The sequence below is a fragment of the Zosterops lateralis genome (assembly GCF_965231275.1).
Source record: "Zosterops lateralis genome assembly, chromosome: 3".
NCBI classification, from domain to species: Eukaryota; Metazoa; Chordata; class Aves; order Passeriformes; family Zosteropidae; genus Zosterops; species Zosterops lateralis.
In genome coordinates this window covers 25,542,615-25,614,012 of record NC_139764.1, presented here as the reverse complement: position 1 = coordinate 25,614,012, position 71,398 = coordinate 25,542,615, and the positions used below count along the sequence as shown (strand labels likewise).

Sequence of the window (71,398 nt, the reverse complement as noted above, 5' to 3'; positions counted from 1 at the left end):
TCACCAAAAGGGTTGTCAAACATTGCCTAGGAAAGAGGTTAAGCCACCGTTCCTGAGAATTCTGGGTATCCAAGAACAGAGCAGAACAGTGGAAAGAACATTTTGCATCCAGTCCTCTGTTGTGGCAAACAACCATGACACATGAATGTACTCAAAAGCACCTTTGTAAATCAGGCTGTCAGGTGAAGTCTATTAAAGTACCTTCCTGAAGAGGGAACTTCATAGCATAGCAGCAGAGCAAATCAGACAGCTATCTTCAGTAACCACGAGGGATTTGTGACATCAGGACATCAGCACTGTTCTCAGTAAGTATCTGAGTAAATATCTGAAGCATCACATTGGGACTGATTTTACCATTGATAAATTGTTCTTACAAAATTTTAGCTTTAAAAGCAAGAGGAACTCCTATCCTCATTAAATAATCATGATCTAGACCCATGTGCGACTTTAGAAGAGAAAAGAATTGTTCCCTTGTTCAAGTTTTCTACTGTCCACACATGCCAATTAAAAAAAAATAAGTAGTGTTTTTTTGTTGAGGAAGGCAAAGGGGTAGACAATTCAACATCAAGATCTGAGAATTTAAAGTCTGCCATATCGAAGTCACTTTATGCTTGACAAAGTTACCCTTCTTAATTGGGAGCAGCCTGAAAGGAATTACAAAGCAAAACAAAATATTTGAAATGCTTTTTCCTATTGTTACGCTGCTCTGTTTAACTGCTCTGGCGAACCTGCTGTTGGTTATAAATTTCTTCCCTGTGCCAAGTCAACCCAGCAATAATGAAATGTCCATGCTCCTGAGTTACTCTGGGCCTTTGGCCTCCTGGCAGCTATTATTCTTTCCTACCTATGCCTGTGACTGTGTGGTGCTTTGAAACGGGTGCATGTTCACAGAGGGCTGCAGCCTGCCAGAAAGACACATGCAGACTTCTCACCCATATGCCACCAACCCATGGCTGAGTATCCCAGGTGTCCTCATGCCTGGAAGCCAGGGCATATCTTCCCTGCTGCCTCTGTCTCGTCCTTTCCCACACCTCATCCCTCCCCACTCCAGCTTGCCTGACCTCCTGGGTTTTCACACCAAGATCTATGTGAATGCTCAGGTGCACACTTGGGTCCAAGCCAGCAAGGCCATTGCCACGTTCTTATGTGCTGTGTACGATCCAATAGGTCTTTTTGTTCTTTTATGTGAACATAAGTTCACCAGAAACTCAAATACATCTAACTTGTTGAACGATGACAGATCTCCCAAGACAAAATGCCTTCTGCCCTGAATACTTGCACAGCCTGGCCCTGGATTGTATGTTTGTATGTTTGTGATTGTATGTTTGTCGAGATCACACGTGGCCCTGTGACTTCATCATCAAGAATATTCCCAAGCATTAGGGCAAACTATTGTGTTTGGGCATAACAAAACACCCACAGCACTCCACAAACACCAGCACTGCTGGGAACTCCAGCAGCCAAGCAGACCAACATACTCCCTGCCCCACATGGCCCAGCATACCTACAACACCATCCAGAACGTGTGAGCAGATCCACGTGTGTGCACTCGTGCCCTGTGGACTCTGTCTGGAAGACCCATGATCTGCCTGCCTTGGAGGAGGCGGTGTTAAGAGAGCCACACCTGTGGAGCAAGTATCTGTCACTGTGAGGCATCCTTCTGCCCTAGGGGCTGCCAGAAGGTGTCACAACAGATTGGAAAAGTACACCATCTTCCTCACTTATCCCTTACAATGAGCTTGAGTCAGTGTCCAAGATGATGTGGGTGCCCCATGTCACCAAGCAGCAGCTGGGCTCCCTAATGTGTATGGCAACAACCAGAACAGTGACGTGTGGACCCCCTGAGAAATACATCCAGACCTCCTTCATCCCTACAGTAAAGATCACCTTCTGCTTGCAGATAGTGTCCAGTCAACCACAGGGATCTCTGTGTCCTGTGTCTGCATTCTGCATGAAGGACACTCAGCACGGCTTCACCTTGAGATCCTGAACATACAAGCTAGTGCCAAATACTTCTTTATGAAAACCAAACCCAAGGGTAGGATTTGGGGTGTAAACAGCTTTTGAAAATTCTTGCTACATACCAGTGTGGGTTTTGTTTGGTAGATAAATTCATACACAAGGAGAATGATCCCTTCTGTAGCCTTCAGACGGTAGCAAACTGTCCAATGTCCTGTTGGAAAGTTCTCAAAAGTGATGTAATTATGGGTGGAATAAAAGGCTCCAGAGATGAGTCCTGAACTCCTCTCATTCCTGACTAGGTACTTTTGATCTTTCAGAACAAAACTAATTCTAATTTTCCTTTAGACATGACTAGCAGTCATTCCCACAAAATTCTGGAATAGATGTTTGTTTCATGTCAGTGGAGAGGGAAGCAAAGTCTGGCCTTTGCCTTGATCTATGTCACACCTATGTGGCTGCATTTCACCAATGCTACTAACTGGCAGGTCTGTCAGTGTTGCACTTGCACCCTGGATTCTGGTTCTCAGCTGTATCCCCTTCACCTCCAGCCCAAGCAGCACACACAGCTGCTGGGATGTCCTTTTTAATAACAGAGCATGCCCAAAGCTCATCAGCTCATCACTCAATCAGAGATTGAGTGATGACGTAACATTGAATATCTGCAGAAAGGGAGTGTGTGACAGGCCTGTAGGTGCCTAAGGACTGCAACACACCCTTGGACAGGCTCGCCTCAGGGCATGGTGCAGTGCAACTGCTATCTCCAGTGTATGCTGTTAGGTCCACCTACTCTGCCTGGGTTTTGTGTGGTTGAGTGACTTTGAGTTTCTTTCATAGCTCAGGATGTTTCCTGTGTGTTCCCTCTGCTGGTATGTTGTTAGAAGGGTCAGGCATTATTTTGTGTGGTTTTGTAATTGACGTGCCTGCACCTGAAGGTCACAGCAACAATTTGCACCAGGAAAATTGGAACACTCAGAGGAAAGCCTTGCTCATTTTCTGCACCACAAGGGAAGTCTCTGGACCCCGCACATGACTCAGACATGGTTCACAGCAACTGCAGGATTCTGGCATCAGCCTGGTGATTTTGCAGGGCTGCCTATTGTACTCTAATCACCTGCTCTCATGGGCAGCTGCGCCAGTGTGACAGGTTTTCCTGCCTCTTCAAAACACAACACTGGCCAATGCATATGGGCAGAACTTGCTGTTTACACTTTTCTGCATGGCAGACATGTCCTGTTTTTCTTTGGGAAACTGCTGCCTGGGAGGAAGTAGTGACTTCCTTGTACATCCTGTGTGCTACCTTTACATTCCATCTTCATTCTAAATCTCAAGACTGAGATTTTCCAATTGACCAAAAGGCTTTGAAATTCACACCCCCGGCACCTTCATGCAAGAACCACAAGCTAAAATGCTCCTCAGTGCTTCTAACTACTTGGTTGCTTCAAAGCATGCTTCAGAGTGGGGGGATTACGTCTGACAGCAGTGACCAGAAAAGCCAGTGTTGGCAGTAGGCACAACCCAAAGAATTGTTCCTTTCACCTAACTTTGAGTAAAGCAGATCCCAAATATATGAAATCCTAACACGTCTGTGCAGCCAGCCAAGACCCAGAGGGTCCAGCAAACCTCAGTGCCAGGGGCTCACTGGGCCTGGTCTCTTCCTTGTCAATCACTGAACTTGGGAGTGAGGCCCAAAGGAAGGCAGGTAGGTTCCATGGCAAATTTAGCCTCTCTGCTCACCAGAGTCAGCAGTTCAACATGCTGCAGTGGCAGAACCACAGCCAAAGCATGGAGCCTCTTAGCCCGCTGTCAAATACATGGTGGTAAATGAAATTACTCCAGTCTAAAAGCCAGCCTCATTTGCTTGAACATTTTATGCTGATGCCAGAAAGCATGGTGCAGGAGATGGAAAGTTCCTACACAGCCCTCAGGAAAACCCAGTCTTTGTAGACTACAACCTGAGCTTTTCTGGGCCTGTATACAAGTGCATAGAATGGCCACCTGAGTAAAGAAGTTGTAGAGCATGGTCCTTTTATAACACCAAGGACACATAAATGCATACAAAGTTTATGGGTGTCATCTAATGCTCTGGTGTTTTCCTGCATCAGGTGGACTGTGGAGAGGGGATCAGCAGTCCTCTGGGGACTGCACAGACAGGGAGGCTGTTTCACTCACTTGGGATCTGCAAGGACACAAAATGAATGTGATATTATCAATAGAGGCTCTGATTAATGTTTTGTCTGCCAGACAGAATCTCTCTGGAACTGAAAAGAGAGACCTGGAAACTCCAAATGGCAAGGGTAATACAGGGTGACAGCTGGAGAGAGAAAAAATCCAGTTGACTGTAGACCTGATTTCTACAAGAACTGCACACATCCACTACCTGTCTCCAGCCAAGGAATGTGAGATTGTATGGGCTGCTGGGCTCACCCAGCCTGGTCCTCAGTTCTCACAGGCACTGCATTTCAGGAATATATTGAATTCCATCTTAAAATGGTATTTGCCTGGAGTAGAAGTCTGTTCCAGAGCCCAGTTACTGAACACAACCCCTCCAGGGTTATGGCATGTTTAACAGAGGTCAAGAACCTTATTGGAAAAGTGATTGCAGAAGTGGAGCTTTGGCTAGAGGTTGGATAATATCAGAAATATTGAGTCTCCTTCAAATTTCCCTCCAAACTTGATGTTCTGCCCTCACGTGCATCAACTTCCTGCCTTTTAAGATGGAAAAGGCAGCATGCATGCTTCAGTAGCTACCCAGTGTTTGTTTATTTTTTTATGACCCATTTGCCTTAAAATTATCTCGGTCTATTCCCAGTCTCCACACATCAGCCTTAAAGTTACCATGTAAATCACAGCTCTCCTCATTCTATACACACAGACAGGGAGCAATAAAGAAGCTATAAAAAGAAATTTGGCACTTTTTCAGCTTATCATCTAAGTGTAATTGGTTGCTCTTTACACAAGAAAGAAGTTGACCTCTTGCCTATATTATTTGCATGGAAGAGGTGAAGCTAGATGGGGTTTTAAGGTGGAAAATTCCTGCAAAAGCAAGAAGTGAATGGCACAGCAAGGTCTATTGGCCCAGCTGTCAGGTCTAGGTTTCACCCTGGCTCACCCCCGCATGGAAAGGAAAAACATGTCTCCTCTCTATGGTGGCTGGGTGGACGAAAGAGTTCAGAGCAGCAGGGACCCTGATTTACAGCCCAGCTGTCCTCACTCAGAGGACATGATCAAAGCACCCTGCGATCCCCCACTGAAGAGATGGGAAGAAACGGCCGACTGGCCATCTGCTTGGCATGTTCAGCTCTAGCATGAGGCCAAGGCAGTGCTTTGTTTTCATGGACCAGAGCTTCTCACAGTGGCTGATGAGAGGAAGTGGCTGAAAACTAATTCTCAATTAAGTTGTGGAACCAGTAGGTGGGAAGTTCCTCGCAGGCCAAAAGCCCATAATCTCGTCTAGAGATGACTTTTGTTAAGAAAGAAAAGGGTTTGTGATGTCCTGTCCACAAATTTCCTGGTGTACCCCGGAGGAGGTCATGACCCCTGAAAACTTCTGCCCCTCTCCAACTGAGGATTGATGCAGCCATTTGGAGACCCAGCTACCAGAACATGAGCAGATCCCCAACCAGAGGTATAAAACAGCAGCATGGGATGCTGCTCTCTATGTTGAGCACAGGACCAGGCCAAGGCCCTCCGTGGTTATGGGATAAATGTGTACAAGGCCACAAGTCACAAGCCCAGGCTGAGCTCCAAGCACAGATGACTTGTCTCCTTGGGCCTTCAGTGCAGCATGGAGTGTGAGGCATCTCCAGAGACATGGCTTGACAGGGACAGTCAGCTTATCCTCCCGGAGAAAAGGCATAAGGCATAGGGCATGCCTGGTGCTGTGCTATTTCCAGAACATGGGGCCAAAGAGATTCCTTGGGATTTGAGGGCAGGGCTTGCACATGTATATACTGCCAACCTGAATTACATGGCATGATGCCACAGACCCCTCACATACACTGATGATGGCTGGGTCACCAGACCTGGCTCACCTCTCGATGCCTGCTTGGAAAAGGAAGGCTACTCATAGTTACCAGGTAAGAAAACTGGCTGAAGAGACCCTTGTGAGAGCAATCCCACTCCCTCCCTGCAACCCCAACAGCACCTACTTCACCACAACATGGTGTTGTGTGTGTTGGATTGTTTGACATTTGGGACTGTCTTGAGAAGGAAAGCGAAGAAGGGCCTTTGTGGAAATGTCACACAGCTTGCCACCAAAGGGATGACTCCGGGGCAGCCTCAGGAGGTGCTGCTCTATGGCTGGCATGGCTACCAAGCATGTGGGCTGTGTAAGGATACTGGATTCTTCCACCTGGGGAAGGCTGCAAAGGAAGCTGATTAATGCCTGGAGGGCTGATTGTCCTTCCCTTATGAACGTGCAGAAGGGGTGGTTAGTGGAGAAAGGGACTGTGATTTGGGAACATATTTATATGGGCTATGGGAAATAAGGAATCCTTGAGTCTCTAAAATGACCAACCTAGGCAGAAGGGACATGCAGAGGACAGTTACTGGGACATATGTGGTATGGAGATGGACTTTATGGACAGGGGTAGCTTCCTGCAAACCCAGCTGTGATTCCTCAGACTCACAAGTTGGAAAATACAGCAAAACATGAAATTCCTCCTGCAGCATGTTTATTCCTTCAGTTCCTCCAGCCGCCTCCTCACCCTTCAGGTTTACATCACACTGCCTATCACGGGAACTAACTCTTGGCCTGTGAACTAATTCTTGGCCTGTACAGGAGCTTGTTTTAGGCTTGCTCTTGCCATTGGAGTCACACCCCGAGGTCCAAGCCACCTGCACGGCCGCCCTTCCCTAGCACTACTGCCAGCCTGAAGGAAGTGGTTGAAATGCAATGTCCACACCTGGTCCTGACCCCTGGTGTTGTTGCCATTTCCTGTTTTATTCAGTATGGCTTCCTGGATAAACAGATGGATTTTCCTCTCCTGACCCTTCATAAATATTATTTCAAGGGTGCCTTTGAAATTGTACAAACAATCACTTGTTTTCCACTTTCACACAATATTTTTACTGTCCTTCATTATGCAGATGAGTTTTTTAGTCCCTGCCTGAGTTAACATTCTTCTCCAGAGGCTCTCACTTCTGTTTACCTCATAAGCAACATATGCCTTTCAGCCACAGCCCTGAATTTCTTGCATCCCAAATAATTTCACTGTATTTCAGTCACAGCAACAACTGAGGGATTCTTACAGCATTGGAGGCCTATGCCTTTCTCACAGAGATATCAAGAATCCTACCAAAAAGGCCCAACCTGACAAGGTTTCCTTCCTTGAAGAACTAAAATGCTAAATTTGGATGTCTTGCATTACTGTAGAATATGAGCAAGTGAGGGAAAACCTGCCTTTACGTGCCTTGAAGCTCGTCCATTTTCCTAATCATGTGATGTGGTGCAAACAAAAGGTATACTTTCTCCCCATGACACTTTATTTATTTGTATTATCTACCACAGATATAACACAAATATGGAAGACTGTAAACGTGAAGGGCTGGGGTGAGGCAGCAGAAGCAGTCACCCCATCTCTATTTCAGAATTTAGTGCAACCATAAAAACCATTACTGATAAAATACTAGAAGGAAAATGGCAATGAATGCATCATCAGCATCGTAAAGGCACGGAGAAGTCAACCACAACCAACCACAAAGGGGAGTCTCAGAGGCCTCCAAATTTTGCCGACTTACCACTACTGCTCTTTTTTTGGTACATATTAGCTGCCACCCCATCTTGAGTAACATCTCTGAAGCAAGCCCTGGAGAAGTGTGGTAGCCACAGGCTGTTTTTCCTCTGTTCACATCTTCTGCTTGAAGACCTTTGCTCCCTCAGCAAATCCTAACAAACTTATATGGCACTTGAATGAACAGCTTAACTGTAAACACAGAGCAGGACCAAAGGTGAGATAAACAAGAGTCCAGCAGCTCTCAATGATCCGGGAACAAGGGGCAGAGTTGACGTTCAAGAATTGGACTGAGAGTGATGTTTGCTTGCCCCTGAGATCACAGGATGTTGTTTTGAGGACCCTTTCTATGGGGTTCCTATAGGAAATTCACTGCCTGCTAAAAGCAAAGTGGAAGAGAAGAGCAAAATGAACTCCATACCTCAGACCATTGACTGACCTTCTTACATGCTCACCCACTGCCTGGTCATCCATCACACTGACCTCATTAGCAGCAGTGGGGTCCTCCTGCAGTTTGCTAGTACAGCTCCCTGGGACCAGAGCTTCCCTTCACCAGGCTTGCACAACACACAGAGCCAGGGAGAATCAGTGGAAATACAGATAGATAACAATTGTTATTCTAGGAGCAGACTTGCCTTGCTTTTGGCAACATTTGACATGGCCGGCTTCAGAACACTTGTCCTGGACCAGGAACATGATAAAGCTCAGCAGGATTGCACCGAGAGGGCGCCTCACTCCTTGAAGAGAAGACCGGTATTAGTTGCTGCTTCCTAACAGCCACCACCATCTGTGAGACCTCAGCTCATCTGCCTTCCCCCAACACCTCCAGGAATGCATGTGGCTTCATGGTGCAGTGAAGAGGGTGCTAAGGGCAGAGCTGTAAGGCCAGAGTGACTTGACCAGGTGACATGTGCTTGGAGTGCTGCACTACACCTGTCTGAAGACATGCCAGCAGCATGCTGGTGAAGCTGCTTCTGCATTGTGTTATTCACCTCCATACCCACCCAGCATGGCTACACTTGAAACCAGTGTCTGCAGATGGAGCAGGCTGGAAAGCTGTTTTTAAACACAGTGTTTTATCCTAAAAGATTTTTATATTAGATGCATTGTTTTTAATAACCAGATATGAATATCAGTGGAAATTTCCCTGGCAAAATATGTCAATATAGGCATCTTCTTTGTTCTGGGTTGAGAAATACATATTCATAAATTTTAAAAATTCAAAATTTTATTGCAGTTTTCATTGTAATGCTTTTTAACTTAACGAGAGCCCCATCATGCCATCACCATATGAAAGACTTGAAATATTGCCATTTTATTTCCTTTCCTAAATCATGATGGACAGCTGCTATTTAGTACTAATTAAAACACCTTATCTTTTTTTCACAGATCAAAGTGTCTCCTGTTTGTTTTGTAATGAAGCAGTGTGACAGTTTTTGTGTTTGACTTTTTGTCAGACTGTTTCATTACAAACAAAAGTCACTTTGATCTGTAGAGAAAGATAAGATTTTTTTAATTAGTACTATATAACAGCTGCCCTTAATTGTTCTTAAAAATAGAGGAATGGAAGGCTTCAAATCTCTTGTCATATAATGCACTAAAACTTTGTCCTAAAACACACAGCAATCAGTGTAAAACACAAAAAGGACATGAATTAGGACTTTTAACTGATGCTTTGAAATTCCAGGATGTAAATGAAATACAAAATGTAAACCCCAAAATCCCCAGACTGGAAACACTATGAGAATCCATTCTGTAAGAAAATAATAATGACAGAACAATTTATTTGATTTGCAAATATATTTCAGAATTACTCTTCACATGAAAAAGTTATAGGGTTTCAGGGTCTTGCCCTGAAAATCAGCAGGCAAGGGCTGAGAAGAAAATAATTGGTCAATTTTTTGGCATGTTAGGACAACCCACAGCCTTGGTGTTCCCCTGGCTCCTCTTCACTTCTAGACATTGAAATAGCCACATCTGTTAGATTCGTATCTGCTGATCTGTTTGAACATTGCCTTGAGCAGCAGAGTCCCATTCCTGACTGGCACCTGATCATACTGGGATGAAGAGTAATAAAGCAAGGAGACAGCACCTTTGGCAAAGAGACAGCACCTCTTTCCTGTTGCACTCACATTTTGAATCAGCCTTTGCAAAGATGGCTTCTCTCAAATTTATTGCCCCTAACTCCCAGTCAGGCACCAGCCTCAAACATCAGAACCTTTGGTTCTCTGCACTAGCTCTGTACCAAATTTTGGGCCAAAGCCAGACTTCTAGCCCTTCTCACTAGACCAATTCACAGTCTGGGTGCTGGCTGCCTAAGGGAACTGTTTCATGCTTTCTGGTGGTGACTGCTCACAGCAGCAGTGATTCACCCTAGCACTTTCTGTCTCAAGGGAATGCCGATGTCTGCAGTAGATGGGCACCTTCCCTGCAGCTGACTCCTACCTGTAGAGCTTGCCACTGCAGTGAGCCAGAGGAATGACTCCCACTGGGAGCTTTGGGAGCTTTCCCATCTCCCAAGGCCAGAGGCACGTCTCATTTCAGCCAACTCACCAGAACAACACCACACAGGCCAAATACAACCCTCACTGCTGCGAGCACTGAAGAAGATCATCTGTCCCGCTGATGCAGAGGTCCCCAGCACAACTAAAGGACCTGATCCAGAGGAAAGGCTGTATGGTAACAGGAGGGATGGCAAGGGAAAGCAGCAGCATCCTTGCCAGCAGCACATCACCAGCAGCCAGCACCACATGCTTCATGGGAGGTAGTAAAACCCTCGTAGTGGGCAGTTATGCAATAGGCTTCCTCGTCTAGCTCGCAGCAATTATTGTCATGCAAGATGAAGATTTATATCCCATGTAGGTTTTTTAGCCCAGCTGGTGTAGGGGTGGATGATATTTTTATTGCTTCTGTATGGAAAATGTGAGAGTAATGTCTTCCCAAGCTCTTGGCCCCAGTCGTGCTTTCACACAGCGAATTCCACAGGTTACATACTGAGTAATGCAGTGTGTTCCTTTATTAGTATTTCAGGTACAGTATTTTAAGTCATGATCTTTTGCTTTCTCATTCTGGTATTTTAATAAAGAGTAAATGCCAGGATCTTATGTGCCTTCTCCCTGCCAATATTCTTTTCATTCCCATGTCACATCTCTCTCACTAAAATAATAGTCCTAAATTTTTCTTTGTGAAATCCTTTTAGCTCTTCTAATAATTTGTATCAACTATCTTTAGACATCTTCTATTTCTGATATATCCTTCAGAAAAGTGACAAAATCTGAGTACATTGTTTCAAATGTAGACATAATTTCGATTCATAGGAAGGTATCATAATACAGCATTTTCAGTGCTATTGTGATCACTACTGCCTGAGGAGCCTGAAAAGGACCTTGATGTTTTCCCGAGTAAGAAATAAATAATTTAGGGCCTGTCATGTTACGTAAGTAGCTCAAATTGATTTTTCATGTTGCATTACCTTGTACCTACCCTTGCTGAAATTAAACTGCTGGCTGCCTGTTCTGGAGATCCTCATGCTCTCCTTTTTTTGAGTGCTCTCAGCAACACCAATACCCAGGGCCCAGGCAGGTGCAGCAGATGCCACAGAGCCCTCTGGCAGTCTTGTGTGGTGGGCAACATATCCACCATCCTCCATCCACTGCTGCGGGGACAGCTGCTGAGTGTTGCTGCTACACCACAGACAGGACTGCAGGGAAGGTGATGTGAGCTCACAAAGAATGGCTACTGTCTGAGGGGCTAAATCCTTACCTCTGCATGCCCACAGGGCTCCTCAGGCACTTCTCATCCAACTTTCTTCTTAACATCTGTTCAGTACTAGCCATAACTTTTCTTTTCATCCTCTCTTCCACAAGCCTTGGTGATTGCTGAACAAGGTAACACCTTGTCCTGGGATGAACACCTATCTCTTGGAAGGATAGCCAATCCCAAGTTGAGAGGGCAAAGCTCAGTGATCCTACTCCATTGGTATGTATTTCTCCGTGGGTCAAACTAGAATTTGGCACATGGCCCTAGCTTGTGGGAATATCCACCTCTTTATGATTGCTGCTGGTTTTTAATTGTGATCAGTGGCTCAGCACAGGCTGGAGGAGTTGTATCAGTAAAACTGAGATCAATGGAAAGTGATTTGGCTGAATCTGGATCAGGAAAGCTTCATACATTTTTTACAGCGACAAGGAAGAACAGAGTTTGGAAGACAATTGGCAAAGACATAGCTCTTCAAGATTTATCTCTTGGTACAGACTCTTGGTGCCTTGAAAGGGGCTTCATTAGAGCTGTTTATGTAGAATTGTCTAAGCCCTCAGTAGTTATAAATCAGCATTGCTCCAATTAATTCAATGAAACTGCCAATTGACACCAGATAAGCACATAGTTTGTAATACAATCTTGAATTCAACCAGATCACCTTCTTTTCATAAATACCTACCTGATAGTTTTCCCTCCAGGAGCCCTGCAGACCTTTCCTCCTGGAATCCAGCAGACTCTATGTCTTTGCTGTCTCTCTGGGTACAAAGTAACGTCTGAGTGCTAGCTCCATTAAAAAAAAAAAAAAAAAAAAAAAAAAAAAAAAAAAAAAAAAAAAAAAGCCACACATGGGGTTTTTTACAACAGAGACCTATTAGCAAGTCAAAGCAACAGCTTGGAATGGTGGAGGCACAAATGTAAGGAATCTGTGGTATTTGTAAGAAATGCAGATAACAGATGATTTGACTTATTTCCAAATACTACGGCAAATGTTCCTCTTAATGCACAGGGCTGTGCTCAGCCTATTGCAATGCCTGCAGTAGCCCTGTATTTATGGACAGCCAGAGGCAAATACACAGACCTTCTTGTAAGAACTTCTTGACCCACACAGCAAAGGGATAATGTTCCTCCTTTCAGCAGAAGATTTTTGGGCATTTGCAAACAGAAAATTCAGCATCAAGGAAACCCTCTGTGAGGCAACTGATTGGAGTTGCTGTATTAAGAGAGTGATTCAGTAGGTTACTGCAGGACAGTGGAAAAGGCAGAAATTAAACTCTACTAACCCACTTTCAGGCTACAGTCAATCCCTTATCCAGCCTTGAATTAGAATCCAAAATCCTGATTGCACTGGCTGCAGTCTTCCCTTTTCATGGGCAGAGTAATACCTACATCTCTCACACCCCTAGTCCACACTCTAAACCTTACACTCTTGGTAAAAAGTCACCCAGGAAGACTCATTTACTTGCTTTACAATTTTGTAAAAGCAAAGTTCTCCTGGTCATGTGGCAGAGTGCTTTTTTCTGCTCTTTAATTTCCTTTGGAAGTCTCCAGTGAAGACTCTTGAGGAGAAGAAGAAGTCTGAGTTTTCAGTGAGAGACTTCTCAAAACTACTTTGTTTCTGTTTGGGCAAAAGTTGGATAAATCATTGCAGTTCAATCTGAATCTCTGTTGTGGTTTTGGTGGTGATATTTCAATTCATCTCATTATTTCAAAACACTGATTCTCATTCCAGGTGATTTCTCCTTTGCCTGCCTTCCTCTTTCCTATTCTCTACATCACATAGATATTTTTGCTGTTTTTCTACTGTCCATTGCACTGTATCCCCCAGGTCTTATCCATCTTATTGTACCTTTTCCCATTTTCTTTCTATTTTTTTTCTTCAAGTTCAGTCTGAATTTAGCATAAACTCTCTTTCCTGACTCCAGAGTGTCTGGATTTTTTTTTTCTCCTGACGCTGGTTGCTGCATCTTTCCTTTCCTCATTGCTCACCTGACTGTAGGTGGCATTATTTGTGTCTGTTCTCTAAGGTGTAGGAGCAATTTCTGCTTTACACATCTAAGTCCATACCCTGGCCACATTCTGATTTCCTGGTGGGACAAATACTGGATACACTTGATTTTCAGTCTCCATGTTTCTATGCCATGCCTTAATGTCCACAGGAAGAGGATCAAGTTTCCTGTGCAAGAAGACACATCTAAGCCACCTCTCTGCTCTGGAGACTCAAAGGGCATAGAACCAGACCTTGTACCATAGTGTACCCCTCTATCCAACATGTAAACCAGGTTTTCCTGACTGTACTTGAACTATGCTGCAAAAACTCCACATATTCAAATACCTTTACCATACCTTCTTATGGTAACTTAAACCAGACCTTGCATGTGAGAAGAGCTCAGCACCTCTAAACTTACAATCAAATAGTTGCTGAGCCAGGCAATGAGATAAGAGATAAGAGAAGGTTCCACAACTAAAAATACGTACAAGGATGGAGCCTATAACCACACAGCAAGTTGCCAATAAGTTAGGTACAGCACTAGGTCTCCTGATTGTCTCCACTGGTGCCCTCACCACAGACTATATGACATTTCCCTCTCCTCACTCCCTTCTCATCATTTTCTCCATCCCCTCCAAGCCACTCCTCTCCTTTTATTTTAAGAGCTGACTCTGCCATTTCCCATCTATAAGGTGACATATGAAAACTTTCTTAGAAAACAGTCATAAAAAGAAGAACAAAATGAAAAAGAAAGGCCCAATGGAGAGCAGAAAATTACAGTGTCTGGGCCATATTTACAATAATTATAATTATTATAAGGCACAATAGGGTGTAGAAACCCATAATTCTCCTGGTGCTTTCTGATTTTTAGATCTATGTTTAGAAAGCACATGTGAGAGAAACAGTCAGAAAAGGAATGCCATGAAGTCACTTTCCTCTCTGTGCTGCAAAAGCATTGGGGAGAATATTTGTGTCTGCAGGAATACAGGGACAAGCAGCTACAGAAATGAAACCATCATTGTCTGTCCCAGGATAATGTGCTACCTGCTAAAATGAAAAGTCCACTCCTACACCATTTCACAAAAAGGGACCCTCCTTTTTTCTTCCTGATCCACGCGTCATTTTTATAGACCCAGACATTTCTCCCACTTATGAGGCTTTGATGACTCTTCCCCAAATGTCAGACTCCATGCCAGCAGCCATGACCCCCATCCCACAGTGACTCAAACTTGGAGTTGCTCCCTTCCTTACACAAACTATTTTGGAGGTGTCTGCAGACCTCCTGGTAGCACCTGAGGCAGTCTGACTAACATCTGCTCTATGGGACTCCTTTCCTCATTCTCCTCCCACAGGCAGAAGCATGAATGTAACGTAAGTGTTTTATTTTGCTCACCAGGTATCACAGGCAGAGAAAGCAGCTTTGAAGTGCCCTCATGTGTGAGACAGAAGATGGGAAGGCTTGTGATGCTCTTTTGCTCCTGCAGATAGTTATCTAACCCACCATACAGTTCTCCTGGCAGCTCAGAGGAGCTCTACCTATGTGGCAGCAAATTCTGTTGCTCATTGCTGCAGTTTTGCTCTTAAAACTCATGCAATCTCTTCAAGGAAAAGAACAAGTTGCAATTCTAGTCAGAGGTCTGTCATGAGAATAAGAGCTCATATTCCTACCTATTCCTCTGTGGAGGCTTACCTTGAAGCCAAACCAGTCCATTCTGGTCTTCTCCTGGGGTGCAGTGTGAGTCTTGTGTCTGTTAGAAGAAAGAGAGAGGTGTCTCCATAATTGCAGTTTCTATTCTGTCCACAGGAGTCTGTGTTGGTGTGTATTTACCTCCACTGATCTCCATACCCTTTCCTGGCTCAGACTCTGCCCTCTCTACCCTGCCTCTCAAGCTCTGCTGTTCTGTTCTCCTAAGCATCACATTGCAGCTGCTGTGATATATGCCAACACCTTCTGCAGGGACTCTTCATAGCAAGTAGCAAAGCTGGTGTTTGAAGTGCTATGGAGGTGCCCATATCCCTTTCAGAGAGCTTTGGACACCTTCTTATTTAGCTGGAAGGAACTACTGGACCATAACTCTTGCTGGGCCAAATGGACCCTGAGGACTTTCTAACCAGAAAGATAGATAAGGAGGCATTTTCATTAGAAAGAGATTTCTTTCTAAACACAGGCCCTTAGTTGTCTTTATTAATACATAAATAGGTGATAACAGCACCCATATAAAAACCCACAATGAGTTATTACTGGGAAATCTGTCTGAGTAGCAGAGCCATGCTTAATAACATCTGGGTAAATAGGAAATCAGCTGGGACCAGCTGTGAAGGAAGAGATGGTCTGTGGTTTTGGACAGGAATGAATACATCCTATCCTCAAGCTCCAGTTGTGTTTGGGAATGGGTATAGGGATCGGTTCTGTGCATTGCACAGGTGTGTATGAATGCATGTACATGAATCTCTGTGCATGTCTCTTCTTTGAATGTTACACATTTTTTTGCTGAAATAAGGGAGAATGAGACTGCAGCATGGATATTCATAAGCAGAAGAGAATAGTCTGTGAAATATTTATGCCAGTCTGCAAAACCCCTCCCAACCCTGCAGTACATGTCAGGATCAGGCTCAGATAAAAAGTCACAGGATTATCCCAAAACTGGAGTGTTTTACACACTTTCCCCAGGCATCCCCTCTGCCCTGGTGCAGGCCTAGTGGCAAAGAAGGATGAAGAAGCACAAAGAACTCAGAGGAGTTCTCATCAACCCTTATAAACTCTTGCTGTTACCTAAGGGGCAGGAGGACACTTTTACATGGTGCCTCCGGCAGCCAAGATGAGCTCTCTCCCTGACAGCAAGGAAGGTTGCCAAAATAAGGAGATTTTCCATAAAGAGGGCTGAAAGCCACACCAGGCCAGGTGTTGCTCTCTTTGAGGTCCCACCCCACCTCAAATGAGAGAGCCTGAAGTAGGGAGAGAAGGTGATCAGATAGATGCACATAGAGGTATCTCAGATATGCACCTGCCACTCAGCCAGCGCCAGGGAGACGCCAGGCACAGATGGAAATTTTTTTTCCTCTGACATTTTTGTTGTGGATAACAGAGTTCAAGCAGAGCAGAGGAGCCCAGCAATAATGGCTTCTGTTGCCTTAAGCTAAGCTGCTTAATTGCATTGGACTGGTTCATCTAATCAGGGAGAAAGGTGAAATCCCTTGTTTCTTGCCCCAGCTGACTCTTCCTCAATGAACAAAGCCCGTGAGCCAAATGCTGGGTGATCCCAAACATCAGCAATTGCTGAACATGGCAAAAAAAAGACTCCTCACACTCAGAGTCCTGTGGGCAATAATGTGTGAGCATGTATACACTGAAATGGCTTGCAAATCAGGCTGAATCTGAAGCCCAGTAGCCATGATCTTCCCAGCCTGCTGGAAACCCATTGTTTCTAACTCACCTCCTCTCCCATTCTCTGGGCTCTGGGCAGCAGCAAGCAGCTCCCAAATGATTGTTGGGATCTAGAAGAAACTCTGCTGAAACACTGAAATAAGCATCTTTTTTCCACTCAGTGTCTCACAGTTCAGGGTCATTTTCTCTCATTCTTGCCCTTCTCCTCCTTAGCAAGACCTTGGCTTGCTGTTTAAAGAACTTGCAGTCCCCGTAAGATATAAACTGTTCCTCCACGATGTTAAACTAAATATCCTGATGTACCCCAAATAATCATGGGTAGAAGAATAAAACATCTCATCAAGAAGGGCTCCAGCCTGGACTGGTCTCTTTCCTGTCACTCAAACATCCCAAATCTGCAGCAAAACTGGATGATATGGTGTAGAGCCTTGGCCAGTGTGAGATCAGGACAGGGCTGGGGATGTCTCATTGATCTACAAGAATATGTCCCACAGCATACAGAGAAGCATTGGTAGTCTAGGTAATTTTACTTTGGAGCCATTCAAGGCAAGGCAGGTATTAAAGGAACAGTTTAGGTGCCAATCCGGCCGTGACAAATTCCACATTAGGTGAGGACAACAAAACGAGTGTCATGTGTGGAGCCTGACCCTGGTCTTCTCTCTCTGGTGACTGAAGCAGCATCAGACACCACAGCACCAGAGAGGTGACCCCAGGTCCAGTGATCAGTGCTGTGATTGCTCTGGGAAGGGGACCCACCACCACTACACGGGAAAGGCTCATGACATCACTCCCATGGCTGTGTGTTTATCACTAGCATCAGCCACACCACCTGTGTGGCCCAGGCTCCAGGGCCACATATCCTTCATCTGCCCAGATGTCACCACCCACTGCAGACAATGCTCCAAACCCTCCATCTGCTCCTGAGGGCTGCTGGCTGGTCAGGGATTACCTCCTTGTCCTTCCACCCACGCTCCCAGCCAAGCCAGGTTTTCCCTGCCAAGCTGGGGTTTGTGCCAGGAGAGGGAAATACACTCATGCTGACCATGGGTGCAGGGGAAGGGTGAGCTGGAAGGTGGACCCTGGGATGGCTCTGGCACCATGCTGTGCCTGACCCCTGTGGTGGACGTGATGTGTATCCATAGTGCCATATCACAAGACGCGTCTGCACGTCCTGCTGCCACGACTCACCCAACACGTGGCCCTGGGCAAGGCTTTTGCCACTTCCTTCTTTCTGTCTCCCTGCCTATCTGTCTTGTCTAATTAGGTAAAAGCTTTCCAGGGTAGAGATCATTCTCCCTGGGCAGTGACACAGAGTGGCTGGAAGTGCTCCTAGACACAATTAACACCCAAGCAGAGCAGACCCTCTGGATAGGACAGTGTCAGCAGGAACAGGCATCCCCGATGAAAACTTATCTTGTCTCAATTAGCAGGCAGCAAAACATCAGACCTTTTGTGGTTTGGTTGGAAAGTTAAGGGTCTCCCCTTAACCAGCCAGAGTGGCTCCCTGCTTTCAACGTGCCAGGAAAAGCACAGCTTTTGCAGGCAGTGCAGGATACATCTCCAAAAAAGCCTTGCAGGCTTGACTCAAGCACAGAGCAGAAAGGCTTTCTTGATCTTTGGTAGGCTAAAGGAAAACCTTTGCCTGCTGACTAGAGATAGCTGGAAGGCTTCTAAAGCTCAGCCTGTCTTGCAGGTAGAGGAACACAGGCAGAGGGGAGAAATTTAATACTCCTGTGCAGGGCCAGGAGCTGGACTTGATGATCCTTGTGGGTCCCTTCCAACTCAGCATATTCTCTGATTCTGTGACCCTGGCATAGTTACCACAAGAGCTTAGGGCTCCTCGCCTGCGTCACGGTGGAGATAACATCAGCCTACTGAAGACAGTCTTGAGCAGCCTAATTGCTCCTGCAGAAGGAAAACATGGGCCACAGGAGCTGCTCTGGCTCTTGGCTAATTGTCAGGCAGTTGTGCTGCAGGGATTTTGTATCCTGGAGGAAAGGCTGCTGAAGATGGATGCTGTGGCATCCAGCACAGAGACAAGCCTTGTTTGAATACCATGAGGGACGAGTGGACAGAGGAGTACACAGAGGAGCAGGTTCAGTTCTCTGCCTCCTGCTCCTCCCTGGGGATGTAGTTCCAGGTGGAGGTGTTATGCCAAGGATGGTGGTCATCATCTCAGGTGAAAATGGTGAGGGGTCTGTTCAGGACCAAAGGAGAGTAGGGAACAGGGGTGTGATGACTTCTGGGAATTTAAATGGGGGCACTGCAAGGAATTCAAAAGCAGGATTTCACTCAGTCCTTCACTACCTGCCTTATAATTTCATTGCTGTTTGTCAGTGGATTGAAGATATTGAGAAGAGAATGTAATGAGTCTAGCACCACTACAGACACTGCAAACCTCAAATGCAATCCCCACAGACAGCATTGCAGAATGGCAAACCTGAGGTGTGTGCATACCAAACTCAGACTCTCCTCAGTAAAATCCACATGCTCAGGATGTTTCCGACATGGCTTATAAATAACACATTTGCCTTAAATATTCGGAAACCCACAGTTATGTCCTCTAGAATTCATGCCAAACAAAATAAGCAAACATTTTGAGATTATATAAGTCTATGCGTTTGAGAGCTACATACTAAAAGTGGTAGTGGCAACAAATGCAGAATTCTTTCTCTTCCTTGTGGACACTGGAGAAGTAAAGTGTGTGTCAGGTAGGGTTCTGGCTAAGGTGAAAACTAGAGCTGGCTCAAGCATGTGGCTCTAGGAGCCTTCCTCTCCTGCTGCCTGAAGTCTTCCTCTCCCTACTCTGAACACTTCATCAGTTTGCCTCGTCACCCTGGCAAGAAGCACCACAGAACCCAGCCACCCTGATGGGGATCCATCTACACTGACCATGCTGATTGCAGCACAGGGAGCCAAGCTTTGTGGAGCTGAAGAAGCAGCAATAGGTCAAGCATTCTTCCCTTGAGCTCATTCATAAAACAGGAGCCCAGATCCCTGTGAATCCACATGCTCACCAAAAGGAGCCTGGAAATGATCTGAGTGAGAGCACAGATGGAAATCATTGTCATCCGGGAGGCCAAGAGCTTTGCAGGAAGCATGAAAGGATCAAATATTTCAATGGATAAAAAAGAACATCCAGAGCTACATGAGATAGAATAAAAATATAAGAAATCTAAGCCCTCTTCCTCCAAAATACAAGGCAGCCCTGACTGACAGGGACAAAATGACATAACTGAGCAGGTTGTTTTGTAATTACCTGCAGCTGCGTTTCCTGCCCCTTTTCCCTGCAATGTCTGGCACTGGCCCCATCCCAGATGTAACTCTGAATTAAACCACTGGGAAACTGGCAAGAGTGGAAGGAGTTTCTGTGGAGGGGAGACAAGGAGACAAACTGAGAAACCTCAACTGTGGTAGAGTGTACACATCCCCCTCTTGCTCTCTCCCTTATCCTCCCTTTCTCCCCCAGCACTTCTGCCAAGGAAAGATCTTGCCTAAGCAAAGCTCTGATGACAGAACAGCCTGCCTTAGATATTTAGTTAGGCAAGGGAAAAAATTAATTTTCAGACCATCTGTCCTGTCCAAAGAATAGCAGTCTTTCCCAAACCAAGCTAACTCCATGAAATGGCAACAGCAAGCAACATGATATTAAACAATAATAAATCAAAGCTGACATCATTTGGAGCACATCCGGACCCTCCCCTGTGGGGGTATCATTCTTCTGTGTGTCAACAGCAGAAAGAGAAAAGCAGAAAGAAGCTTAATCTGAATCAGATAAAAGACAGTGGGCCTAAGATGGTATTTCTGAGAGAGAAGACTCCTCCAAAAGACTTGCCATGGGCACTGTGAGGATGGGAAAGGGACACAGGGGAGGAAGGATGGGGCAGGATGAACTGTCTCCTTTGCAGCAGGTAAGAGTCTAGAACAGCAAAGCCACTCTTGGCTCAAAGGGCTGGGACCATCTGCCCCCACTGCAGCACACAGCACACCTTCCAGAGCCTCTGCCTTTGCAGGGAGGTCCCTTCTTCAAAACTGCAAGAGGGCTGCCCACCTTAGTGCAGACCAGCCATCCCAAACCATCAGACATACTAGGAGCAGCCGGGCAGAAGGGGAACACGTGGGGTGGATTTGGAGTAGAAGATGCAATGAGAGTTTGACAGTGACATAGAGTGACAAAAGAGCAGTCCAAAATCATGGGAATGGCTTGAGAAGACATCCCTTATCTTTAAACTAGATGGAGAGTGATGGGAGAATACGGGCAGCAGCAGCAGACAGCCAAGCTTGGTCTAAGAGCAGTGTGCAGTACAGACACCTCAGTGCCATGCCTCTACTGGGATCCATGCTGTGAGGCAGAAAACTAGGTTAAAACTTGGATTAAAACCCAAGCTCATCAGGGTGTGTTTACCAAAATGCAATCCCCCCACTGGAATGCAATGCACACATATGCAAGGGATTGCTGGGTTTAGCTATCTCCCTGTAAAATACTAACTGAGAAGTGACTGAAGGGAGTTTTGCTCCATGGCCAGTCCTACAGCTGTGTACTAAGCATTTCAATGTAAACCTGTGTCTTGTTGCCTTTAAGAGGAGCAGAAAAACGAAGCCAGTTTCCCAGTGATGTACCAGTGAGGGGCACCACTGTCAGGTGTACTGCAGACATAGTTTCTGCTCATGTCTCCACTCTGCACACATCCCCCAGGTCAGAATATTTATACCTAGACATATAGAAGTCTCCTCCCTTCCTAGCTGGATGTTTTCCTCAACTGCATGTCCAAGAAACCAGCCAGCAGGCCAGGGCAAGGTGGCAAGTGGATGGTGTTCAGCTCTGTGAGACCTGGAGTTGGGCTGAGAGGGGCCGTGGGGCAGGAGAGATGGGCCCAGGCAGAGCTGGGAGGGGATTACACTGCACAGTGCTGCTCTCTCTGCAGACACCGATGTGCGTGTGATAAAAGAGATTATTTACAACAAAGGGGAGAAATAAGGTACTTGAGCTTCTTCCTTTCAGTTTTAATGGGCTTCTCGTAGGTGTGTCGCTGCTAATGAGTGTTGAGTCATGCTGGCCACAGCTTTCTCTTGCACAACTTCTCCCTGCCTCCCCAGGTTGTTCTGTGTCTGCCCTCTGATAGCGCTCTACCTGATGACTAGGGCAGGCACCTCTGCCAGCAGCAGGTCTTACGCAGTATTTGCTGAGCTTTAGCAGAACGGGACGCGATTGTTTCACAGAGGCCGCTGTTTGCTCGGCCAGCTCAGTGTTTGCTCGGCTGTTCCTCTCCCACCGCCCCCCCAAACCCCTCTGCAGCTGCTCTTGGGGCGGCGGCAAAGAGCTTCAGTACAACATGATCAGCTCCCATAAATGCTGCCTTCTCCTTTTCCTTCTTATTTTTCTTCCAGGAGAGGTCTTGTGGCAGGCAGTATCCATGTGCATCATTCAGAGGCACTACCCCATCAGGACTCTCCTGACAACCTCTGTGCACTGGGGAGCACTTCTCAAGGTCCAGTGTGTGAAACCTTCTACAGCAGGACTGTGAGTCCAAAGACACAGGGTGAGTCGACAGCATTCCCTTGCTGATTCAGCTGAACGTACTGGCACATCATCACGGGATACAAGCTGAAGTCTTTTCAGTGACTCACACAGGTCCAGAGATCCTGTTAGATCTATCCCAGCCTATGACAGTGAGTAGAGCCTGTGAGTGTCAGTGCTCTGGGATTGGAAAGGACAGGAGGGGAAATCCCTTATGGGGCAGGACTTGGATCCTGTCTAACGCACCAAGGAGAACAGAGACCTTCCACCCTGCAACAGGGATGGGCTGCAGGGCTGCACAATGGAGAGCCTCACAGCAGTTTAGGTTTGTCTCTGAATCCGGCCTTCAGTCTCCAAGTGGCTCCGCATGCCAGGGCACAGTGTCCCAGCATTAAAAATACCAAGGCTGACAGATAGTGTTTATTAATAGCACGAGTGGTGTTTATTGCTGAGCAACAGTCAGCAGCTCGGAGGTTACTGCTATTACAAGCCAAGGTCTGAGAGCATTGCCACATTGCTCCATTCTCATGGGAGAGAGGCTCCATCTCTGGAGATAGAACCCATGGGGAAAGGGGACCTGGCTGTCTCAAGGACCTGCTGTGGATGTAGAGGAGTGGGTTACAGGTGTAGCATCCTGACCTGAGACACAGGACAGCCCCCACGAACAGGGGGACCCCAGCGCCCCAGAGTGACTGCTGTAACACCCAGTGCAGTTTGTGCAAATGAGTGCAGAGCAGATGCCAGCGCCGAGCACCCGCCTTCTTCCCAACACCTGCATTCAGCTGCACTTGAGGCACCTGTCAGAAATTCTGGTCTCCTGGGGCCTCTCTCAGACCTCTCTGTGCCCCCCCTGCTTGGTAATAAACAGGATTATACCTGCTCTGTCCCTGCCCCTGGCTCCTGCCCCATAGTCCCAGCCAGGCTCTAGGCACCAAGCTGCTGTTTACGACAAATTGTTTTTTAATATTCTTGTTTCACGGGGAAAGGAAATTGACATGTAGAGAGGAGAAATTATTCACCAAGGATGATCTATCACTTGTGTTCCAGAGATCTCCACAGATTTCACAATTACATCTCAGTGATCCAGAAGAATCTATGAAGTAGGACACTTTGCCGGGTGTTCTGCAAAGATCTGCATACCCAACTTCTCTGAATAGCTCCAAAACAGCCGTGAAAGAGGGGCAGGGGTTCAGAGACTGAAAAAGCTTACAACCTAATAAGCTGTTGTCATTCCCTAGACTCACAGTTCATACTCTGGAGCTGGAGGCCAAATTTCCTTTTCAGCAGACATTTCTTTCTAGTTTTTGATCTTACCGTCCCAGCAGATTTTATGTGATGCTTCCCACTCTCCAGGTTTCTCTCCTGAAAACCTGTGCTTCCTAGTTTTTACCAGTTTATGGTTAAAACACTACAGCACGAGTGTGCTACAAGCAACATCCCACCTCACTTTTTCTCCTAATTTTTTCCTTTCTCTTTGTCATCACAGGCAACACACAGAGGTCTCCCAGAGAATGTTAGCCCTGGATTATCTCATTACATATTGCTTCAAGGGAAGACGAGTTGCAACTGGGAAGCTACTCCACCCTGCCCACACATCCCGCTGCACACCTGGAAATAACATTACGTGACTGAGGAGTGCTTGTCCTAATCGAAGCGTGACTTTCCTTTGGAGCCAGGCAGTGAGGAGGAGCAAAGGCCCAGGGACAGGCTGTGATGTAAGTGGGAGCCCTGCATTGCAGAGCACACAAAACTTCTGCTCCACACTTACTGCCTGCTATCAAAGAATCTCTGAGCACTCAACAGAGGCCACCAATTAATTCTTCTTTAACTCTTCACTGTTAATTCACTTACAGATCATGCCCCAGGGCAGCTCAGTAGTGTTATCATCACTGTACTCTTATCACCAGTAACAGCTGAGGAAACTGAGGCACAGACCAGAGTAGTGATTGACACCGCACTGATTAGGAAAACAAGGGACAGAGCTGGGAAGACAACCCAAGACTCCCAGGTCTGGCAGAATATCAAGGTACAGAATCACCTGTAATGCACAACACCACAACTTCTAGTTGCTTTTACACCAAGACAAAACAAAGCGTTTGGCAAAAAGAATCTTCCATGGATGCTGCAGCTTTGGTTTGTCTTGGCTACAAGATCCTATCCAAAACTTCTTTAATTCTCTGTAATATTGTCCAAGCAGGTTTACCATCCTTACACTGTCGTCCATCTTTACTCACACCCTCTCATCCTCAGTGAGTTAGAGACCAGTCATCCAGTGCTAGCCAGCACCCCGGACTCAAAGGATCCACTGTTTCCTCTTGTCTTCTGGGCTGCTTGGATTGAAAGAGCCAAGGATCTAATTCAGAGGCATCCACAGAAAAGATTTTTGTCACTAGCATATTCACACACTTATCATCTGAAGGAGAAAATGAGGAGTCTTTGGATGCATTAGGGTCTGTTCACACAGGCAGGTTTGCGTGGAGATGCTGATCGAGCGCACAGACCTCTTGCGCTCTCAGCACAGCAAAAGCAAGGTGCCTTCTCTCCTCCCTCAAGGACCCTCAGTCTGGGTCAGGGAGCTGGGCCATGGATGTTTAGTCTGGAACTGTCTGTGGAACACGATTTGGTGGTGTTCCCGTGATATTTCACACAATAAGCTTAGGGAGGACAATGCAGTTGCTTTGTGAGACATGGTGATGCTGTGTCTTGTGACACAGCCTATTAGCAGATTGGCTAATGCTGGGTGTGCAGCTGCTTTCTGTCACGGGAAAGGCTGAAAGCAGCCAGAATATACCTGTGAATCCTGCCTCTAATTATTTAGAGCAAAACACACTGTGCTCCCCGTTTTCCTGCATCTATGTACCTTGCACACAGATTAAAAATAACAGCCGAACAGAATTTCCCCTTTATGCCTTACTAAAATCCTGCTCAGTAAACAGGATTATACTTGAAATAGGCTATCGTAGAGGTACGAGGAAAGATACACAGATACGCACATTTCTTTTCACGAAGAAACTTGCTAATCAGCCGAGTGGATTTTGCTACTTCTGCTTAACCTCAGCTGCCTCTACAGCCCCTATTTAAAACATTTTTCCTCTTTACAGGATCTGTCTGGCAGCCCTCCATCACTGCCTAATTGTGCTGGGGTGGGATGTGAAACAACTTGATGAGGGAACATAACATTTTTCCCTTAATTTCACCAAAGCCAAGATTTCACCTTCTTGCTAAGGGTGGCTTGGTGCTAGCAAGAATCCCAGCAGTGAACTTCCTGTGAACTGATGGGAACAGCCCTTCTGGAGCAAGGAGACAATATCTGAGAGCTGTGGATGGAAAAACGAGGTAGTCAGCTAATAAAGAAAATTAACCCAGTGGGCATGATTTGCCTGCATTCTCCAAAGCTGGAGTTCTTTTATAAGGCTTGCTGCAGAAAGCTCTTAAGGATAACAACTAATCCCTGGATAAGGGTCAAAGTTCTTGCTGGGCATTAAAACTTGGTGATGTGATTAAAGAAAAAGTGAAAACTTGCTGCTTGGAGCAGAGCCTCCAGTGAGGAAGCTGCAGGGTGCCAGCGGTCTGGTCGGTTCTGAGTGATCCCAGGACACTGGAGATGAGGAGCTAATGGATTTGGCTGATGGTGCTGGGATGTCTGGGGTGCCTGAAGGGGAAGTAAAGATACTTCGGTGTGAAGCAGTGTAACAGCCCTCTGAAATGGCCCCTAGATAGGCAGAAGGTGAGTATCTTGGCACAGAAGAGCTAGAACTTCACCTCTTCACCAACGTTTCTTGAAGGTCCCCTCTGGGAAAAAAATACTTAGCAGTTGCTGTGGGTACCCCTGATTGGATGTCTGGGGTTTGTGTGTACTTACAACCCAAGAGGCAAATAGAGCTCAAGTGACTTAAAACTGAGTGAAAAACTGTAAAATATCCACAGCAAGACAAGGATGTCTCCTTGTCAGCTCAAGGATACAGCTCCCTCCCAGGCTTAGGAAAGGTCTGAGATTGACAACACCAGAAGATGGGGAGTGGATTAAAAATAGGGTGGAACTTGGACGTAAAGAGATATGGCAAGAGCCTGAAGAGCAGAGTCTGAAGCATGCCTGACAGGACTCACTGGCAGGATTCAAGGTTAGGAAGGAAAGCCACTACTGCCAAACCACTTGCCCAGCTGAACCTCATAGCACTTTGAAACCTAATGCAATCTGGGCACATTTGCTTCTGAGCTTTTAAGTATATTTGGGTCATATTGGATTTTGTATTTTCAGGAGCATGAAAGACCAAAATCTTTTGGTTTGGCTAAAAGCAGGTCGTTTTTCACACCACACTGGTCTTGTGCTGGTGTAGGTAGCACAAGATTCTCAGCATTGGCCATCTTGGGCTCTAGCAGGTGCCTCTTCATCTGCATAGTCAACAGCCACAGGATCTCACAACCCCCCTGCCTGGAGCAGGGCTCTCTGTGGCAGGAGAGGCCAAGAGGCTGCCCAGGGAAGGTGCATCAGGTGCTGGGGAGGATGGAAGCTCAGGCCCTTCTGCAAACATTCACCATGACTTTTCCAGTACTCAAAGCAATTCACACCAATGAGAAATGTGTCCATGGGAGTGCAAGAGGTTTCATAACTGGGAGGGTTCCCTGCACCTGGGGCTGCCAGATAACCTCAGACCTGCCCCACCCCACTCCTGAGACACAGCCAGCCTACTCCTCCTCATCCTCCCACCTCACCTCATAGGTCATCCCTTACCTTCAATCCTCATTCCCTTTGCACTATGTCCTACCTTTCCTAGCCAACAAAGCCCCTCCTTAGCTGTGCCTTGTTGTTCCCCCTCCTCTCTATTCCCCTATCCTGTTTGTTCCTTCCTAAATACCAGATGGAAGGAGATGATGTTGGTACCCAAATACCTCTTGAGGTTCTCTCTTAAATGATGGAGAGGAGCAGGGAGATGTGACTGCCACTGGGACTGCATGGTGAGGGGTCAATCACTTGCCTGCTTTGGGAAAGTATACAAAGAAGCCTAACCATTTCAGCAAGATGGGAAGACTTCTACTAACTGGACATAAAATAAGAACTAGTAAATGGCACTTGGTGTCTGTCAAGGGCCCCAAAAAGGAGGATAGGATTTGTCTTATGCATGGAGGAATCAAGGCAAGGGAGGGAAAGCGAGGCATCAGTGATCCAGTTGGGAACTGAACTCAGCTCCCTCTCTTCCCACACCTCTGCTCTGTTCTACAGACCGGGACTCGCTGACTCCCACGGTTCCTTCAGCTGTGCTAGGCAATCCCTATCTGATGGGGAGGCAGAAACACGGCTCACCAGATGATTGAGCATTGCTACGTGCAGGACCGCACTGCATCCACTCCGTGGGCACCACCACCACCACCCCAGCACTGGCAGCCACAGCACCCTCCTGACTCAGCAGCACCAAGGAGAAGGTTCTCCTGTGAACTCCCTGAGCTGGCACCTCTGGCAGAAGTGATTGCAAATTCCAGAGCAAACTGAGAAATCCTCCAAAAGGATTTAGAGAGATTAGAAATGAGCAGGAAACAAAATGAGATTTAACTTGGGAAAAGATAAGCTAATGTATCTGGGGCAAAGCTGCTTTGCAGTGGGAGGGGACACCTTGGAAAGCAGAACTGACAAAAAAGGTTGAGAAAGAGCAACCATGGAGAGATGCATCTAGAGAGAGACATAAGGGGATGTGTTCCGAGCCAGCTGTCCCTTCTGTGTTTTTGGAGTGATTCACCTTTGGGCATGTTCAGCAGTAGATAACTTTTGAGAGGAAAGGAGTATTATTTTTATATATGAAAGGTGTTGGGATAAGAAAGAGGAATGATAGAGGGCAGAGCTTGATGAGCTGACACCATAACATTTAAAGATTCATTTTATGTCACTGGCCAAGAAACTACTCCAGAGGAAACGTAATCAGACTCCACAAGCATATGAGGGTCTATGTCAGAGAGAAAGGGAACACACCTACTGACACATTTTCAAACCTAAGGGTGAAATTAAGTCAGAGGAAAGAGAAGGTAAAGATAAGGACGGAGTCCAGGCACTGCAACAGGTTAGGCTGTTCAGGAAAGCAGCACATGGTTAACAAGACAACCTAAACCCACAAATTGTTCCTCTTGAGATGTCTGAGTCTGTGACTGGTCCCAACAATTCAGCAAGGGTGTGGATCACACTCAGTCCCACAAAGTGACTCACAAAAGTCACAGCCACTTGCACTGTACATCCAGCCACCCCAGTGGGGTACTGGTGCAGAGGGCAGTGCCACTCCCTGACTCATCAGCACCTCCTCCGGCAGCTCGGCCAGTTCTCCCAGGCACTGTGTTATCAACTAGGTCTACACTGCACATCCACAACACAGAGCTCTGGGAAGCCAATACTGCAACAAAATATTGGCCCTCAGCCTCAAGACCAGCCTCAGATTAGTCACTGAATAACTCAGGACGATCCTATGACTCGTAATTTATTATGCCTATGAAGACTGGAAACAATTATATCCCGTGCCATTGACCCTCATTCACCATACTACCAGTAGAGAGATAAATCAAAATAAGTAGGAGTTAGGTCCTTATCCCCAGGGGCAACAACACCTTTGAACAAACATCATCTGCAGGAGCCTTCAGGCTGCTTCTCCCAGATGTGAGGTTCTTGCAGTGCAAAAAAGAAGACTTGAACCTTACAGCAAGCTGCCCAATACGAGGAAGGGGACTTGGAGGGGGAATGGGCAAATTGGAACTGTGAAGAAAAAAAGTAGAGATGATAAACAGGAAATTCCATTTCCAGAAGTTATATCTGCACAGGCGTCGGAGCGACCAGGTGAGGGGTTTCTTTGAAAGGAAACAGTCCATCATAAATCTCTACTGGGGTTTTTGCTTCTCAGTTCTTGTGAGGACAGAAGGAAGAGTAGGGAGGGATGCTGGTGAGAGTCTTGCTTCTGGAGAAGAGGCAAATGACACAAACATATACTCCCTGGTATGTGTACATTTGTGGCACCGGCTGGATCCTGTGCCAGCAGGTTCTCTGTAGGTGAGAAGACAGGAAGGCCAGGCAGTGAGATGGCAGCTTGGACACCTTTCCAAAGTGTACATCATGGCTCAGGAAGGAGTTATGGGCAAACGAGGGTGAAGGGCTCAGGCCTTAAAATCTCAGAAGAGGTGATGGAACTGAATTACTTGCATAAGTTGATCATTTTGCTCATCTTGTGCTGCCTCTCTTGAGCTGTCAGTAGGTCTTGCAGCTAAGGGGTGAGAGGTCTCACCCTTTTTATCTCCCCTTAGATAATGCTCCCATTGAAAAGGGTTAGAAGAGCTCAAGGGCTTGCATCAGTCACACCCTTCCTTCACCACAGACCCATTTGACCAAGATTCAGAGTTAATGCCATCTGAGGCCAAAGCTTTTCACCTGGAAGCTACCACACATGTTGGGAGCAAGGCATCCTGACCTGCATCCCAGATTGTTTTGGGATTGGGTGAACCTCCCTGGGGAATGTTCAGCAGGAACTGACACTCATCACCAGTCCTGGCTGGGGGCTGAGCAGAGCCAGATGCCCTCCCTAGCCTGGGTCCCACCACACAACACACTCCGAGCATGGAGCACACCAACAGCTCTCAGAATAGCTGACAAAGGAGGTGTCAAAGCCAGCCCCGAAGTAAAGCCCTCCTGTGATGGCATCGGGCTTGCAGGACGCCTTCTCTCTGCTGCACACACCAGGCTTGGCCAGGAGATGGGCAATGTGGTGGGCTGGGCAGCAGAGGCACCTCGGTGCTGAACACACAGAGAACGCTATGACAGCTGGCTGCAGTGGGCAGCTCTGATGCCTAAAGAGATGCTTGGGCACATGCAGGCTAGGGAGAGATGGGACTTTTTTTTTTTCATTCCCAAAGAAGGGTTTGGGCCATCTAAAAAAGAGAGGTAAAAATATAGAGCATGAATCAGCAACATTAGCCCCGTGTCACAACATAGAGGTATAGCCCAGAACTGCAGATGTTTCCTAATGTCTCTCAGTCATGGATAGGCAGCATTGCTCACCTGGATGTATGGAGGCAGCTCAGGCAGCAAGTTTAAAGAAATCCATATGGAAAGGCTTCTTTGGCCTTGGGAAGCAGCCTTGGGCAGGTGAACAGGTGGAATTACCCAACAAGCCCATTTGCCTTTATGTGTCTGTAATCACCTCACACTGCCAGCCTAGACAGCGAGTTGCACCTCTGGAGATACTATCCTGAGGTAGGCAGCCAGCAAACCTCTGACATTTGAAGGGGAACCTGACCCTTCTCTCCTTCATGATGCAAAGCCCCTGGGGTCCTCTCACCTCCTCACAACAAAGGGCAAGCCTTCCCCAAAGTTGTGGTCAGGCACTCTCTGCATTCCTTTCACACCCTCCTTCAACTGCTGTACAGAGGATATCACCTCCCTGCTCTTATCCACAACTCGCCACCTCTTACGAGATATGGGGTACTTGGCTGGAGGTCCAGGCACGAGTGCCTGGTTGCTCTGGGATGGCCAGCAGCTCAGCCACCCCATCATGCAGGGTGTCAGGTGCTGTGGGGCACAGCAAGGGCCAGCAGCTGCTTGTGGGGTGGCACAGTGCCACTGGGGCCACACTGGCCTGGCCCCAAATGGGGAGCTGGGAGCAAGCATGGTGCTTGCCCAGACTGGGACTGCAGACTTTGTCCTGGATGATCTAGAATAGCCTTGAATTGCAGCCATCCCAAGCACAGAGAGACTGCCTGCACACTCAACAGATGGACTACTATAAAAATACCCATCTCTCACTACCAAAGGTCCCATGGGCAGACAGTGGAGGACATGGCCTGTGAAATGAATTTCCTTTGGGCTTCCAAGGTCCTTTGGAGGACCATGCTGAAGGACAGATTTATAGGCATTTCTAACACAGACACTGTAGGTGGTGGTGGATCCCAAGCAGAGCCTGGCTGACTTACAGACCTGATGAACACAACAAGACATCAGCAACAAGGAGTTAAACCAGCTAGCAGGTGCCAAAAGGGAGAGACAGTCAGGGTTTCCAACCAAAAGCACCCTTTATTCCACTGCCAGTGGGATTTTCTGTTGTGTCTGCCCAGGGCACCCTTTTCTGCCTTTCACGGTGCCTCCGCTCTCTGAATCACACAGAATAAATGCAGCAGGCATGAGGAAAGCATCAGCTGGCTGCCTGAAGATAGCGTTTTAATTAGCCAGCAACCAAAATGTGGACGTGACCAGAAGCCTTTCAGGGAAAGTTCTCGTGCACAGGGTGAAAGGCTGTATGACGAGATCAGAGTGCCAGCCTGAAAACCTGGCCTCCCTCCACATGTCCTCGCCTCACCTCAGGCCAGGGCACAGGCGAGCCAGGTGCAAACTCTGGGGAGGGTAAGGGACAACTGCTCTCCTACTCTCCTACATCCCAGCCTCTCTAAAGGCAGGGTTCTCAATCATGTACAGCCTTTCCAACCAGCCTGAGCTCACTTCCAACACCAAGCTATGATCACTTTCCTCACAAGAGATGACAGCACAGTCATATCCACCCTGGAGAATAAAGAAGAGTTAGACTGCTTCCAGGGCCCCTGGTATCCCCCATCAGAGCTAGCTTGGGGGGGTGAGTCTTGCTGCAGTTGTTTGAGGCAGCTACCTTGGCTCTGCTGCATCCACACAAATTCTCCGAGTTGTCCCATCTGAAATATGCCATCCAGCCACTGTCTCACAAAGTAGGTGGCTACCAGGTCACCTTGCTCTGCAGATATCCTACTTCTCCTGAGTCCTTAGACACAGGAAAAGAGAGGGGCACCAGGAGTAGCCAGGCCAGCTTGCCATTGGTGGGACAGGGTTTGATGCGTTGGGTTTGATGGGTTGATGAGGGTTTGATGTGTTGTGACTGTCCGGATCATGCTGACTTATCCATCCAGGAGACTTGGGTCCCTTCATGCTGAGATTTCACATCCAGCTCAGCCCAGGGGATAAGCAGTTACCTGCTGGTTTCAATTTTTCCAGTTTGATGACTTGTAAACATTTCCCAGGTCACAATCGGGCAGTGCAGGTCTGAGGATAGGCTTGCTGTTTTCATTACCTTGCACAGCCACAAGTGAAAGAGCCCATAGATCCACATGGAACAAAAGCCAGTGGTGAATAGACAAGGGAAGCAACTCCTTGGGTTCTTCATGTAGAAACATCCAGAAGAGTCATGTTCTCACCTCACTGCTGCAGTCCACAAGATGTTACTGAACACAGTGAACCAAAGTGTCCTCAGGTACTCTTTTTCTCCGCTCCACCCTCTGCTGAGGCAGTGACTGCAGGTCCACCTGTTGAGCTACCCGAGTCCATCCTAAACAAAAGCCAGATTCTTTACCTTTGCAAGGGCAGGAGTGATGCAGCCATGGACTCAGTGGTCTGTATTACCCTCAGTAAGTCGCCTCCCAGACATCCAGGAAATATCCTGCATGCTTCTTTCCAGTGTGGACAGATGACTGACATGACACATTCATCTCCATGGATGACAAGGAAATGACACCAAAGCACATCACAAAAGATGCAATGGTACCAAGATCCCTCATGAAGTGATGAGCACTGTCGGAGCTAAAGTTTTCTGTTCAACATCATCCAGGATGACAAGGTCTGGCTGAGCTGTCGCTGACAGTGAGCTACATACACACAGGTCCAGCTGCAAATACCAAGTCCATTACCAGAAAGGGCAGGCTCACAGCATTACTTTCACCTTGTATTGTAAATTCCACCAGGATTGCATCTACTCATGCCTGTACAGTACCCAGCTCATGGGACTCGGCTCCTGACAAGAGAGAGGCAGGGTTGGGACCATCACCACACCACACTGCTCGGCATCAGGCTGGGAAGGAACCTAGGAGTCTGCCCCCTTGGTCCTGACCATCACACCACCCTCTTCTCACCAAGCAGGGAACTCGGGCTGAGCTCCACACAAGGATTCTGGTGCCTACCTCCCATTCATTTCATCGCGTTTTAGGTACCTAGATGCTTTTGGAGGCTCTGGGCCCAAATCCAAGAGTCCAATTGGTAGATTGCTGATACCCTGTAGCCTCCAGAGGCAATGCTGGAGAAACTGTTACACAATGGAAGAAAACCAGGATGCAAGGCAGAAGGAGAAGGCAAAGGAAATCAAGGTCAGAATTAAATTCTTTAATACAAAAAAAAGTTTGTTTGTCGTCGTCGTCGTTGTTTTAAGATATATCTGTAATTTCTTTGTTTAAAAATAAATATGTACTAAGGAATATCTTGAAAAAATTCACTAGACACAATATGTAGTGTTAATATCTTTTTTCCCCGCAATTATTACAGATAAACAGTAGCACCAATAAATAAAATGATAACAAATATTAAAATTAAAAAGGAGAGAGATTCAAGATGTAGAATTTTCTATTTTTTCCTGTTTCTTCTTTTTACATATATAAAAAAATCGTAGTGTCTATTTAATCCGAATCACACATATACATAAACATATATATATATACAAACACATAGCCAAATATATATATAGTATGTAGATGTATATCTAACCGTTGTCTCAATAGGAATGTGTAGGGGTAGGTGTTAGAGAAATTAATTAAATAACTGCCCATAACATGCTACTGACTCTGCCAACAATTGGGGAGAGACGGGATGGGACAACAGGAAGGTTAAATTTATACACAACCAGTACAAAAAAAAAAAAAAAAAAAAAAAAAAAGAAAAAAAAAAAAGGAGGTACGGCTTATAAATAGTTGAAATTAAATATTAACAAAGAATACTGAAAAATCCCTACTCTTTAATTAAATTATCTGTTTAATTTCTAATTTAAAAAGGGATATTAAATAAGTATATAAAACACTTTCTCTTCCCTCCCCCGATCGGAAGCCTCTGTCTTGCACATGATGCAGCATGAGTATTCTACATTGCAGATGCAAGCACCCACCCGTGTGTTTTCTCTCCTTCTGAAAGCCATCAGTCGGATGGGGAGATCCTAGTGGTTAGTAGTCGCTTGTTGTGAGTCTGTTTTTAGACTGTCTTGTCTTTTTGGAAGCTTTCCGTGTTGTACATTATCAGGCGTTGAAAATTCAATTGCAGATGACGTTTGGCAGCATTCTGACACAGACCGAGTACCTTTTTTGATTGTTATTATTATTAATAATAATTTTAATCACAGAACTAGATTATATATATCCACATAGATGTACAAACACACTTTCAGGGGCGTGTGTGTGTGCGCGCGTGTAAGGTGGGTTTCATGTACACCACAGCCTACACTGCAGATACACACATAGCCAAGAACCTCACGACACAGCTAAGGGACTCCAGCTGCCTTCACATTTGATTCCCCAGCCCAAGACATGGAAAAGGGGCCTGATATTTACAGTACGTCATTAAAAAAAAAATCTTGACGTTCTTAAGGGTCATTTACACAGGGCATGCAAACTGAAGGCAGCCAAAGTTGCTTTCTTTTTCCCCCCCCCTTCAATCTTGGCATACATATATATTATTTTTTTATATATATATATGTATAAAAATAAATATATATATATAAAAAAGAGAGAAAAACACATACATACATACATACACGCAAATGCATACATTCACATACATACACACACACCCCCACTACTGTGTATATACTTTTGATTAATATCCCTTTCCAGAAATGTTCCATAAGCATCTTGGATGCTCTTGAGTGGCAGCTCTGTGCATGAAGAAAGCAGACAGTGCTGAATAACTGCGTGGCTATGCACCGGTCCCCATTCTTGCTTCAGCACACTGTAGACCTTGTGTCCTTCTGCAGCCACCAAGGGCGGGAAATCTAGACTCCTGTGATTATTCCTTGAACAGCAAGTCAGTGCGCATGAGCTGCCCACCATCCTTAAGAGAAGCCAGCACGTCTCTCTGGCAAAGGTTCTACAGTGAATAAAGTCAACGCAAAATGTACACTGACATCCCATGTCCCAGCAAGGCAGGCAGGTTATGAGACGAGTAAGGGCGAAGGTTGGGGGAAGAGAGGGGAGGAGGAATCCTTGATCACGGAGATGGCCATTTCCTTGGCCTTTGACCCATCGCACCCTAAGATGCCGCTCTTTGGAACTCCCTGCCCATCCTCTCCATCACCTCTCCTCCCTGTCCCAGGCAAGGAGAAGGTGGTTTGTGGTACAGCACACTCTACACAAAAACAGCGGAGGCCGCACAAGTCAGTTAGAGTTAAGAAGTTTACACCCAGCGCTTCTACTCAAGTCCAGTCTTAGCTTGTTTCTTATGCCCCAAGTAGCCCGCTTGTGTCCACAGCAGTCGAGTATTATCCAGTGAAGACACCAATAACATTAGCAATGTTAAAAAAAATAATCAGTATATATATATATATATATAATATATATATGTGTGTGTGTGTGTGTGTGGTTAAGATATACATATATGTATATATAGATATGGTTAAAATATATATACATATATATATATGTATATGCATGTATACACACATATATATGTATGCATGGGAAAACCCATCAAATACACCCCTATAAGTCTTCCTGGCTCTGTTATTTAGCAGCATAAAAAGAAAAATAAAATAAAACAGTTCAAAACCCAAAGGTGAATTCTGTGCGGCGGGTGCCTTGGGGAATGTTCCTTCCGGAGTCCATCGTCCGTACTGAAAGTGCTGTGCTCTACCGATCCTTCATTTTTAGGGTTCATTTGGATTAGTGTTTTGTTTTGTTTTATTCTGTCCAGGCGAGAAATCAGGCTCCAGAAACAGGGTTGTTTCCCCTTCTTTTCCGCTGCTCACCGTCTTGGTTTTTCACATCTGTCAGAGAGGAGAAGGAGAAAAAGAGAACAAGGGTTTATGTTGTGATGGGGGTACAACTAGGGCAGGGAAGGGAAGGGAGGGTGGTGGCTAATGTGTTTAAGAGCACATGGTGTTAAGACATGGCATGACGTCACTGGTGGGGTGAAGTGCTGCGCAGATGGGGCAAATAAGCTGAGAATCTCGACCCCACAAGCGAGTCAATGAATTCTATTCCCCCCAGGCTCACCTAGACAGAGCAGGGGGGATACTCAAACAGGGGTAAATTTAGGAGCAGAATCAGTGGCTTCCTCACAGATAAGCTGAGTGTCTTGTTTGCATCTTTGCACACCACACACACAAATACACACAAACACAGAAAAACAAGGCTAAGCAATGCATGCAGAAAGAGACACAACCTCAGCTCTCCACCTAGCCTCTTGTTTAGGTTGGAAGCAGTGCAGACAACAAGGCCTCATGCAGGCAAGAAGGTGAAAAGTAAGTGCTTTTCATTCCACTAGCTGCTTTGAGTGGGTTAGCACCAGAGAACAGCAGTAGTCTCAAGAAGCAACAGGAAAAATGAGAATTTACTCTCCCCTGTAGGTCCCCATTCTAATTCGACAAGAAAGAGCAAGAGGAACTTCAGGTTAACCAGCTTTTTATCAAGAAACTGATAAGCTAACCACTCCTATGACTCCTTTCCATTTTTCTGGCCAACACATTGCCTCTGGAAACTTCCCTTAGTGCCAATTATCCCATCACAGAGAGGGACTAGTAAGAGAAATGAGTAAACTTCTTCTGCCATTATGATTTCTTTGGGGTATTTTTTTGTTTTTCGTTGTATTTGTTACTATCTCACCCTTCAAACTCTGTAGGGTAATTATAAGTTACTCTGGACTTTGGAAAAGGAGCAGAGGGGAAAAGGCCAACATTGAGCCTGGTCTCAGACCTCAGGGGTTTTGCTTGCTAGGAGAAGTTTAACTCCAGAAGTTGCTCTATTCTGGCCCCTCCATCAATTACTTTCCCACTGAAATTACAGCACCACAGAAAATTCTCTGTATACAGAGCCGTTTCCACCATGCTGGCAGTGCCAATGCCTCTCTGGCTTGGACACAAAGCATTTTCACACCCAAAGGAAGCACTTGCTACTTGCATCAGCCTGAGCCACCTAGCCAATGGATGTCTCCTCTTTTCAAGACACAAGCCACAGAGGACCCTAGATCTCTCTCCCTTGTATTCTCCCCTCGCAGAGCCACTACCACTGCAATACTGCAGGAACAGGAACAGCCTCCTAGATCTCTGTGAAAGGGATCTGAGCTCAGAGTCACAGACAAGTGCTCCTTAGCAACCCCATTTCTATGTCTCCTTCTACACAGGTAGGATGATCCCACACCAGAGGTGCACACACAGCTTGTGCGAGTCAAGACACCCCGCTGAGTTCACCAAAGTGCTCAGGTGAGAACTGGGAATCGGTTTCTTTATGTGTCTGTGCCACAGATGGTGTGTGACAGCACTCAGATGACACATGCACAGCATGGATCCCTGAACTAACACTAACCCTACAGTGCCTTTATGTTTCCCATCTCACACCTGAAATACACACCTCTGTCTTCACCCAGGGGCAGACTTAAATCTGCTCTATTCCATTCACAGTCCTGAGCGCAGCCTCTCAAACCACAGCATTGGACAGAACATGGACAGGAAACTGTGAGCACAGTACAAGAGGACAGGGTGCTCATCCTGGCTTTTAGAACAACAAAGAGGCAAAGGAGAATGTAGGCTCAGCCTTGAGGGAGGCTCCTAGTGGCTTTCCTCATTCTGCACACAGCAGAGCATCTACAAGCCACAGAAAAAGGGCTTGGAGACAGGGGTGGTCAAATCTTAGTCAGTTAAGCATTTGTCTTTGTCCAACAGTATGCTCAGTGGCACATACAGGCAAGGTACAGAGGGATACAGACCCTCCCCCTGCCTACCTCATCAACATGAACTCCATTATCCTACTGTATGGTAAAAAATACCTGAGATACAAAGGGCCTGTCTCTGGGAGCCATCCCCATCCAAGACCTGAGAGCACACCTGAAATGCACAGCTGCCCACTGACACAGGGGAACTCTGTCCTCACCCCAGTTAGCCCCTCTGCTCTCTGGCCCACATAGGACAGAGAAAAGAAGTAATCAAACAGCACTGGTGCCAGAAGTCAGCAGGAAGCAAGCTCCCCCCCTCTTTCTCTTTCTCTCTCTTTCTCTGTGCGTTTCATCCTTCAGGACACAAACCTGCAAGTGCGCTCGTTTAACTCAAGCTGCCTCGACTTGCAACGTGAGTCTGTGAATTTGCAGGAACATTTACAGGTCTGGGGATCTTGTACAAACAAGTGCTTTCTCCTCTCTGAGCAAGGCTCACAGTGACTGCAAAAAGGCAAAAGGAAAGATGTCTAAGCTACAGCGCTTCAGCAGAAAGAAAATACACATGCAACACCCTGAACATCAAAGCAATCCCCTTGCCCCCTCCCGCAGCCCCCATGCTGCCCACTGGAGTGCCGTGGGCTGATGGATTTTCCAGCAGCACCTCGACAGCCCCAGGACAGCAACCCCTTGCATTAGCGTAGAGAAAGAAAACAGGCCTTCTGCACAGTATTCACAAATGCTGCATTGGATCCATTGGCTCAGGCCAGAGGGAGGAAGAAGGGGAAAGCAAGGATGGGAAGGTGAGAGGTCCCAGCCAGCTACTGACACATCAGTGAAAGGAGTTCTCTGAAGTGGACTGTTTGAGTAGAAAGAGGCCAGCGGCTAAAGAAGTTAAGTACACAGGGTCTCTCCTCCCCTGGAAAGCAGCTGGGCTCCAGCATCACATGCTGACCGCTGCAGCTGGCACTGCCCTCTGTTCTATAAGTCCCACCCCAACCTCACTACCTAAGAGTTTCCTATGGAGGGACCATGAATTTACAATGCAGAATTTTGTGAACCACCATGAGAGAGGCAGAGCGAAAGAGACAGGGAGAGACAAGCCACCAAACTGAGCAGAAAGAAAGAAAAAAAACAAACAGACAGAGAGCCCCCCCTGGCTTCCCAGCACCCCCTCTCTGGCTTCCCACTGTCCCACCTCTCCTCTCCACCTGTGACTCCACCAGACACGCACACACATGTGCACACACACACACGCGCACACACACACACACACACATGCATGGCAGATGCCAGCCTGCCTGTCACCAGTCATCATAGCAGTGAGGGCACGAGACAAGTAGTGGAAAGCAGATGACAGAGTTACAACCGAAAGGCGTGAAGAGGTGCAGGGTACTCGTCCACCCACCACACTCTTGTGCCTTGGGACAATGGTCACCACTGATGATTAGAGAGCCAAGCAAGCTAAAGCCACCTTCCCTAAGATAGCCTTAGTGCCAGAGCAGTGCCACCACCAGTGCTGCCCCTGCAGGATCTGCAGCCCACCAGTGACTGGGAGGGGAGGGTGAGATTTGAGCGAGCAGCAAGCAGGCAGATTGGTTTGGGGAGAGGGAGGGAAGAGAGTCTACAAGCAGAGGACACAAACGTACAAGCTGAGTGGTTTGTACCGGCCTTTCTTGCGCTTTCTCTTTTGACCCTTCCCCCTTCCTCGTTTTGATTTTCTGGAAGAAAAACAAAAAAAAAAAAAAAAAAAAAAAAAAAAAAAAAAAAAAAAAGAGAAAGAGAGAGAGGGGGAAAGAAAGGGAGAGATAGAGAGAAAACGGAAGAAAACGCAAGGAAGAAGAGAAAAAAATACAGCCATGTGCCTTGCTGGGAGGGGAGAAGCACATGAGGCAGGACTGGAGGGTAAATCCCAGGGCCGAAGCACAGATCTCCACCTCGCACACACATTCACTGGCTCCGGCGCTCCTGTCAGCTCCACAACCAGCCTGCTCACAGCCAAGCCAGCACCAGGGAACTCAGCACAGACCACCTCCTGCAAGGCTGCTGTGAGCAGAGGTGGATCTGCTGGAGCCTCAGAGGGGCACCTGCCCCCTCCAGAGAGGGGCAGTGGGAAAGGGGCAGGGGGTGAGAGGGAGAAGGAACAGAAAGCTTTTGTGAAAGCATCACGCCACCTCAGTGAGTGCAGACAACCATTCCAGGCAACAAGCACAGGCGCACAACGACTGACAAAAGGCAACCTGAGTGAAAGGGCTCTCTTCAGGGAAGAGGAAACCACTCTGACCTGATGCACTGCCCAACACTGGGCCTAGGAGGGGCCAGCTGAGCTCCAGCAGCTCTGCTGCAGGGCAGGTGGTAATCCTGCCTTGGGATGGGAGCACTCCACAGACAAGGGAGGAGATCTGATCTACACAGCACTGCTGTGTGGGAGAGGGTTATCCAACCTGAAGGCTTTGCTCCTTCACCTCACCTCCTGCCTGCGGTACAGAGGACTCCAGGAGACCTTACTTGTATGTCTGTAACATCTCCTCTGGCAGCCTCCATTCTGAGTACTGAAGAGTAAAGAGGGGGAAGAGGAAGGCCTGACCTAGTTATTTTACCCAGAAGATAATCAGCAAGCAGCTTTCAGTTCTTCCCTCCTGTGACCTCCCATGTGGATCTGCCAGACAGACAAGCAGATGGAGCCAAGGCACTGACTCCATTCTGAAAAATTCACCAGTTGCCTCTGATTCTTGGGCAGGAGCTGAGCAGGCAGGGGCTAGGACATGCTGTCCTGGACACTAACCATGGATCCCTATGGGCCATTGAGAGCACAGGGAGCGAGGGAGGCTGGAGCCTGTACTGCTCCTTGAGCCACATTAGCACAGGAGCAAGGGAGAGACATGCAAGGAGAAGGCCCTAGGCAAAGCACCAGGGCTTGTCAGGCAAATGAGTCCCAGCTCTGAGGCAGTTCAGCAAAGGCTCCCTCGTTCCCTGGTGCAGCCCACCTCGGGAGAGAGCTGTGAAAGGGAATTGGGGGGAAGCACCATAGAGAAAGCACCATAGGTCTCTCCCAGGCCCTGTTAAAGTCGTCTCACTGGAACGAGTGTCAGAGCATCAGCTCAGTCCCGGTTCTGCCCTGCATGTCAGGCAGGAGTCACAGGGAGATGGTGAGGGACAGAAAATCAACCTGAAGGGAGGAGAGGGGTACCAATATAACAAGACTTTCAATCCAGCACAAATCAAAGCACACCAGTCTCTCCCATCCCTTCCCTTCCTTCCCTGGGGAGTGCAGAACCAGCAAAGAGCAGGCAAGGTGCTGTTAGAAGAGGAAAGTGAATGCAACGCAGTCTGAGCTGGCTGCTACACCCATACCCCATCCTCACCAGAGCTCACACAGACCAAACTCTCGCACGCCTTCAAACTACAGAGCCACACAGACCGACCGTCCCCGACACGGCCCTGTGCAGTGAGGACTGTTGGCTGCACGCAGTCTGATGCAGCCAGGAGCAGATTTCCAGGGGGAGGAGGAGAGGCTGGAAGGCAGCTAGAAACGTACAACCACCAGGAGAGGGGTGAAAGAAGCTCTCTCTCTCCTGTTTGCTCTCTCTGTCTCAGATTCAGCCTCATCTCCAAATATTTACTCCTTCCTCTCCGACTCCGCACCTCTAAAAGGCAGAGTCGCTCTCCCAGTCCTGCAAATCCAGCTGATCCTCTCACTCAGAAAGATCATTTCTTTTCAACATTGTTTCATGTTTTACACTCATCCCTGCAACTACTACAGGATTAAAGCTCATTTTTCTACTTTCCACCTTTTTACTTTGGGGAGGAAGTAAAGTGAAGGCTGTGACTTAACCTCCTTCAAGCCACCAAAGCAAATCAATCAGATTCAAAAAACCCCTCATGAAAGCCTTTACCAAGACCCAGCTAGGACATCCACCTCCCTTTACACCCTCCCAGGGCCCCACCCAACCAAAACCAGTGTCACATCCTGCATGGCATCAGTCCTGCCTCCACCAAGCCTCTACTTCTACCTCTCCCTGTAGCCAGCAGAGTTCCTACCAAAGCTGCTTTGAAAGAAGCCAGCAAGTACTCACTCAAGCAGCAAGAAAAAAATTAATAATAAAGGCAGCAATTTGCAGTAACCAGAAACACCCCAGGAAGAGGGAAGGGGAGAATGGGGGCTGCACCTTGAATCCATTCCAGCAGGACAGACATGACAGGACTTCCCTGACTCAGGAAAAAGCATTAGGAATGACTGCCATGGCCATGGGTCATGCAAGGTCCGTGTCTGGGGTACGAAGGAAGGACCAACAGATCTGGGTTTCTGTGACCATCTGGAATGGATTCAGAGCATCGCCCCATGCAGTACCATATGCCATTTCCAAAAACTCCTTCTTAAACTGAGTATATCCAACCAAAGAAAAGGGCAAGGGGCAGTGGGGAGAGGAAATGCCAACCAACCACCAAAAGAGAAAGGAGGAAAGGCTTGTCACTTACTTTTCTTGTTTGTTTTTGACATCTTTCTTTGGTCTGTGGGGAAAGACAGAACAAAGACCTCATTAGAAGAGAGCTTACTGCACATACTTCTGGTATCATCCCCAGTTCCCACCACATCCAGGGAAGGACATGCATTGCAGGATGCCCATGGCACAGGTTAAGTGGTCCATCTCAAAGTGGTTTTGCTCTCCTGTTGACCCTTGGCTAGGGCCAAAAGATCCCAGGATGCAGGCTAGAACTGTCCACCTGTGATCACTAGAGATGGAAGAGCCCTGACAGCAGAGGGCTTCTTTTCCCAGGCTCAGTCATCCCAACTTCAAACCAGCTGAGAAGGCTACAGAAGCATCTGAACAAAAGTCCCAACCCAATGCCAGAAAAAAGGAAAGGCTCAGAGTAAGTTTATTGCAAGAGGAACCAGTGCTTCTCCATTCTCACCTGCAGTCACATTTACTGTGCTGTAAGAAGCTCATGTGTGATATGTGCTGACTCTGATGGGGTTTAATTCTCATGATCTGGAATAAAAGAAACAGAGAGGGTCACTGCCTGTTCACTCTTCATATTCACAGCTCCAAATCAGGCTGCTGTGCAGCAAAGCATTCGCACCCCAGGTGCTCCTGGGAAGAGCAGGGCAGAGTTCAAGCTAGTTCTGAGGCCCCGTGCTCCCAGTCAGGGAAGGCCTTTGATCACAAGCGAGCAGCAACACCAAACTTGTGCCAAAGCTCTATTTGCTCGTGCATGCCCAGTGCCAGCACTGGTGGACTGCCCTAGAGACAGGCATAGGAAAGGGTGTACCACCACAGCAAGGTTCTCAATGAGCCTTCCCTGGCTGATGCTGGACAGGCAGTAGCTGAACATCCAGCCTGCTCGTGCAGAAGCCATGCTTCAGTCTCAACAAAGGTCCCAATCGAAAATTCCAAATCCTTTTCCTTAAGCCACCATTCCTTCCCAGCTGACACCATACTTTCTCAATAACTTGACACACAAAATAAATCTGGAGATCTGTGCTTAAAAGAGTCCTGCAAAGCTGCATATCACCCAGAACTCAGCCCCAGGTACCTCCAGGGAAGTTATTTAGAAGCTATGGAATATTGTCACATTCTCTTAACCCAGAACATGGCTGGAAAACAAACTCTGGAGATCTGCTTAAGTGCCTCTGACCCTTTACAGGCATGCAGGCATACCAGTCCAGAAACTGTAATTCAGCAAGGAATGGGAGGAAGAAAACCATCCTTAGCTACATCAAGCTAGTAGGCGCTGGCCCAGGCTGGAGCCCGCAAGTGGAAAAGCTGCATGGGGAACCATGAAAGGGCACAGACAAATTCTCCAACAGAGTTCAAACAGAGCCCAAATTTCAAGTAAAAGGACCTGCTGGTTAACCACTTAGCACTGCACATCTCTCATCAATATTAAAAAGTGACAGTAATATTTACAGCAGCCATTCAAGAGACTAATGAACAAAAGTAGGTGAGGGAGCTACAGCTACAGGTCAGAGTTACAGGTAATGGGCACCAGCCAGCGTGGTTTTGGACATGAACTGAGATCCAGCGAGACAGACAAGGGCAGTAACAAAGCCCTCTAAAGCAATCTGCATCTTCCCCATAGGCCCAGCCTTTGCTATGATGGCCAGCTCTGTCTCTTCCAAGAAATGAATTCAACAGTCTCCAAACAAAGGAGGAAGATGCCCAGAGGCAGAAAGGCTTTTCCAGCTGACACAGAAGCAGTTTTTTTCTTAGAGCCCCTTTAACCCCTGCTATGCCAGGGCAGCTAATGACCCAAATTCCCTGCTCTGTTGGTACAGGCTGACCTCACATGCCCTTCAGGAGAAAGTACTGACAGGTTCTCCCCTTTTGCCCTACTCAGTTGCCTTCAGAAAAACAGCTGTGTGCAGAGTAAAGGTAGAGCAAGGGCCCAAGGAGTAACTTCTTTGGGAACTTGAAGATATCACCATCAGAAATACTCCTTTGCATGCTCCTACCTACTGTATTTGGGCAAGAGCCAAAAAAAAGGCTTTCCTCAGCCTTAAACAGGCACAGGCAACTCATCTTTTAACCCTGTGTGGCCTAACACAGAGCACCAGAGTCAGAAGAGAGGTTCCCTAGGGTAGGTTGCACTTCCTCTGAATTAGCAGGGAGTTGAGACTTGGGGTGGCTGTGATGGCTGACTTGTGTCCTTCCAAACAAGCATGGCAGATTACAAGCTGGACCCTCACCTCCATTGTGACGTTGTACACATCCACAGGGACACATTCTAGGCCCTCATCGCCGCAGCAACCCGCACATCTCATCAGAGGCACGCAGGATGGCTTGAATATGTACTCCACCTCATCAGGGTACTCCTGGAAAATGTCCACCAGGGTCTCAATAGTCCTGCAGAAGCTGCGCTCGTAGACTTCCAGGAATTTGATAACTAAAAGAGGAATGGAGGGAATAAGTTAATGCAAACTTAGCTCAAGAATGTCTAGTGCTTCACCCCTTAAAGTGAGCCAGACAATTGCAACACAACTACCCTATGCTCTTCACTAACAGTCTTGCAGGCCTAAATCCTTTGTCTGTGCTCTACATACACATACATCAAGTGGGAAGGGAAAAAGACAATCTCCTCCTACAGCTGCTTCAGGGCAAAGGCAAGATGGACAAGAGAGCCTCACTGTTTGCCTCCTTGGTATACCATATCGCAAGCCACAGGTAACTCTCCCCCAAACCTCTCCTCTGCTACTCCTCATACTCCTGGTATGCTGCCACTTAAGAATATGAGCTCAGCCAACAAAACCCTGAAGCTGCAGCAGATAACCTGTGCTCTGGATTAAGGCCCTACACTGGTTTGCCCTTTAGTCCCTTTCAAAACAGCCAGTGGATGCCCCAGTGGGTTTTAAAACCAGAAGCATCCTTTGTACAGACCTCAGCACACAGACACTTCAAAGAGCAAGCAGAGGCTCTGAACATGGAGCTATGCATCTTCACCCTTCCTGTCATCTACCTCTTTTTGCCATGCAGAACATCCACCTCAGCAGGTCACCACGGAACCATGACAGCATCCACTACAAGTCACAGCCTCTGTGTCTCCACACTGACCACTTTCCCAGACTGAGGAAGCAAGCCACCCACTGAAAGATTCAGAGTAGGCTCACAGCACCCCCAGGATTAACCAGACTATATATTTGGCTACTGAACCACAATGAGACAGTGTGGGAGGGGGAACAGGGTGGATCTGCCATTATCCCATGCCTTCCCTACAAATGGAGCAAACACTAACTGCTTGCGATCTGCACTGATTTCACAAGTGTTTCTCAATGTTTCCCAGTCTCTTGCCAAAGCTTCATTCTGCTGCTTGGTCAAGGGTTGGAGAGATTTAAAGAGATGAGAGATAGTATAGATAAGTACACACACACAAACCCCAGGTGATAGTATAGTACTGCAAACAGTGAGTATCTGGGAGCCCTCCAGGACTCCTAGCTCTAGCACCACACTGGCAACAGAGGATGTCTCACATGGAGCAGAGGGTAAGAGTATGCACAAGGAGATAGTACTTGCCCCATGCTGTTATGCACTATAATGATCCACCTGTACAGTATGCAGAGTCCTTCAGCACCAAGGTTGATAACTGAGAGTGATAAGAGCAAACTGCTTGCATCATGGAAAATAATGGTCTCCAGTAAGCGTTTCTAAAGTGCCCTGAACTTGTGACAAACTGGCATAAAGGTTACTTTGCCACAAAAATGCAAAAGCTGCAGGGCTTGGAGCTCACAGCCCGCAGTTAATTGTTGAAAGTTAATTCTAGGTCATGTAGGGCTGACAGTGCCATAGTGCTGAAGTGCCAAGAGTGGGTACAAGAGGGGAGGAGCTTCCATCCAAGGAGTTTGAAGTGTCAGAGTGTGTGAGCACCTATTAAAAAAGAAAGTGCCTTGTGAAAGGGAAATGTAGCCTGGCAGGCACAGACTGTTTGTTGGTGTTCCTTGTCTAGAAGACAACATGTTTCTGTTCCTTGTTCCTTCCCCTGCTCTTCCCTGTCTCCTGTCTGTTCTCCTATCTTGTCTGTGACTACCTCCTTCTCCTCCTTCTTCCTGTTCCCCTTTGGAGTGACCTTAGTCACCGCCTATGTTCCAACAAGTTGAACAATTTAATATGTGGGAAATTCTGCGGGCACAATGACGGTCACTGAACTGCACTGTTGATTATTCACACTGTGCCAGACACAAGATCTGAGAACTCTGGCAGTAAAGGCATAGTTCAGGATAAAAATGCTTACAGACCTACGTCAAGGGGAGGGACAGAAAGTAAGAGGGAGGGTAAGCAACAGTTACCTGTGCAGATCAAATGCTGCTCACCACACCAGTCCGGGGCATAAAGGAGGCAGAAACCGAAACAGAGGAGAAAACTGAAGTGAAACTGACTGACGTCTGCCATGCTTTTCTAAATGTTTGCACTACCCAAGCATTTGGATTACACCAGAGAATCCAGATTGCAGATTGGCCTCAGAACAACACATTCAACTTCTTTTGCAGGGCCTTTGCTTTCACAGCTGCATCCTGACGACTATACCTGAGATCTGGGAGATTTGACAGGACTAAATCCTTCCCATGAAGAATCTGGGAGTTTCTACCTTTAACGCATGATGGTTTTCCAAAGTCTGAATCAGCCTCTGAAAAGGAACCAGGGAAGCTTCCCCTAGCTGCCAGTCAGAAAATCTTCCCACAAAAAGCATGTTGCCTTATTTTGCTGGACACAGGGAATTCACATGGAGACTGTGCAACACTCTGTAGTTCAATTTGCAGTTACCACCCAAACCAAACTAGAGCGCATGACTGAGGTACAGTCAACCTCAAAGCAAAGCCCTGCCCCTTCTACCATACCTACACTTACTTCTGTGTATTGGGAGTTAGATCCCACACTTTGCTGGGCCGATTCTGCTTGTGCTTCCTTTCCATTGGCTGTGTCACGAATGGAAGAAGGTCTCTTTTATGGGGAAGCACAGGAAGGTCACTGAAGGACTAACCACTAGGTCTGCTCCCTTCCTGCAATCTGGGCTTCAGCCCACATTAGAAGTTAATCCCACAATTAAGTCACACTCCTACCCTGCAAAACACCTCCAGATTTGAGTCAGAGGTTCTTCATTGAGAATGGAGGGGGAAGTAAGGTTAAAATACAGACAGGACCCACATTAACTCTTCAAGGCAGAGTTTAAATTCAGATTTGGAGCAGCTGAGTGAAAACGTGCTGGACTAGAAAAGGAGAAAGTCTATGATCATTTTGTCTCCCTCCCCATCAGCAGCTTAGCAGCAATACAGACACATTGCTATTTTAAAAATAAAAGTGCAGCAACAAGTGCTGGTGGTTTCCTTTATTTATACCAGAAAATCTTTTCCCGTGAAACAAGGAGTGTTTGTCTGACTCTTCTACAACTTCCTGTGCCACAAAACATGTGGAAACCTCTCCTGAGTACAAAAGGGTAAGGGCTGAAGCTAAAATAACACTCTCCAAGCAGAGTTAAGTCCATCCCAAATAAAAACCTGTCATAGCTTGACATCTCAAGAGAAAGCATAAAATGGCCAAAGACACAAACCCACCTTTCACCCCAAGCCCCTAAGAGCTTCAGTGGAAGGAACTACAGGAGCTACAGGACCATCTTTGGGTAAGAGAGGGCCCTAATGATCTCCTCTTCACAGAGGAGAAACTGAGGTTTAGAGAGAGGACCTCTTAGGTCAAACCACAGGACAGAAGTAGAGCCAGGAAGATAATGCCAGGAGTCTTGACTTCAATTTTGCAGATGTATCTACATTGCAGAACCTGAAATAGCACCAGGACAATAACACTGAAGTCTCACCACTTATATTGCCAGACCAGCTTCTCCTGCAATCCCATCAGCCTTCTTGTGACAGAAGTTAATTCTGTTTGATTCTTTCCCTCCCCAGGAGGGATTTGTTGGACACAACAAATGGCACAGACGAGGACACTAGCTCTTTTCTACCAACAGCAGAGAACTGGTTACCAAAATAAGTCTCACAGCAGGCTCCATCTTGATCCCTCTGGAGTCACTGAACCTTCTTCTGTTGACTTCAGCAGGAGCAAGGGTCAAGCGCAAAAGGCGGCAGCCCACCAGCAAATCAGAAATTTTGCCCGTGCAAAATGGACACCTATCCCAAGCACAGCCTGCCACAAACCTCTGGCAACACACACGGAGTCTGTCACAGCAATAAAGTCACAGAAATTGAAACTGACTGCTATTAAAAAAAACAAGCCAATCTGGGCCCACACTGCTGGAGCCCTCTGCTGACCTCCGGCTGGAATAACGCTGAAGGTCACAGCCTGTGGGGACCCTGCAAGACCCTGCCATGTGACAAGTGATCCGCTCTGCTCTGCAGGTAAGGGGAAAAGACGGTCAGGATGGTCTTAAAGCAAGTGATGATCAGCTCAGCCTGAAGGTTCCAAAGTCCAGAGCCCTTTTATCCCACCGCTGAACTGAGGACTGCGGACACAAGCCAAGCTCTTGACACACACAGGGCCCCATTAGACACCCAACTCGCAGGAGGCGTCTCTGACTAATCCAAGGGCTGACTGCCCTTCTGGTCTGCATTCACTTGCATGAACCAACGAGGCAGGGGACACTGTCACAGCCCGGCCTTTGGGCAGCCAGAAAGACACGAGATCACAGCAGCTGCAGAGGCACCACCTTGTTTCCCCACCGGGCAATGGTCCTGCCCATGCTGGACCACCAGGAACAAATTAGTAGAACCTATCAGATCATAGTGCTGTTCCCTGAATCTGCAAAGTCTGCTAGCCCACACCAGAATGAAAAGGTGTATTTTTCAAGCCTGGCTCTTTACAGTGCGTAGCAATCTCCTGACTGCACCTGGGACTGCTGTGAGGTATGAGCCCAGAAAATCATCCTGGCCTGCCCCCTTCTCCTTCTGTTCCTCAGAGACCCGCCGTCTGGGGGCTGCTCCGGCCTTTGTTCGGGGCTCAGCCCCGGCCACCCAGCCGGGCATCACCAGCGCCGCTGGGAAAGAGGCGGGCAGCAACATTTGGCAAATCCCTTCCTACAGCGCTGTGGCGAACTCCCAGCAAACTGCTCGCCGCCACTCAGCTCTTTGTGTGTGCCCGTGTGTGCGCAGATATATATAAATATATATATAAATATATATATATATATATAAATGGGCGTGCGTATGTGCACCAGCGCACGCACGCAGTTTCCCTGCGAGCTGTGGTAAGCCAGGGGCGGGCTGGGCCGGCCCTGCTGCCCGCCCTGGCACCGCGGCCGCCCCGGAGCCCGGCCCCACGGCCACCCCCGGCCCCACGGAGCCCGGCCCGGCCCCACGGCCACCCCTGGCCCCTCGGCCCGGCCTCACGGCCACCCCCGGCCCCACGGAGCCCGGCTCGGCCCCACGGCCACCCCCGGCCCCACGGCCCAGCCCGGGCCCGCGGCGCGGACGCTGCGGCCGCCCCTAAGGGGCTGATGGCGGCGGCGCCTCCCGGCGGCAGCCCCCGGTCCCGCTCCCCGGGAGGCGGCGGTGTCGGCTGCCGGCGGCTCCTGGGGCTCCTTCCCCCCGGCCCCCGGCCGTCCCCGCCCGCGGGAAGCCGCCCAGCGCTTACCTTCATTGGGTTTCCGCTCCCCATCCCCCAGGGCGGGCGCAGCCTTGGACAACTGCAAAGACAAGAGAGAATCAGTCAGCAAACGGAACCGTGAGGCGCTCCCCGCGCAGGGGCCCCGGGGGTCCCGGTCCCGGTGCCGCGGCGGGCCGGGGGCGGAGGAGCCCCGGTGGGAGGGGGCGCCCCGAGGCCGAGCCGCTCCCGGCGGGCACAGAGGGACCTTTTGTTCCCCCGTCCCCCTGCGGAGCCCAGAGGGGCACGGGCGGGCCGGCCCGGGCCGGGGGACGGGGCTGAAAGGCGGCGTGGCGGGCCGAGAGAGGCCCTGAAGGGACAAACGCGTCCCCAGGGAGCTGCTGTCAGCTGCCGGGAGCAAACGCCAGCCCGGCGGAGAAAAGTAACGGGGTGACCCGCTCCTGCTGCCGACACGGCCGGCAGAACCGGGCCCCGCTTCTCCCCGTCAAAGGGAACCTGGCCCGGGAGGGCACACGGGAGGCCCGGCAGGGAAGGGCATCGCTCCCTCTCAATGTCACAGAGTCTGTCACCCAGCAGAGGTGCCCACGGAGGTGTCGGCATGGCTGGCCGGGTGTCAGGGCGATTTACTGAGACAGCACCACTTTCCCGACTGCCGCCGCCAACCCGCCCGGGTTTTTTCCTCTCTGATGGAAGAGAGGGCGATGCACGCCCTCACCGAGGTGTCCCAGTCCCCAGCCCTACGTGGATCCCATTCCTGCCCTCCACAGCTTCCCCTGGGCCAAAACCGAAAAGGCTGCAAGCTCTGCAGTCTCTCCTGCCCCCTTTGGGACTAGGGACATTTCCAAAGCACTGATCCAGGCAGGAGTGGTGACAGGTAACCCACCCCCAAAATGGTATGGAGAAATATTACACCACTTTAGTAAGGAAGTATTTTTAATTCCAGGTGAAACAAGAACGCCACTCTTCCTGCTCTTCGTGAGGGCTTTAGCTCTGACGTAACTTTCCAGCCAAGGCAGGCTTCCCCCTGCTGTTCTGTTCTGTTCTGAAGCAAAATGGAAAAGGCCCAGCTTTCTTCACTTCTCCGAGGTATGTTTCCACCTGCATGATGCCATCCACAGCAGAACCTGCTGCCTTTAAGCAGAGGCCCACAAGCATGGGGATCCATACAAAATACTGCTTTGTCAGCAATATGCTCTGTTCAGGCTCAGAAAAAGGCCCTCTGATCTTGCAGCTGAAGACAGAACTGAATTAAGGCCAAGTCCACCCCAAGCTCACAACAGGAATCTGCCACCTATGGTCTTCTAAGCAGTCCTGTGCACAGGGCAGCACCACCATCCAAGCAGCCCAAAGTGTCAGCTTTTAAAAGGAGGGGGCAAGAGAGCCAGCTAGGAGCCCCTCTCCCAGACATTCCTTTGTGTCTGTGCATAGTTCCCTTTGTCTAAGGTCCCCCTGATCAAACTTGTTTCTCATTTCAAAATTCTCTCTCTATACCTGGGCATAACTTACCAGCCCAGACCTAAGCCGCCCCACATGTGGATCTGTTTATTCTCTGGGGATGAGGGGGCTGGGTGCCCAGTCTCAGTGCAGTGACAACACTTTAAAAAGCAGGTTCCTAGAAACAGTTTCATTCCTGAAGTGTGAAGGTCACTGCAACAGCACAAACAAAATGGAGGCAGCGGAGGCTTGCAGCGGCCTTCCAAAGCCACTCAGTGCCTGACAATCTATGGGTAAAAAGAAAACCTCATCAAGGGCAGAAAAGCCTCAATCTGCTATGGCACAGGAAGAGGATCACGAGCCAAGTCAGTTTATTCAAGTCACAATGCCCAAGACTTTTCACAGAGGGATTTCTGGTTCACACACAAAATGACCATGACAGACTGAGCAAAATTAGCTTGGAGACACTTTGAGGGTCATTTTTACCCATTCTCTGTGCAAAACTACCCAGCCAGCTGCCAACCCCACTGCCTCCTCACATGCAAGCACACAGGCTGCACAAGTGATGAGAAGCAGAAGCAAGCTACATGCTTTTGCTACTCACCTGTGCCTAGCCAGCACCTCTCCCTGCCCCTGATGTAGTGCAGCAGGAGCCAGAACACTCTTGCAGTGCTCACCTTGACTTGGGATGTGATTTGACCCCAAAGATGGGAAACAAGATCAGTGCAAAGTGGGCAAAGAGCTTCTGAGCTTTCCCAGGGGAGCTCTCAGCAGAAACCAGAAAGGTTTCCCAGAACTATCAGTAACACGCTCTCTGCTCACTATTCCAGGAAACTTTTCTGCCCTTTCAGCAGTGCCTTTCACCTGTGCCTAGTGCCCTCAAAGCACGTTCACTAGAACAGCAGGTGAGGCAGGGCCTTGTGCCTCACTTCAAAACAGTCTGCTACATATCAGACATGGGGAACAGAAAACATTCCTCAGGACAAGCAGGCCAACTGTGCCCTTCGGTAGGAGCCTGAAGGTCATGCTCTCCTCTGCTGGCTTTTGGCATTACCCAACAGTTCTGTAACACAATTTCCTTCCAATAGATTTTCAACATTTCACAGTAGTGTGGAAGCAACTCCTGGCTTGGCCTTGAGAGGATAAACGAACACAGGAATGGGGCTGACAGAGGAAACTCCTTTCTGTGCTCTTTGCAGGTTGAAGCAAATGCACATCTCTCCCTCTGTGGGGTAAAACCTTCCCCAACAAATAAACCCACTTCACACCATCCATGTGTCTGTACCTTCCCTGTCTCCCTTCTCCCTCAGTCCCTGTCTAAAGCAAGCTTTTCTCTGAAGGGAGAGAAAAGGTTAATCAAGTCATTCCTCTCTAAACCATCACCCCCCTCACCACCACCACCACCAGCACTCTTTCTCTCCCTTCCCCTCCCCCTAATCTGTGTAGCCTCATTAAAAGAGCTTTGTAACTGTTTAGGACTGGAACAAACAATCCATCCACTTTGAGAGGGACTCTGGGACAGGAGTTAAGGCACTTTTCGTCTTAGGCACTAGAAATTCTCAGCGTTTTCTGCTTAGGAGAGGGGGGGAATGGGACTCACTGCACTCCTTCTCCATTGTACATGCAGACAGAGGTCAGTAATCCTGCAAGCTGCCAGCACAGTCAAGGCACCTCTGACAGAACAGACAGGAGAATGGATTTGGGGTTTCTGAGGAATCAGTGAGCCCCTCAGACATCCCTCTCCTCTGCTCCCAAAGGAGTGCTCCTCTTTCCAGCCCGTCCTCAAAGCACAGGAACGGCTCTGCGGAAGGTGACCTGCTGCGTCCCAGCTGCCTAAGGGCTGTGGAAGCAGGTTCTGGTGGCTCCCCATCGTGGTGTGGTGCAGAGGCACAGCAAAGGCAGGCAGCCTGGTGGGTGTGTGATCATTAACAGTCTAGTCACAGGCTTGTTCTCCCTCCCTTAGTGTCTGATCACTGCCTCTTCCCTATGGCAATTCAGCTGGTATATCCAGGTCCCTCTGCTGTTCAGGGCAGGAGGGGAAGAGCTCCCAGACCATCATCAGGAGTGACCTGTCACCAGGCTGGCAGCAAGACCCACAAATGAAGGAAGATGTGGAATAACCACCTGTCCCCCGTTCTCTAGGAAAGGGAGGACTGGAAGGGGACAACAGAGCAACCTCTCTAATCCCGTGGTGCGTGAGGACTGTGCACACCACTCAGCACAATCAATCAGCTGGAAAAGTGGCACTCCTAAAGTGCCTTTCCCTCCCTTGCCTGCATGGAAAGGCTATCGCCACCAGTGGAGGCAGACACCTGTGGCATCAGTGCTGCCCAGACCTGACCATGAAACAATTTCCCACCATCCAAGTCCTGCTGCTGAAGCAACCGTAACAACTACCTCAGTAAGGAGCCATCCCCCTGAACCTTCACCAGAGGAGTGCCGTGATTCCTTCATCCCTTCTCCTTCACTTCCAGGAAAGCTGCCTGGCACATACTGGACCCCCGAAGACATACGCTTCCCAACTCGAGACTCTGTCAGGGCTTTTATTTAATGCCCTCTTAATGTGCCTGGCTAGCTAGATAGATCAGCCTGACAGCCAGATAAATATTATCATCAAAGCACAAACCCTAGTCCCATGTGAAGAGTCATGCCTTCTGCCATGCTCAGAGTCATCATCAAGCTGCCTACATGAGATCTGCTGGTATTTCTAACGTTCCCATCACCGTGGTGCCCGGACAACCAACGGACAAATAAGGACAGAACCGAAGGGCAGATCTCACCATCCATCTGCCTGAGCACTTATACAGCCCACATCACCCAGGTACCTGAACCTCTAGCCATCTCTTGTGTCCCCACAACATTTTCCCCCCAAACTCCTGTAATTCTTCCCTACCATTTTTTCTATCATTATACTGTTTTCTCATCTGCACCATCCTCCAGCCTAAGAGTAAAGGCAGCGTGAGACTTAGGCAACTCCTGAGGACAGACAGATCTCGACTCTACCTGATCCACCGTTTCCTCTTCTGGGGAAGAGGAAGGGGAGGGGAAAAGGAACAAGGGGAGGGTTAAAGAGTGTTATCACTGGACACCGATACAGAGTTGTCTATACAATAGGTGGGGAACAGATGCTACTCTACAAGTTTACGGAGGAGCTGGGAGGCAAAGAAACCCTTATTCTGGATGATGGCAGAAAAACTCCGGGAGAGCAGAAACAATTGTCCCACCAGTCAAATCTGGCAGGAAGGCAGCAGGGAGCTGCTCTGTGCCACACTCAAGTGAGAGAGCACCTCAGTTCCCATGGAGCACAGCCGAGCACAGCCCAATGTGCGGCTGTCACTGGATAAAGTAGAGATATAACAGGCTAGAAACAAAGCGTGCAGTGCTTGCATGACTTCAGTTACAGCTGAAATGGCTCCTAATTGGGGAGTTGCCTTCCAGCATCGATGCTGAACAAACAATGTGAATAACTGATTAGTTTGCAAGCGACGTTTATTTTCACGATTGTGGGAAATGATCTGGCCCGCGCTCTTTCCAAGTGCCGAGCAGAAATGGCAGGAGAGAACTAACCTGTTATAACCTTTAAAACGTAATCCATGCCTGCCTCGGGAACAGCCACTTTCACGTGGGCACTCTGTCTAAACCCCTTAATATCTCTTGGCAACACAGCCCTCTTGACTCTTTAGAAAACAGATTTATAGGACAGGTTTGCAAAGCAAGCTGCCCTTCTTTTTACTTTAAAAAGAGGAAAGGAGGAAGAGTTGGTTTCTAATTCCTTAAGAATGACAATGAGGTAAAAGTAACTGAAGAGGAAGAGAAAAATCCTTGGTTTTGTAATCTCGGTGCAGGAGATCCACATTTTGATTTTTTTTTTTCCCAATCTGGACGAAATTCTGGATCCATTTTGTCCTCTTTGATCTCTTATTTGTTTTTCCAGCAAGGCATTTTGAACTCCACTCGGCGGCACGAACCCGAGCCGGGACCCAAGGCAAATATCACCGAAGCAGCCTTTTGCAATGTCAGGAGAGCCGAGGCTGATGCAAGAAGGCAGCGGCGCGCTGTACTCCCTGCCCCGCGCCCCGCCGACCGCTGCTCCCCGGCCCCGGCGGGACCCCCCGGCCGGGCGCGCTCCTGTGCGCGGCACCGGGCACGGCCCCGCGGAGCTCCGGGCAGCGCTGTCCCCCCGCTGCAGCACCGCACGCACACACCGGCACACGTGTCTGTGCTGCGGGCACCTACCCTCGCCCGGCCGCACCGCACCGAGCAGGTGGGAGGGAAAGGGAGGGGGGTACCGGGAGAAAACAAAAAAAAGGGGGAAAAGTATTTTCGGCCGTCCGCCTTCCCTCCCCCTCCGCTACGCGGGGCACAAAAGCCCCCGTCCCGCCGCTTACCTCCGCGCTCTGCAGATAGAGCAGCGCCGCCAGCCCCCAGTGGATCCAAGTGAGCAGAAAGTTCATGGTTGCCGGCGCACGCCGCGAAGCGGGGCCCGCCGTGCTCCGCCTCGCCGCCGCCCCGCCGCCGCCGCCGCCGCCCCGCTGCGCTCTCGCCCGCGCCTCCTCCGTGCCCGCCGCCGCCTCCCGGGGTGCCGCCGGCCGGGCGCTGCACAGGGTTCCGGGGGAAGGGGTGTTCCTCTTCGGGGTCTCCGGTTTCACCCCTCCATACGGCCGGCTCCCCGCCGGCCCCCGCTGCTGCTCTGGGTGGGCGCTCCGCCGGGCCGAGCGCAGGCTCCGCGGCCGCCCCGCCGCCGCCCGGCCCCCGCCGCCGGGCACTCCGAGCTCCACTGCGGCGCCCGTCCGCGCCGCTCTCCCCGCGCCGGGGCAGGCGGGCACCCTCTCGCTCGGTTTCGCGCACTCACGGCAAAGTTTGCGCGGAAACTTTCAATGCATCTCTTTTCCTGCGCCCCCTCTTCGCGGCGGCTGCTCCGGCGGCTCCCCGAGCCGGGGTCGCCTCCCCGGGGAAAAGGGGCTGAATCCGCCGCCGCCCGGCCCGACCCCTCTCCGCAAATCGGGTGCTGCTGGCGGAAAGGACCAACAGAGCCTTTTCCTCCTGTCCTCTCTCTTACTGTCTCTCCCTCTCTCTGTCCACCGCTTAAAAAAAAAAAAAAAAAATCAGAATAGTAATGTATGAAAAAAGAAAAAAAAAAAAAATCCAAGCTGGATAGAGAGGGAGGGAACTGGGGCGTGGGAAGGCTCTGTAGGAAAGGGAGGAAAAAAAAAATCCCAACGGATCAAAGTATAGGTGGGGAAAAAAATAAATTAAACGAGAGGCTAAAGCAAGGCGGCGAGCTAAGAGCAGGTCCCGGTGTCCGGGGAGGGCCGCTCCCCTGTCCCCCGCCGGCGCGGCGTGCGCTCCTGGCCCCGGCGCGGCGGCAGCCCCGCTCCGCGCTCTCCAGCGGCGCCTCCGCCTAGCGCTGCGCGCCCGCCCCACAGCCCGCCGCTCGTCAGCACTCTGCAACTGAGCGCGGCGGCCACGGGGAGAGACGCTCCGGCAAGTCCCACCTCCTCGGCACTGGCCCGGCCTTCGCCCCGCCCTCCGAGCCAAGGTGGCCGCGGTTCCGAGGCGGCTGCGGCCCCGCGGGTCCCCGCGCCGGGGTCGTCGCCCCTCGGCTGGCGCATTTCGAGCCCGGCTCCCTGCCCTGCCTTGTCGCCGCGCTTTGTGCCGTGCCGGTGGATACACGTGCGGGTCAAAATTCACTTTGCCCGTGGGAATTGTTCCAAAGTCCAGCAGAGCCATTTGGGGAGAGGGGCGGCGGGGGACACACTAATCACAGCCATCATCGGGATGACCATCCCCGCGGGACTCGGCTTTTCAGATACAGTGATTTCTTAGCACCTATGTGTTAAAGGGTTAAACCCTCAGGTGGGTTTATATTCCTCTTAACCCGGTGCTATTCTCCCGTGGCTCAGGGGCCTGCCTGTGCTGGCTGAGTGGTGCCCGGGTGTGCAGAAGGGTGTCATACTGAAGGGGTGAACATTTTGCCAGACAAACCCCACCCTGCTTTCCGAGCAGGTACTGGAAGGGCAAAGAGGCAGCTTTGTCTCACTGAGTTTGGTGCGGGCATTCCCCAACTGAGCTACTTGGTTCCTGTCACACAGAAAAATTCTTCATAGGGCACACATAGTAACAAGATGTCTGTGTCAACATACATCTTTTTTCGACTTTCATCCTCCAAGGACGTGATCCATCCAGTGGCAGATGGAGTGGAAGTCCAGACTGGCAGATCTCAGGGCTCACCGTGGGCTTGGAGGAAGGGGTAGGGGGAAAAGACACTGAAGAAAGAGAAGGCTATATTGTAATTTAAAAGCAGGTATTCCAATGCTGTGCCACAGACTCGTAGTGATACAGCAAAGCATTGGCTCTATAGAGGCACCTGCTGGCTGAGAGAAACACATGGAAAAAAAAAAAAAAGAGAAAAAGAAAAATCTTTGCTTTCAGTATATCTTAGACTGATTCTTCCCTTTGTTTAATTTTTAAAGATTTTGTGTCACCCCTTGGTGCAGTATGTGGGCATGTTGCTGCCCTGGTCACACGGATCCTGAGGAAGGCTGAGAGATGAGTGATGGATCTGCCTGAGCAAGGAGCAGCTCCCATCTGGCCCCTCCACTGCCCCAGCTGCAGGTCACACCCCACACCCCTTGTGCCCACAGCCTTCCATCTGGGCAAGGGTAGAAATCCAGCCCAGTCAAAAGCCAGAAGGAAAATATAAACCCTTTCTCCTCAAGGATCATGTTCCTACAGCGGAGTGGTGGGTGTTGTTTAAACATTGCAAAATAATCCCTTTTTTTTTTTTTTTTTTTTTTTTTTTTTTTTTTTTTTTTTCATTTTTTTCTGTAATTTTTTTTACAGATTGTTACAGAGCATTTCTGAAGAAACAAATACCCATCCAAAATAACTGGACTTTCCCGTATTCAGGATGCAATTGCCAAAAATGTCTTCCAAGAGGCAGGGAGAATTTGACTTCCCCCAGGAAAAAGAGGAGATATTTCATTAACTGAAGGTAAAGCCAATTTAAAGTTCTCAGAGGCAGGAACCACTTCCGACTGTCCCAGCTCACTGTGAACAACTCCGTCTTTATGCCAGGCCTCTGCACTTCAGACCAGCAGCAAGCAGATTAATTCACTCAATCCTTGTATTTGGTGGAAGGTCTTAGGTGCCTTTTCCCCTCGTGCTAGATGAGTGTTCTAAGAATGAAGGTAGCTCTAGTGCAAATAACTTCCAATTCTAACACTCCTCTGGATGGACAAAATCCCTTCAGCTGCTGCTTTGAGGAAAGTCCCCCACAGAAACCACACAGAAACCATTAAATCCATGAGTGGCAAGGGGCAGCCTTATTTCTGTAAAGCTACAATGTACTGTAAATAATGTACAGAACCCAGCTTCTAAAATTACCACTACGGGATTGCTCATCTCGTTTTAGGTTTCATCTGGATCCTGTGATCTTCCCACCTGCCAACATCCTATTACCAGGAGAGTGGTGTCTGTGAAATTTGTGCAAATGGTCATGTACGTGCTGAATTCTGGCACCAACAAGGACATTCATGTGCCTTCCATGTTAACTTTACACCGTAATAAATACTGACATTGCTATAGAATCTGCAGTGTTTGTGCTAAGCACTGCTCACCAAAAAAGCAAATCTATCTGTGTCCCAGCTATGCTTATTTATCAGCCTTGTTACTCTCCCATGTCCATGGCCCCTGAGACAGAAAACATCAACAGGCAGGATTTTAAATATGGAATACCTAAAAGCACGAGCCTCATGTTTAGGAACTTAAGGAAAGACACGTGATTTGCAAAGAGGCAGGGTGATGACTTATTTGGAGCTGTAAGACGCTGAGAACTTTTAAGAATAATTTAGGACTTCATCTTGCAAATTGAACTCAGTCAATGCTTTGGCATTGACCTTAAAGGGCATAAGATCAAGCCTTATTTAAGCGCTCAAAATACAAAATTAGGAGCCTAAATTTAGGCATCCATATTTTAATACCTTGACCTGTGTTAGTAATACCCTTCATCTAATCCCTCTATTTAACCTGAAGAGAGATGAATGTTAATAACTTTTTACTGACTTACCTAAGAGAACCTGTGGCAAGAAACGCATTACCCGCACTTCGTTTATTTTTAATCCCCTCTCTCAGATCCCCAAAATAACAGCCGGAGCTCAGACTCACTTCAAAATTGGAACAGGAAACGTGAGAAATGTGGACATCAAAAAACAAATTAAATAAAACAATATTTTCTTAGTATTCCATCTTGTGGGCAAGTCTGGAGGGATAATCCAAATTAGGAGAGAAGTCAGAGAAACAAAGAGTAACTTTAAGCATTTTAGTGCCAGAGCTATTTCTTAACACACAGCTCACTCACTGATTTCAAATATAGTCCCTCAGCGCAGAGCATGGAGGACAGCACAAGAAAAATCAACATCTTGGTACAGCCTTCTGGCAGATACAGAAAAAAGGCCAGAACGGAGTTAACAGTTGAGAGAATCAGCCAGGTGAACCAATCCTAAACATCCTGAGGTATTTTAGGTGTTTCTTTCCCTGTAAGAAATCACAGGTACACATGATGCAGTAACCGAGTTATGGCCAAGTTGGCTGCAATGGTCGCAAAATGGTGAATCAATTAACTGCATGATTATTAATGTCTTATTATTGTGATTATTTTTGTGTTGGTTGCACTAACTAGCAGCTGTAAGTATAACAAAAGGTTGCTCCTCTGAGATGCTTTGCCAACGCTCCCTCTGCTGTGATGTAAATAGAATACATGTGATGGGTAAGGGTAGCGCTCAGCTCGGATCTGCAAGCATTAGAGATGCCCATGCACCACCCACTGGCAGTTTCACTTACCTCTGTCACTCAGGAGTTTCCCAAAGATCTTCAGCTTCCGAAAAGAGAGAAAAATACTCATGAACACACAGCACCATCACTCATTCTGTCCTTCTGGGTTGATTTTGTATCCTGGACACTTTTCCATATCCAGTAATCACATCATGTTATAAGGAGTTGCATCCCTTTCCTTACTCTTTTTCTGTTTTCCTGTCACTGACTGGATCTTTGTATCAACCTTTTGCAGCAAGCAGCAGAGGCAGTGACAAGTGAGTGGAGGTAACAGGACAGGTCCGTAACAGTCAGCAGGAATGTTTTAACATCTATGGAGAGATCAAGAAACTCAAAACAGCTCTTCCTGCCAAAACGATATGTAATGTCAGCTTAAGGGTACAGTCATCTTGACCCTGACTTATATTTCCCTGGCTAATAGATCTGGTAGGAATATACACACACGGTTTTTGTGATAGTACTTCACCTTACACTTACATCACATTCCCTGGAGAAGTATATGATAGGGCAGCCTTACTTATTAAATCATTTCCTGGAGGGGAGAATTCATTTGGGCTCATTTATTATCATTTGTCCTGGAGCTCATATTTTACATTCTGAGCATAAGGAGTGGGTATTATTCATGGCTATGGGTCTAAGAAGCAAATGCTAATTTCAGGAAAACTTTTCTATTGTCTGAGGTTGATTGCTTGATGTTTGTCCCAGGTGCTAGACACATGTTGCTTGCTGAAGGAGATATGGCTTGATCTCAGATTTAGACATTCTGGTAACTACCAAACAAAAATAAAACTACACTTAAGTATGCCTATCCCTCCCCTGCAAATCAAGTGGCATTTAGCAATATTGACTTGAACAATAAATAAATCTATTAAACAATCAAATCAGAACAACCTCAGTGAGGCAACAAATGAGTACAATAATAGGCACACAGAAGTTGGACAGTCCTCTACAAAGACAAGCAAACAGGACTTCAGTCCAGAGGAACCTACAAAGCACCTATTCTGCATTCCATGGGCCTCAAAGTCCCCCCAGCATCTCTCACCACACCTCAGAGCTGTAGCAAAGGCCAAATACCACAAACATAACTCAGCACAGAAAGGGAAGAGGGCAAGTCTCTCTCCAAAGTCCTGTCAGTGGCAGGCTGTGGTTTGCACCAGTGCCCCACACAATTATCACCACAACTACTGCCAAAGAGAAAGCAAAACCCAACCAGTGGTGTCTATCTGATCCAGAAAGAACTCCCTCCTGCACGCAGATCTGACAGTCAGAATAAATTCAGGGGACACGAGGACAGGATCATGAGCCCACTTTGCCACTCACAGGTCATGTTTTTTCTCTGGCTGCTCACTCATCAGTGCTCCCCTAGAAGGAAGAAGCCACAGAAGGCCTGCCACACAGGCATGGTGCCAACAAGTGCTGACCCAACCTCTTCTCATCACCTTGGTGAGACTCCAAAGCCCCTCTATAATGACAGATGGAGGGTGTATGGGGGTGGGAGGTATAACTTCCCTAGGGTAAAAAGCCAGAGAGCAGCTATCGGCTATTTGTGGTTCCCCATCCGAGGGTACCAAAGGGATGTGAAATGTATATGTACCAAAACAATACCTGTGCCTTTTCCCCAGTAATTAGGGTCTGAGGCAGGGAATCTCCCCATCCCCAAAGACCACTTCCCCACAGGTGACTGTAGACATCCTTGCACCATTTCCTCCTTCTCCTACCCCCTTTCCCACAAGTAACTTGTGATCGTCCCAGTTTCACCTCCACAAATGACTTGGGACCTGACCTCTTCAGGAAATCCTGCCCACTCAATTGTGCGGGCTATAAACCCCAACCAAAGGATGCTCCAATAAAATCTGCAGCTGGATGCCAGTTAAAATTTTTCATACTTATGCTAGATAATTATCTGATGCATAAACCACAAACCATATATACAATTGCAAGGCTTCCATCTCAGAGGTATATTAGTGTCTGGCTCTACACTCTAAAAACATGCAATTTTTTAAAAAAAGCAGACCCTACAAATTGTTTTGGATAAATGGAAATTTTATAACTCTTTTCAATTGCAGTTTACACAAGATTGTATTTCAGTTTTGTGAGGATCTTAAGTAGAGCATATTGAATACAGTTCAGTGAGCCATTCATGAAAGCACGTTGAGTTGGTCAAAGCAGGGGAGTTTTCTTAAATTCCTTCTTAGTTTAGACTCCATAGATGCCCACACACCTTGGTGGCTGTCTGTCCAGAACCACACCTTCACACCCCAAAAAAGGTTGGGCAATTCCCCAACTAATTAAAGATCAAAATAAGGGCAAATAGTCTGTTAGAAGTCTCCTAAATTCTCCAGTTCTCAGTCTCCTGGAGGAGCACCTCTCAGTTCTGGAACTAAAATGCAGGGTGTACAGCATTTCTTGAGAAAAGAAGCCGAGAACCTTCCTCATCCTTGGGCAAACTCATCAGCTTCCTCCTTGCTAACTATAATTTCCCAAATCCTTTTTTCCTCTCAGCATTTCAAAACTGAGTTCTGAGGCCAAATCTTGGAGGAAGGAACTTTGGTCCAAAACAGCTTTAACTTGAGGCAACAGTTCACTAGTGTCAGTTCTGGGAAAACTTCACTTACACCAGTAGGACAAAATGTAGCCAAGGCTTAGAATGCCTGAGATGTCAGAAAGGCCTCCTTTCTTACAAATACAATATTCATAAAACTACTTTTGAATAAAATTGGCAAAATCTGAATTGGGTAATAGGTTTTATGTCACCAATTCACAGAAAGGTCAATATTAAAAGCCCAAGTGATTAAAACAAAACCCATAGAGACAGCTACTTGTACAAATTCCATCCATCAACAAAATTAAGTTCAAACATATAATCAGTTTCGTCATTTCCAGCTTATTTTCTGCTCATCTGAAAAGAAGTGGTTTTTCTGGAACTAAACTACAGGTCAAAGAGCATAGCTTTTGACATCTATAGTTTGATAGACAAGTTGCTTTTCAGTATTATCTGTGTTCCCAAATATACAATATTAACTCTTTTAAAGGCCAACAGACAGAGGAAGGGATGTGAGTTTGTAAATCACCAGTGAATCTAAAATATTGTCTCTATCCTGGTAGCTGAAAACACAGTGCAGGTTTACTCTCTCCCCTTCCTGGACATTTCACAAGAATTGAGTTGAGGGTGGACAAGCATCCCTCTGTACTTGTGTTGCAGGACAGCACAGGACCATCAGGCCAGTGCTCCAAACCTGCGCAGGGCAGTGCTCTTTTGTCATTGCAATGTGAGGCAGCAGCAGTCATAGAAGAGCAAGCCACTTCGCTAGCAAAGGAAAATCCATAGCCCTTGCTCCAAAACCATTTGCTATGAAATACCCAACAGTTTGTCTTCGCTGAAAGTGACTCATAAAACAGCTCTTACAGGAATATCTCTCTTATGTGGAGAGCCCATGTCCCGAGCCAACCAGCTTGCCCATACAAGAGAAGCAGGCCAGTTAGAATAAAGTTTCCCTCATCCTTTAGAAACAGCAGTATGCCATTTCTTTCCATCTTCCTTTCTCATTTACACACTCAAAAGCCTCAAAACTCCCTCTCTACCCTGAACTAAATAAATGTTTAAATCACTTTGCCTTTTAATGCTCACGACCCTGAAGCTTGGATGGCAAAAAGTCATCCTGCCCATTAAAATATCTTTATGCCACAGCTGGAGTTTTGTGCCATTAGTGTTGGGGAGGTTGGGGAGTACATTTTTATGTCCCCCAATGCCATGCACAGTGCTGGGGCCCCAGGACACACCTGACACTGGGACAAGACAACTGTTCTCTGAGGCAACATCCCAGGTACAGTCACTGGCTGAGGACCAGGGCTGTCAGCAAAATAACTTTTGCTTTACTCAACATCAGCCCAGTTAGGTGAAATGAGCTGAATTCTGTTTTCAAAGAAAATGATTGCACAAACCAGTGCTATCTGTGAAAACAAATAATTAAGCAAACGAAGCCAGCCAGGAAACTCAATGCAAAAATAAGTGTGTTCCATGAAGTGCCATGCCTAGCTAGCTAGCCTGGCTCTAGAGACCAACAGTCCTCTCTCTGACGGGACTCACTCTCCTCTTTCACTCTCTGCTCACTCTTCTCTTTGCACACTGAAACATTTCACTGCATTTCACTTGGGGAGTTTGCTTTGATCTTTTGTCATTCTCAGCAGAAGGACCCTGCAATGGTGAATGGCTCCAGCTGCAAAGCTCTGCTGAAGCACCATTTGGACCTGTGATTTAGCTGGCCTTTTCTGCTTGAAAGGAAGGTGGCTTTAGAGTCCTTGAAGGGAAGAGGTGAATTCTAGAAGAGAAATAACTTCCTTGTTCCGTACTTCAGTTCTTTCATTGTTGAACATACCTGCTGTGCATGTACCCTTGTTCCTGCCCTTTCTGGGGCTCAAGAGAGGTCTGAGCACAAAAGACTGGGCTGGGCAGAGTGCATGCTGAGAAGATGAAGCAGAGCTTGCTAGAGGAGGCACTGGTGGAAAGTCTGTAGCTCTTCACCCAAGGGATGGTGCCTAGAGAATTCCATGGGAAGAGGACAACCTTTCAGTTCACTATGTAACAGCACCTTGTTACAATGCAATAAGAGACACTGAGAAGCCCAATGGCTACCACCTTGAAGAATGAAGTGGTTGCCAAGGGAGTTGCCTTCTTTAATAACATGCATTCTTGACCCAGGTGCAGACCATGTGCAGACTGGCCTCACTGCTGGACAGCATCCTATGTGACAGAGAGCTGAGGCTGGTGGCTGGGGGCTCATGCCAGATTTCAGTCAAAAGAACTTGCCTTTCATTTTGTTCCAGACTGAGCAGTGTAAATGAAAGAAATGCATCACCCAGTGCCAATTTCATCCAGTCAAAAGTTTGGCAAATTAATATGAGTCAAAATTCATTAAGCAGCTGCTGAGGTTGCCTGAGCTGCCTGCATTTTTCTCCAACAATGTGCATATGTGCTTCAGAGAGCAGCTACTGGGTCAGCTACCTGTTCTCCCACATCCAGGACTCATTCTGGCAAGGGAAGAACCAAGAGGATCATGCTGGTACTGCTCTCCTGGCATCCACCTCTCTATCTGGACATGTAGAACAATGAATGTCTCTGATGGGGTCATCACTAAGGCAGGCTCCCAGGGCAGGAGTGATCTCCTCACCAGACATGGCCAGGTAGCAGAAACCACACAAGAATCAGGAGGTGGGCCACATGGATGTCCCTGCACACTGATGGACAACAGTTAGATGGAGGCACCCAAGCACACATCTGGGAGCCAGCCAGCACAGTGCCTCTGTGCCTTCTTTCAGAGGATGAACTGTGCTCTGTCATTGTAGACACTTCAGGGACAGTCACCTGCTAGCAAACAGGAAAAAAACTATCCAGGATGGTTTATTGCTGGCTGCTTCTGTCCTGAAACCACCAAAGCATGTCCAACTCCAAAGCACTGTAGGATTAAGACTAAAACAGTCATCTGCATCCCAGAAGACTGGTACAAATTTTACTCTGACCACCACTGGTCATGCCTAGGCTAACATGGAAAGTGACCCCATGAGAGTTGCACACATCTCTGCCGGCAGAATGGAGGCAGGGTGGGATAGAAAGGGCCAGGATGGGCCTTCCAAAACAATTCCCTCTGGAGGAAATTCATTCCCTATTAGTATTCTGCACTAGAGCAAGACTAGTAACTACAGAACTGAAAATTAACTATTGATTAGTCAAGAGTGAAACGAGCGTGACTCAATGTGATTTGTTACAGGCAAACAGAATAAAGTCCAAACTGCTCATATACAAACCTGAAGGTTTAAAAAGGCCAGTTTTCAAAGTGGAAAACAGTTCAGCTTTGAGCTAAATGAGATGGGAAAGAAAGACAAACAGAAAAAATGGAATAGTTAGGAAACTGAATATTTATATTGGTGTTGAAATATCATAACTGAGAAAGAAGACTGGTTTGGAGGGAAAATAAAATAGTAATTACATATGTAGATGTTGGTCTCTGTATGGATTTGTGTATATGAAAATATGGGGGAAATAGAGAAACTAGTAGCAATAATTAATGCCATTTAATTGATTGCAACTGTATAAAATTGACAGGGGGAGCAAAAGCACATGAAGATATCTGTGAACAGGAGATTTAAGGGCAGTAAGACAACTTTTTTAAGCAGAGTAAAACCAAAGGATATCAAAAACTAGTTCTAGACAATTACTTTGTGGCACTACTGGTGAAATAATTATCTTATAATGATACAGGAAACAGCCGTAGCCAACAAATATGGCTGTTGTAGAGTCTGGGCAGTGATGGCATATTTTCTTCCCAAAAGAGATTATGGAGTTTTTTACAAATGAAACAGAAGCAAAAGAAACCTGAAGGCAGTGATTTAGATTGAACACACACAAAAACCCCAACCTGTAAAGCACTAAAAAGATTCTGAGGAGCTTTGATAAGTTTGAGAAAACAGATTTCATATGCCTATAAATAAGGTGGCACTGTACCAATATTACCATGAGTAAAACAGGAATGTTGGGTAGCACTGCAGCAAGATGCCCAGAGAGCCTCCATTCCTGAGCTTTTCAATTAGGAAGAACTAATTCAAAGGGATAGTGTAATTTGCATCAGTGAGTCTAGATACATAGAAAATGGACCAACTTGGTATAATGACAGCTTTTATCAACAAGATTGCAAGTTTGCTTGACAGAGGTAAAAGTGTTGATATAATTTATTTAACTTCTTCAGGCCATTTTAGTTCATGCCATTGAATGATAGAAAATATGTACAGGTCTTATTAAAAGGACTAAAAACTGAGTAACTAGTAGGTCCTGGGAAGTGATATGGTATCACTGATACCATAGTGTCAGTGAGTGTCAGAGGTGACACACTTTGGCCCAGCTCATTCAAATCCAACTAAAAAAGTTGTACAAAATTATTCCTATTGAAGGCTGAAGATGGTGTAAAGATGGAATTATTAAGTGGTGAAGAGAATGTCTTTGGTGCAGGACAGTAAAAATTGCATGGCTCATGCAAACACGATGTATTTTAATGCAGAAATGAATGACTCAGCTGTAGCAGAGAGGAGGAGTCCTCCTACCAGAAAAGGATTTCTACCCAAGCAAGGCAGAAATCTGGAGAGGACTTGGAGGTCATGGAAGTATCTGCCAGAGTGAAATACAGTGTCAAGGGTAATAAGATCCTGAGCTGCAAAACAGGAACTATTAAACAGGAAAAGGGAGGTTGCATTATGCCAGCCTTTAGCACCAAGAAAACTGCTGCTGGGATCATTGCCTGGGCAAGGAGGAGTCAGGAGGGTGCTGAGAAGTGCCAGAAGATGACTGCAACACTGAAAAAGATGCCATGGAGAAAGGTTGCCACAATGTACCCTGTTTTTGGATGAAAGAGAAGTTCATGAGTGATTTGGTAATGTCATACATCTTATATGGATATATCTTAAATGTCTTATACTGGAGACAGGGCTGCAACAATAAGGTTCTCCTTGGTTTAGCAGTTACAAATATTGAGAGAACCAATGGGAGGAAACTATGCAAGGAAATCTTGGAGATTAGAAATGAGGCAAAAATACAACTGAGGAAAATTACAAGAAGCTCTGGAGGATTTTCTGAAAGCTGGAAATCTTTCTAGACAGCTTTCTAGAAAAGAGCATGTTTCTCCTTAAGTGAAACAGGGAGAAACTCAGGAAGTTTCTTTGTCAGGTGTCAGACAAATCAGATGAGATGGTCACCACAGTCCCTTCTGACCTATGCTTCTTGATCTATTATAGAAGTTGTATTCTGTGGCTGTATTTGTTGCTTGCTCTGATTGTATTAGGGATTCACACCTACCTGCTGGTCAGTCAGTGCTGTTTCTCTGCATCCAGTCGCACTTCCCTTCCTGCCAGCCTCTTTTCCCTCTTCATTGCTGTAGCCAGAAGCAACAGTCTGCTTCATCACCTTTTCTCTTGCTTTCCACAAGCTTCAAACTCCCATAGGCCACTCCTGCCTCCCCACCGCTCCATTCCTGTTCTGGTGTCCCCAGGTCTCCACATTCCTACTCCTACTGTTCAGTCCCAAGAGATGTCTCTGGAAGAAGACCCTCCAGACGCCTGGATGGATGCCTGTGTCACTCCAGCTACAGTGAAACTGTCCCAGACTTGAGTCACGGGCACTTTGGGGGCGGCTAAAGGCAACTTTTGAGCAGGTAAAGCAACTCCCGTTGCTATCAGCTTGCCCACGTAATACTCCAGGGTTATGGGAGAGCGGGGAAGGGACCCAGGGCAGACTCCCGTGTCGTGCACCGGCATTCACACCCCTGCAGCATTTTTGGAGGGCTGGCCAGTTTTTCCCCTCGGAGCGAAGCTTTTCGTGCTGCCCACACTCCCCCCTGCTGGTCGCAGCGGGCCGGGCGCTCGCACAGCCTACCCCATCTCCGCTTTCTGCCTGCTCCAAATCCCGAGGGTAAAAGATCACAGTGACATCTACTCCAATGCCTTGGAGGTACGTGGGATTAAATATCCCTCACCCACGTGTTTCGACAGGGCATGAGTTTCAGCCTGGATGAGGGGGACAATGAGGAGTGCCTCTTCTCTGCTGATGCTACAAATTAAAAATGCCCATGAAAACACAAACAGCCGAGCCAAGGAAGTTTCTGCCTGCAAATGCCACCACAGGAAAGACTCAACAGCACCAAAGGAGGGCCATTGGGCAGGCGTGTGAACAGGAGTATCATTAATGCCTTGCATGACTCATAGCTGGAAGTGGAAGTGCAATCCCCATTACCTGTGCCCTCTGACAGGATGGTCACAACCCCAGCAGAAAGAGATCGCTAAAAATTAACTTATTAGTATTGTTATTATTGTTGTTGTTATCCCTAAGAAGCCAGATAAGGACTCAAAGGAATGGCCTGTCCCCTCCTGACAGCCATCCTCTGAAGACTGGACTTTTCTGCTGAAGATAGGTATTAAGGAGAAAAATGAGCCAAGATTTCCGTTTCTGAGATTGCTGGTAATAATTAACATGCAGCTAATGGAAGGGCATGTTAGTTGGGCTTTCCAGGGAATGTATTCTAGCTGAGAGAAGATAGAAAAATTCCAGAGTGAAATGCAACTGGCCTTGCACCTCATGTTTCTTGTGGTCCCCAGATCCCATCAGGCCATTAGAAGACCTGACCCTGAGCACACTGAAGCTACTCTGAGCATTTTCTTTGTGTGTAGAGAACTTTGTGGCAAGGCTGCTAAACTCCAAAGATGAAAACCAGGATCGTATTCCAGTTGGAGAAAGCTGAGGCTCAAGAAACCCATGGGATAACCCATCTCTCTTGCAATTGTGTTTCAAAATAAGACCGTAACTCTTGCTGAAGCTCCCCCACTACCCCAACCTACTCTCTGTTTCAGAAATTGGTTCACAAGATAAAATGCATCTCGTGTTTTGGCACAAAAGGACCCTGATATTCCTACCAACACAACAGGCCAGTGTGTGACCTGGTCTGTAGGCTGCACATCACCACAAAACCACTCTGAATAAACCAGTAAGGGAGTACAGACATTGCTGTAAAAAGGACAGAACCAGCCCCACCAGCAGTAGGCTAAACTTTTAGTATATCTCTGGCCTATCTGGTAAGGAATCCAGCACAGATTTCCTCTGTGGTAGGACATTTCTTACACTGTTAACCCACAAAATACCACCAGTTTTCAAGCAGGGAAGTGAAGAGCAACTTTCCCCAACAACTGGGACCGGGAACACAAATATACAAAGAGTAAAAAACACCATCAGTTTGTTATTGTTTACTATTGCATATGCAGCAGGAATAGCTCAAGATAGTGTAAGAAAAAATAGTCATACAAACATATAGATTCTAGGGTATTTATGAGTGAATGAGGACAGATAAGGTGGTGTAGGAAGAAAAGAAAATGAGAAATTTTGCCTAAGGCAATTGAGAGGTTGAGGAAGATGTGAATTTGAATGAGAAAACTTTGAACATCAGATGATCTCCAAAAAATATTAGTGTTTCTCCTCTCCTTCATAAACACAGAACAGGGGAAGGGAAAAAAACCATGCTGAAATCTCAACTCATGTTACAGCATATTAAAAAAAAAAAAAACTCACTCTATGCAATTACTTGCAGCTCTGTACAGGCAAAGACTCACACGGGAGAAGGGACTGAAGGTCCATTAGTAATCACAAACCCCAATCTCCTGTAATTACCATCCAGCCTTTAAACAAAAAGTCTTCACAATTTGCCAACCATGACCATAATTCTATTGTCCTTGCTCCTGGGTCCCTTGGCTCACAGTTGCAAGACCACTCATGCAGAACGCCAGGTTATAATTGTGATAGCTGGTGGAGACAAAGAGAAAGTCCACCAGGGAAAGATAAATATTGTTCTGTAAAGATCACCAACCAAATCCACTCAAATTCCAGAAGATAAGAATCGTTAATAATTTCCTGCTCAAAGTGGCCAGCCCTGGCCTCTCCTGCAACCTCTTGTTCCCATGAAGCTAACATTTTTGAATAATATTTTTAAAAAAAAAATTACCCAAAACTAAAGCAGTTTTCCTCTGGGTAAAGCTTCTGTCCCTAATTTAGCCAATGTTGGCTTTAGGCCATCAGATTTTTTTCTTCTCTAGTGGGTCACACAGTGCATTTGGAGAAATGCAGCTATATCTGAAATGCTCACACATTTTATTTTAAGCCAAACACAGTTTCTATCCACCTCCAAAAGACATAAGTATTCAGCAAGTAAGAGCTACCCATTCATCTTAGCAGAGTGAAAACTTTTTCAGATGTCCCCAAAGAACAAAATAAAAATAAATGAATTTTGAAGTAAATTCTGTTTTTTAAGGGCTGATGAAGCACTTTCTGCAAATATGCAGAATCACTATCTGGAAATGTTATCTACCAGTGGACTCCAGCACTTTCAGACTCTCTCTCAAACTCCAATAGCAGGAAGTTTAGACCCTTTTGGTTTGGTAATATATTCTTTTCAGTTAGAGAAAATAATTTGCAAGAGCTGCTTTCTGGCTCTTCTGGTTCAGCAGAGCAGCTGCAGAAGTGATTTTCCTCCTAAGAAGACCTGTAAACTCACTGCATCCCAGAGCAG

At 47.5% G+C, this 71,398-nt stretch overlaps 1 protein-coding gene and 2 long non-coding RNA genes across 11 annotated transcripts in view; 1 reads left to right on the top strand and 2 right to left on the bottom strand.

Moving 5' to 3' along the window:
* Positions 1–7,833, bottom strand: part of LOC310907622 — a 51,099-nt gene extending 43,266 nt beyond the window's left edge. For all 4 annotated transcript variants that reach the window (XR_014589676.1, XR_014589677.1, XR_014589678.1 and 1 more), the window contains exon 1: positions 7,702–7,833. This is a non-coding gene — a long non-coding RNA (uncharacterized lncRNA). The remainder of the gene's footprint in view (positions 1–7,701) is intronic.
* Positions 7,834–33,461: 25,628 nt separating this feature from the next.
* Positions 33,462–55,995, bottom strand: VEGFA (vascular endothelial growth factor A). Of its 6 annotated transcripts, XM_083858406.1 has the most exons (8): positions 55,862–55,993; positions 50,070–50,121; positions 44,690–44,886; positions 42,916–42,992; positions 42,481–42,513; positions 39,651–39,722; positions 38,374–38,505; positions 33,464–36,121 (listed from the first exon to the last, which is right to left on the bottom strand). In XM_083858406.1, exons 1-8 carry the CDS (start codon positions 55,925–55,927, stop codon positions 36,100–36,102), a joined length of 651 nt encoding a protein of 216 aa, XP_083714532.1. In that variant the 5' UTR covers positions 55,928–55,993; the 3' UTR covers positions 33,464–36,099. The 6 variants fall into 6 exon arrangements, with proteins under 6 accessions (XP_083714534.1, XP_083714537.1, XP_083714533.1 ...); XM_083858408.1 differs by lacking the exon at positions 38,374–38,505 and having other exon boundaries at positions 33,462–36,121; positions 55,862–55,995; XM_083858407.1 differs by lacking the exon at positions 39,651–39,722 and having other exon boundaries at positions 33,463–36,121.
* LOC310907894 lies at positions 55,684–58,972 on the top strand. The gene is made up of 3 exons (XR_014589740.1): positions 55,684–55,737; positions 57,644–57,723; positions 58,317–58,972. It is a non-coding gene; the product is annotated as an uncharacterized lncRNA (long non-coding RNA).
* The last annotated feature ends 12,426 nt before the right edge of the window (positions 58,973–71,398 follow it).

Bases quoted from the DNA above. Each gene is read 5' to 3' on its own strand.
- VEGFA (XM_083858406.1), bottom strand. From the start codon at position 55,927: ATGAACTTTCTGCTCACTTGGATCCACTGGGGGCTGGCGGCGCTGCTC. The intron at 50,122-55,861 runs GTAAGCGGCGGG...TTGTCTTTGCAG, and splicing joins TCTATCTGCAGAGCGCGGAG to TTGTCCAAGGCTGCGCCCGC. The intron at 42,993-44,689 runs GTGAGGGTCCAG...CTTTTATTCCAG, and splicing joins TGTACAACGTCACAATGGAG to ATCATGAGAATTAAACCCCA.